A 72089-nucleotide genomic window follows, 5' to 3' on the forward strand; every position below is an offset into this window, starting at 1 on the left:
ACCAATGCTAGGAATGTATCTATACCCCATCCTCCATCAACATGGTCCACATGGTCCATTAATTAATGGGAAATGTTTGAGAGATGTATATGGATGGGGAACAAGTGTGCCAAATTTGGTGGCAACACGATAATATGTTGTCTCGTATTCTCTAAAAGATGGAAATTGAGATAATAGGGGCAAATATGATAAATTGTCAATTTTCAAACATTTGTGGTTTGTTTTTACCAAATATACTTACATGAAAGAAAAAAATAATAATAATAATTAATTTTCATATATCAAAACTTGTTTAAGACAAATTACCAAACGAAGTTTCCAGTATTCATTAGTACATAAGTTCAGCAATTTACATTGTCAATTGTTAAATTAACTTTTAAACCTTATTTTTCAGTTTATTAAATGGAACCTTACCTTTAAAAGGCTATTGAAAAAGTGCATAGTGGATATATAATCCCATGAAAACCCAAGGGGCGAATTTTCACCTTGATCTAAAATTCTAGTAGGCTAAAGAAAAGAGAAATGCAAATCAACGGAGGAAACTATTTTCATTTTTCATGGCCCACCAAAGTTTTGGATCAAAGTAAAAACGGCCTGAATGACTTGTTCCCAAACCATCCATTGGATCAGATCTTCTAACAGAGAATATAATCATAGAGATTTCATCTATATATATATATATATATATATATATATATATATATATATATATATATATATATATATATATATATATATATATATATAGGGAAAAGGTACTATACGCTTGACCGTATCCTACCTTCCATATAGTCGAGAGCTAGCACTATGCTAGCAGCCGGATGGCGAAAGTTTCAAAGGAATGGTGAGATTTTATAGGGAAAAAGGTGAGATTTTATAGGTGAGTAGAGAAACAAAATTGGTGAAACCGGCTCTCTCTCTCTCACGTATATTTCCTACGAAAAGCCTACGCATGAAGATCCTACCCAAAAAACCTAGATAGGGCTTACCGTGGGGTTTTTTGAGAAATCCACCCCGTCCATCCATTTTTCTCATATCATTTTAAGTTATGATCCAAAAAATAAGTCAAATCCAGGGATCAAGTGGACCACAAGTTGGGGATTGAACATCCACCATTAAAAACTTCTCAGGAGATGAAAAATTTTAAAATCAATCTGATATTTGTGTTTTCACTTCATCCACGTCTACATGACCTTTTGAATAGGTTGGATGGTAAAAAAAACATCACGATGGCCCTTAAAAAGGTTTCAACGGTGGGTGTCATTATCACTGCAGCTTCATTTGGTGTGGTCCATTGGAGTTGTGGACATGCTTCATTTTTAGGATCATAACTTAAAATAATATGAGAAAAGCAATGAACGGCGTGGATAAAACAATTACATCACGTTGGGCCCCACAAAGCCCTGCCGAACAGATTACCGGGTAAGACACAATCCCTGTCCTCTTTCTTTTGCGTCAATGCGGAACGGGCGGAAATGAATTGGTTATTCCCCTGCCACTAGCCAGGTGGTAATGGTCGATACTCTATGGGCCCCACCATGATGTATGTGTTTCATCCATGTTGTTTATTCATTTTTACATATCATGTTATGGCTTTATCCCAAAAATGAAAGGGATATAAATCTCAGGCAGACCACACCATAGGAAAACAATAGTGATTGTATGTCCACCATTAAAATCCTCCTAAGGCCCACTGTACTGCTTATATGACATCCAATCTGTTGATTAGGTCATACAGACATAGATGAAGTGAAAAAACAAATATCATCTTGATCCAAAACTATTTTGGATCCCGAAAAGTTTTTAATGGTCGACATTCAATCAAACACTATTTCTTGTAATGTGGTTCACTTGAGATTGGGATATACCTTATTTTTGGTCTCATACCCGAAAATGATCTAGAAAAATAGATGGACAGCATGAATGAAACACATACATCATTGTGGGGCCCACAGAGCACTAACCACGTGCCATTGGCGGGTGGCAGGGAAATCAGATTGCGTACTGAGTTACTTGGGACCACCTTGAATGTATGTGATCTATCTACACCGTCCATTCATTTTTCCATCTAATTTAAGGGGTTGAGACCAAAATTGAAGCATATCCAAAGATCAAGTGCACCATATCACAGGAAGCAGCGGAGATAATGATTTCCACCGTTGAAACCTTGCTAGGCCCCACAGTGATGTTTAATTTTCATCCACATAGATGAATGGGAAAAACAAATATAAGCTTGATCCAAAACTTCTGTGGCCCCCAAGAAATTTCAACTGTAGACGTTCAATTCAACTATTTCCTGTTGTGTGGTCCATTTAAACATTTTATATATTTCATTTTTAGGCTATACCCCTGATATTATTTGGTAAAATGAATGGACAGAGTGGATATAATAAATAAATCACAGTGGACTCTATAGAGTTTACTCAGTACGCTAAGCACGCAATCCGCACTCACTACGCAATCCGCTTCCGGTGGCAAGGAGTAGCCAATTCGTTTCCGGAACGGGCCTGTCTGATGGACGCGGGTTAGATACTGAAAGGTTGAGCAGCGATTCCTCTACTAAAGTGACGTCACTAAGTTTTGTAGGCCCCACTATGATGTATGTGTTGTATCCACACCGTCCATCCATTTTGAGATATCATTTTAGGGCATGAGCCAAAGAATGAGGTAGATAAAAATCTATAGTGGACCCCACCACAGAAAACAGTGGGGAGAGTGATTCCCACAATTGAAACTATCCTAAGGCCCACCATAATGTTTATTTGAAATCCAACCTGTTCAAAAGTTAAAAAAGACATGAAAGAAGGGAAAACACAAATATCAGCTTGATCTAAAACTTTTGTGGCATTTAGAAGTTTTTAATGGTGGGCGTCACTGTCCCACTGTTTTCTGTGTTGGGGTCCACTGGAGCTTTGGATTTAACTCGTTCTTTGGATATTGCCCTAAAATGATCTCTCCAAGTGGATGGAAGGAGTGGATACAAAACACACATTATAATGGGGCCCACGGAACTTGGTGACGTAACTTCAGTAGTGAGTCTCGCTGCTCAGCGTGTCATTATCTAATCCGCGCCCCTGTTCAACAAAAGCAGATTGCGGAGTAACTCACTACCCTTAGCGTACTAAGTAGACACTGTGAGGTCCACCATGATTTATGTATCTGATCCACTCCATCCACCCATTTTAACATATGATTTTAGGGCTTGAGCCCAAAAATTAATCATATAAAATGTTCAAATGGACCACACCATATGAAACAGTAGAATTGAACATCTATTGTTAAAAAATTTCTTGGGGCCCACGGAAGTTTTGGATCAAGCTTATATTTGTTTTTTCTCTTCATCCATGTCTGTACGATCTTGTGAATAGATTAGATGACAAATAAACATCAATGTGGGGCCGAACATGATTTCAATGGTTGAAATCATTATTCCCATTGTTTCCTGTGATACGATCAACTTGAGACTTGGATTTTGTTCAATTTTAGGCTCAACCCCTTAAACGATATGGAAAAACGGATGGACAGGGTGGATTTCTCAAAAAATCTCACGGTATGCACCACTCAGGATTCTAGTGCACTACTTATGCTAAAGGCTTTTGCAGGAAATACTCCTAGTCATATTTTAATAACCGGTTTCATCGGTTTTGTTTCTCCACTTATCCTCTGAAATCTTACCATTGGGTTAGAATTTTCAACATCCAACCGCTTGTGTGTTGCCAGCTCTCGACCGTATCGAAGGTAACATACAGTCGAGCGTATAGTACCTTTTCCCATATATATATGGGAAATGATTCTATGTGGTTGAGCTCATGAGAACTTCCCATGAGGTTGAGCTATGTTGCCCCCGCCATGGTGCGTACTGAACATCAACACCATCAGTCAGATACAACATTCCATGATGGGCCTCGTGCTTAAAAATCAAGTGAATCCATGACTTGTGTGGGCCACACCACATACAAAGTTGAAAGGGGTTATCCTCCCATTAAAACATTCATAATCATTTGTTGGGCCCGCCGAGGTGTGGTTCATAAATCCAGACCATCCATTATGAGTGTCCCACTTGTACGAGGGGTCAGACCAAGTTTCAGACGAATCCAAATTTTAGGCGGGCCTCACCAAGTGATTTTATATGTTTTAGGCATGTCTTCACATTATTTTAAATGGTGTAGCCCACCTGAGTTCCTTATTCGGCTGATTTTTTTGATATCCCATAATTTAAAGGGGACCCATCAAATGCACAGTGTTAATGTTCGACACACATCACGGTAGGGCCCACATAGCTCGACCTCATGGGAAATTCCCATGAGCTCAACCACATAGAACCATTTCCATATATATATATATATAGGGAAATGCTCACCTGCGCACTAGTTCGCATAGAACTGGTGCGAACTTTTTTTGAGAACCCATCATACGTGATGTGGATCCAAAATCTGAACCGTCGATGTGAAGCAGCACCTCATGAAACCCCCCGGGCCCAAGTTTTACTTTGATCCTAAACTTTGGTGGGCCATGAAAAATGAAAACAGTTTCCTCCCTTGATTTGTATCTCTTTGCTATGGCCCACCAGAATCTTAGATCAGGGCGAAAATTTGTCCTTTGGGGTTTCATGGGATTCCGCTTCACATGGACCATTCAGATTAGACACCCATGACACGTGCAAAGATGCGCACATGTGTAGGTACGCAGGTGAGCATAACTCTCTCTCTCTCTCTCTCTCTCTCTCTCTCTCTCTCTCTCTATATATATATATATATATATATATATATATATATATATATATATGAAATGTTACTATAAGGTCAGCCTGTGTGGGCCCCACCATGGGTCCCCTTTAGGTTATGGGATATCTCAAATGGAACTCATGTGGGGATACCATCTTTTTAGTTTTTTTTTTTTTTTTTTGGGTTAGCTTGTTAGTACACACCCATGTCAGTACACACACTCCATGCGAGCCACCCCCACTAGGGATCGATACCAAGACCTCGGAAGTGTTGAAAGGAGGTATCTCCGCTCAGTCTGCCAGATCTGGGTGTATGTGGGGATACCATCTAAAGCCATGTGAAGACATGCCTAAAATATATAAAAGCACTTGGTTGGGCCTAAGTTTTGGATGAGGCTGAAACTTGGTCTAACCCCTCATCCAAGCGGGACACACAATGAATGGACTTGATTTGTGAACCACATTTGGGTGGGCCTAATAAATGATTGTGAATGTTTTAATTGGAGGGTAACACCTCTCAACAATTGTATGTGGGGTGGCCCACCCAACTCATGGATTGACATGATTTTTAAGCCCGTGGCTCACCATGCAATGGTGCATCTAATTGATGGGGTAGATGTTGGACACACTTCACTATGGGGCCCGCATAGCTCCACCTCATGGGAACCTCATAGTACCATCCCCCATGGAGACAGCATCCTCACCTACACATGTGCACACCTATACACATGCACACGTGTCATGGCCTAAAATCCAATCAGTCCACGTGACACGGCACCCCATGAAACCCTCGAGGAAGAATTTTAACCTTCATCCAAAACTCTGGTTGGCCATAGCAAAGAGATGCAAATTAAGGGAGGAAACTGTTTTCTTTGGCCATGGCTCACCAAAGTTTTGGATCAGGGTAAAAGTTGGGCCGTGCAGGGTTTCGGCTGAGCATAGGGCTATATATATATATATATATATATATATATATATATATATATAGAGAGAGAGAGAGAGAGAGAGAGAGAGAGTCATGCTCCCCTGCGCACGTGCGCACCTTTGCACACGTGTCATGGGTGTCTAATCTGAACGGTCCATGTGATGTGGAATCCCGTGAAACCCCATATGAAGAACTTTCACCCCGATCTAAAGTTCTTCTGGGCCATAGCAAAGGGAAATGAAAATCAAGGGAGGAAACTGTTTTCATCATTCATGGCCCATCAAAGTTTTAGATCAAAGTAAAACTTGGGCCCGGGGGGTTTCACGAGGTGCTGCTTCACATGAACGGTTCAGATTTTGGATCCACATCACGTATGATGGGTTCTCAAAAAAGTTCGTACCTAGTACGTACGAACTGGTTCGCAGGTGAGGGTTTCCGTGTGTGTGTGTGTGTGTGTGTGTGTGTGTGTGTGTGTGTAAAGAGAGAGAGAGAGACTTAGGTCATGTTTGGATACATGTAGTCCAGCGTTACATGGTTACTTTTTTCTTTCTTATGCCAAAAAAATTCAAACTATAAAAAAGCATAATAAATTTTTTTTGGTAATATCGTCACTTTCTTTGTTATGTTTTGCTCAAATACAGTTTTAGATAATAGTTCCAAAACTTTGACTCAACTCAGGACTCGGAGCACTGCGTCACTAGGAAAGTTGGTATTAGGCTTGGCCTCAGAAACTCGACAGGTTGACTCAGTGGCTCCAATGAATCGACACAACTCTCTTGTGTGGATATTTTATTAAAATTAAAGAATTTTGAATATTTTATTATAACAAATAATTAAAGGTAGGGAGCTGAATCCAGTCACTCAGCTCCTCAATGGATATTTTGGTGGGGAATGAGATTCAAATCGTCACGAATTTCTAGATTTTTGAACTATGGTCAGGACCTCAGATTTTGAATCTGGGACAACCATTAATTCCCCGAGTCTCACTTTGGATAGTGGAATGTCAAAAAAAATAAAAACACTTCTTTGGATTATTTCAACACTGATAATACAACTATTTTGCTTTGGACACGAGCATTCACCATTATATTATCAAAAGAATGAAATATTCAATCCAAAAGATTTTTCAGGTAATCCCAATCCAAGAGGAGCCCTATCAAATAAATGGTTAGGGCCATTATAAAAAACAAAATCCAAATCCATTGGCTAGAGTCTTGCCATATCTTAATCCCAACGCATCTTAATCCCATGATCCTATTTGCGATACGAGCATCTCTAACTGTCACACTAAATCCCTAAACCCTAAATCCCATGATCCTATTTGCCATACGAAACATCTCTAACTCTCACACCAATGATTAACCTTTTCCATTTCCATTGATTTCAATGGAATTTGTGCTATCCAAACACGCCCTTTAAAAAAAGTAGGGAACAACATGTTAGGATCATTGACCAAGCAAGCTTTCGACACCATTGTTAACAATGGTCCCACAGAACAAATGGACAGCACACATCCAAAATCAGCCATCAACAGTTACGTCGCTTTTGGTTCCCTGGAGGTAGGTTTAACACTCACAACCTGCTTCTCTAACTTCCATTATCAGTAGCTGATAATCTCCCAATCCTGTTGAGACAGTTTCAGAACAATGAAATTCATGCAAAAACGTCATTTCCTGTAATTACCATAATATGAATTTATCTCACAATGCATTCCAAAATTCTCTTCATGATATTCCAATTTGTAAAAAATTCACCCTTTGAGCTTTCTATCCAGCCGCTTATTTTTTACTTGACTTGTGCAGTTGTAGAAGCTTTCTTCCTTCTTTGCATGCCAACTTGAATTCATGCCACCATTAATGTAATCAACGACCATAATCACTGTTTCCAACACAACCGTCTCTACAATTGTTGCTGTTCTGATGGCGGCAGTATTCGCATTGTAATGAAATGTGAACAAAATAATTTCGTTGCTATGTACATTACAAACCTTTTTCAGTTACAGACCTGTTTCAGAAAAGCCTCACCTTAATAGTTCTCATTCAGAATCACCCAACTGTTTGAAGTAGAACCAACTGCCATTTTTGATCCAATCAGCAATTTTCACACCGGATCATCACAGCAGTTGCAGACATCACTTTGACAATCTTCCATTCAATCCTCGGAATATGGAAATGTGAGTTCGATTACAGGATCTTCTACACTACTTTGGTTTTCAATTCAAATATGAGTGCAGCCATGGCTCAGTAATCCAGACCATGGATGGGCTAAAATCCCCAGATTTGAAGATCCTAACCACCAATCTTATACCTCTCATAAATTGGGTGTGAACAATTGCTATATTTCTGGTCACCCACATATCAGACTCCCAGCCCAAAAGTACCTATTGGTCAGATGATGCTGCCTGCCCAAGTGTTATTTTCACCCATGCTTCTTTTTACTTTTGCAATGTATCAGTACAAACATTAGGATCGTCCAACCGTTAGCCAAAATACACACACACACACACACAGGATCGTCCAAATGTCAACATTTTGGGGGGTGGCCCACCACCAGTGTAGGCATCCAATAATTCTGCACTAAAAAAGTGGTAATACAGCCATGCATACAATAGATATTCATTTACCATGTATTAACAGTGATACTTCAGCCAAGCCCAAGGGGGAATACTGATTACTCTAGCAGAGTGAAGATCCATGCTCATAAATACACCCAAACTGTCTGAACTGTTGACCAACTGTAGGTGGACCATTGTAACTGTCAAATTAGTGGCTGCCAAAATGACAGCTACAATGAGCAACAGACAACATTCTAAATTCAACAAACAAATGTCCATCAGTCAGAGGTTGGGATCATCCGGTCAACCTGATTTTTGGACACAAACCCATCACAGTGGCGCCCATGATTTGGGTTTAATGTACAAGTACTCAACATGCACAGCATTTGAGTGCATGCCTCGTGCTCCACCAGGGTATCAAGTAGCACCTCAACATATCATAGAGGGGGCCCACATGCTATTAATGCAATGATAGCTTCAAGAAAAAGCAAGTTTAGGATGACTATACGCCCAAGCCTCACTGATGACATGCACCACCTGCCCATTCAGGAAATAGCATTGCAAAGGAGCACACTAGCATGCATCTCATTTAAACAACTGCCGGTAACAAGACTCAATATTCATGCCATGCCTGAAACTCCGCACCAATGAAGAAGCATAAACGAACACAAAAAGCCACACTGCACGCATGATTGAGATCATGAAAGCAAGCTTAAAATGTTTCAAAAGACATGGTCTTGTTTGGAGTCGACAAATTCCATACAGGGGATTAACCATTATGTGGGTCCCACACATACAATCGGCAAACTTCATTCCCTAGCACAATAAGAGAAAAAAGAAAGATGAAGCTAATGAATTCACTTCCCTATCATATAACACCCATAAAACCAGACCGAGCTACCACATCATGCAGCAACAGCAACAGAAAGCAGCAACAACAAAAAAGAATCAAATCCACAAATGTCAACCATGCCTTATTTAAACAGGGACCACTTCAATTATTTGTTTGGAAAGCAATGAAACCTCATTTCACATCGAGCAGTATAGTGAAAGTCCATCAGGCTTGATAAAATGTAGGGCTGTCAATGGGTCAATATCGGCATACATGTAAACAGACGCGGGTTCAAATCCAGTCCCACATTCAAAGTCACAGATCTGAATCTAATCAAGCTACCCGTCAAGTCTTTGGGTTCCAGCTTCATGTTGTGTTCGAGTCCAGGTAGAGTTCTCATAAGTTCTAATATTTAAGTAATTATGTTATACAACAATATATTAGTTAGATTAATTAATATAATATAGGGAAAAAGGACCAATTCCCCCCTCTCAGTGTTTTAAGCCCCCAACCAATCCTTTTTTATGCTTTTATTCCACCAAAGCCCCCTACTGAATGAAGTAACCCCAACTAGACCCTACAAGAAAAGCAAAATACCTTCCACCCCTTAAAAAAATTCTTGTTTCCAATTATGCCCTCTCTACTTCTTGTTTATTACTCTCCTCTCTTTACTAACATCACAACACGTGTGCACTTGGACATAGCAACAAGGAAGTGGATATCCTAGTTCAACAATCTAAGCCATTGGTGTGTTGCTTCCGACCATGAATGGACCAACTACATCACTTTTTTCTATATTTGGCCATAAAATAGGTATTTTAAAGAAATACACAAATGGTCCATATTCAGCTGAATAAAGTACTGGTAAAATGGTCCATAATCAGCTGAATAAAGTACTGAACAGTGTTGGTATTTGAGATCAGCTGAATAAAGTACTGTCAGATCGGTGTGATGTTTGTAACCCATTGAATGTGTGTTGGATCTAATCAGTGGTCTAGATTAGTGGATTGGACAGTCTAGATGTCCCAATTTTAACTAGGAGCACAATAACTCATAGTGCTCTGAGAGTACTGGAGCATATCACTATTAATAATACATGATATATTGCTATAACTGACCAGGGTAGCCGGCTACGCATATTATACCGAAGTAGACACAACCCGACCCACCCATTTTTTAACAGGATTGATATTGAACCGAATCCAAAACAATTTCTAACTGGGTCAGTGAATTGGTGGAACCATATGGATCTCAAAAAATTTGGATCCCTCGGGCACCCACAGACCTGGGTACCCATTGACAGCCCTATTTGAATGGCAAGTGAGCTCATTTCTTCAATTAAAGAAATGAGCACAACGGACATCCCACTCCATTCAAATATGTTGACATTCAAAGTACCTGATGACAAATAATATGATCCCCAGCCCAAGCATAAGAATAGTATCACTAGAAACTGAGACCCTGTATCTGGGTCCAGAATTCAGTGATCCATAACACGATTAGCAGGAACAGATCATGCACCAAGAATCTCCGAAATTGGAAGATACGGGACATCAACCAACTTTGGCCCTTTTTTTTTCCTCAAGAATGTGGACCATTGTTGCATGTCTCTCTTCACCATCTCAGGAAACTGACTCAAAGGGTAAGAACTATCCATCTCGGAAATGTTCCAGCCAAGGTCCATCCATGGAGGACCCATTAGTTCAATGCTCCCGATCACCCAACTGCATGACTGACATGTAGGTCATGGCCCAAGGATACTATACATCTCCTTGGGGACCAAGGACTATATAATTCCTATTAAAGATGCAATCCAAGATAAAAAGTACTGATCGGCATCCAGTTATCAAGAAAAAGAAGTTGATTCTTACCTAGTTTAAAGCGAGAAAGCCATCCCTGCTATGGGGCCACTAATTTCATTTCTGATCAGCTTGGGCCGCTCCCAACATTTGCTGTGCAGCCAGTGGAATCAAAGGAGGCTGTGAACGAAGAGCAAGCAAAATAAATTAAATCATCAATACATCAGTTATACTTGGAGCCAAAATATACAAGAGTAAAGATATGCAAAACTTCAGTAATCAGCATCCACTAAAGTTTTCTGCATATTCCTCTCTTTTATTAAAGGGCCATAATGCTGTGTTAACCAAAATTTCTTAAATGGTGGTGATTCATCCACTGAGTACACACCATCAATGTATTGAAACTGAAACCATCATTGAACCAGACAGTCATCCAATCTGGTCTGATCCAGTACAATTGCTGGTTCAGGAGTTGTGAATGTGATTTTGGAAAATAGGGGAAAAAAATACATAAAATATAAAACAGAGGAATGTGATCAATGAACCTCTTAAAAGCTCCAGGTCCAACAGAAGCATATATATATATATATATATATAGGGAAATGGTTCTATACAGTCGAGCTCATGGGAACTTCCCATGAGGTCGAGCAGTGTGGGACCCACCGTTATTCGTGTCGAACATCAACACCGTGCATGTGAACGGTCCCCTTTAAATTATGAGATATCCCAAAAATCATCCATATACGGAACTCAGGTGGACCATACCATCTAAAATCATGTGAAGACATGCCTAAAACAAATAAAATCACTTGGTGGGGCACACCTAAATTTTGGATGCATCTGAAACTTGGTCTGACCATCCAAGTGGGACGCACTTAATGGATGGGCTGGATTTGTGAACCACACCTCGGTGGGCCCAACAAATGATTATGAATGTTTTAATGGGAGGGTGACCCCTCTCAACTTTTGTATGTCGTGTGGCAGACAAAAGTCATCGATTGACTTGATTTTTAAGCCCGAGGCCCACCATGGAATGTTGCATCTGACTGGTGAGGTAGATTTTCGACACGCATCACGGTGGGGCCCACACAGCTCGACCTCATGGGAAGTTCCCATGAGCTCGACCGCATAGAACCATACAGAGAGAGAGAGAGAGAGGGGGGCTCACCCAGGAACCAGTTCTCACGGAAATTTCATGAGAACTTCCGACACGTGATGTTGGCACAAAATCCGGACAGTTAACTAGATGAGTCACTTCATGAAACCCCCAAGGCTAACTTTTTGGCCTGATCCAAAATTTTAGTGGGCCAGAACAAAATGAGAGGCAAATCAAGGGCCTAGAGATTTTCACTTTGCTATGGCCCACCAGATTTTTAAATCAGGCCAAAAAGTTAGCCTTGGGGGTTTTTGATGAGGTGATTCATCTAGTGGACCATCCAAATTTTATGCCCACATCACGTGTCAAAAGTTCTCACGAAGTTACCATGAGAACCGATTCCCATGAGAGCATTTGTGTTTGGCGCGGGCGCATGTGTGTAAGACAAATGAGATCAATGAGGCAAAGAGCCGAACTGAGTGCCATGGCTATCTTAACCAATGATCGTTCCAATTGATGTACATATAGTAACTTCCAAATGCGTAAAGTCTCTAGAAACAATGGCATCACAACAGGTGGGCATGAGGAACATGAATGGTTTCCAAAGTTTATCATGCACTTTTAGCAACGTGAATTTATGTCACTGAAGTGAAGTCAATAATATTTGATGCAAATCTTATGTTAAGAGGTTACATCCATTTCCTAGAAAAAAAAAAAAGACAGATAAATATATGATACATCTAGGCCATAGAAGCTAGCCAAACAAGGATTGAGCCCATCAAAAGATGGCAATCAAGGATCTGGACCATCCAACCACCTAGATTGAAGAGTTGAACCGCACAGCAGTTCTAGATTGATTTGATAGAAGATCAGTGGCCCTAATATGCATTCTGGACCAGATTAATAGTCATTTACTTCAGGAAGCCATTTGCAAAAACAGAAAAGGGGGTTCCGATCCTTCCAGAACCATGTCCTTTCGAAGAACCCTCAAAACCCTAAAATCCTCTCAAAATATCCAAAAACAACAACGATTTTCATAGATTCTTCGCCAAAATGGCCATTGGATTTGAAATTTATCATCTATTCGAAGAAAAAAGAATTGAAGATTTTTTCGCACTTACGTAAGAATGGCACACCACTGTCGATTGATCGATTGGCCCACCAAATGCTACTTTCAAACAGGCAAGTACCGAAATCAACTCTCTTATATGGATCTAAAAGTTTTTCCACCCTTTTTTTATTTTTTTCCAATTTTTTTCAGTATTTATGCAATCTTGACATGTCCAATAACATTTGCCCTTTTATCTTATAAATGGGTTGTTGGCTACAGCATAGCCCATGATAGGGTAGGTAGCTATAGCGAATTGTCACTGACAACTGTAATTATCAGGAAAACGATAAAATCTTCGAAAATTCTCCGATATTTGTAAGAGATATGAAAGAAGTGAGTTTCAGTGTCGCAACGCCGACGACAGCGATATTAACGTCGACGGTATTATCTATTTCTCACCGATAATACGAACACTGGTTATAGTTAGTATTTTAAATAGCTTCGCTATGCAGTGTCTAACTTACAATGCATAGCGTAGCTTCGCCTCAATACTGCGTAGAAAACAACTTAAGTCGCATGTAACACGCTACATAACCCCTATGGTACGTGCTATGTGGCTTACGCTACAAGTTATTCTCCATTAAACATTAAAATCAATTAATGTTTTCATTGACTTGTTATATTTTTCAATTTTCAATAAAAATTAGTTAATCTTTTCAATGATTTTAGTAAAATAATATAAGTAAATAGTATTAAATCAATTATGTTGCTCTTTCTTTGCCATTGTACTTCATCTTTGCCTATTTTTCCTATTATTTTGTGTTTAGTTGCACCAAATATCATGAAACTTCATTACTAACCATACTAATTTGGTGCAAAATATCATGAAATTTCATGATACTTGGCATAACCAAGCACAACCTTAATTAAAAATCTAGAAGTAGCATTGAGCTTTACGCTTAACACTTCATAGAGATGAATGCTATGCTAGACGCTATTGGCTATTTAAAACACTATTATAGCATTTATTGCTTCCCTTTTGGTATGTGTTGCCAAACATAGTAGCAAGTAGCTTGTTGGATACAAGTCCTTTATTTTTTACATTTTTGTTGTATTTGTGAAGAAATCTTTTGTGGTTTCACCTTCAAGAAGAAAAGGGATTTATTCAAATTGATATTTTCACATTAGCATTTGTGCATACTTTCCAAAGGATGCCCAAACGTCTATCCACGAGAAATTTTGCCTACTTACCAAGGAAAAAAAAAAACAACGTAAAAACACCTAAAATCCTATCCTAGAGGCCATTTGCCCACTTTCCATGAGAAAAAGCAAGATAGGGTACCTAAATGTTTATACTTTAGACATCTTGCACACTTTTGAAGCTAAAGATCACAATAAAGGCACTGAAATTCCAATCCATGAGGCCTCTTGTCCACATTTCAAGTTAACAATATTGGTAAAGGATCCAAAACGCCAATCCTTGAGGCATTTTGCCCACTTCTCAAGTTTAAGATATGGTTGAAGGCACCAAAACACCAATCCTTGAGCCACCTTGCTCACTTTTCAAGAAAAAAATCAAGGTAAGGGCACCTAAATGCTATCCCCAATGCATTTACCCACTGTTTATGTTAAAATTTTATTTTAAAGCACCTAAAGCCATCGTTGAGGCATTTTGCACAATTTTCAAGTTTAAAAACTGGGTAAAAGCTCTAAAATGCCAGTCACATGCCAGACCGTGAAGCATTTTGCCCACTTTTCAAGATAGAAATTTGGTTAAGGCCACCAATATACCAATCCTTAAGGCATTATACCCTCTTTTGAGTTAAAAATCATGTTGAGAGCAAGGTGTTCGAAAACGGTAACGATGGCTATAACGGCCACCATCACTACCGTTATGATACAAGCCATTACGGCCCTTTTTTATTTTTTGAAAAAATTATTATAGGGCCGTTACGAGGCCTTTCGGCTTGTTTTTTTTTTCTGTAATGGCCATGTCGGCCCTATAACGTGTAACCGTTATGACCATTACGTAACCGATTTTGAATAATTTGGTTGAGAGCAACAAATGCCAATCCTTGAGGCATTTTGCCAACTTGAAATGATAGAAATCAAGGTAAGGGCACCTAAATGCCTATCCCTAGGGCATTTTGCTAACTATTCCAATTAAGAATCTATGTGTATCCTTAAGACATTTTTTACCCACTTTTTTAGTTAACAATAAAAATAAAAAATAAAAAATAAATTGGTTACGGGCATCAAAATGGCAAGCCTTAATGGATTTTTTCCCTCTTTTCAAGTTAAGAATCTCATTAGGGTCACCAAAATGCATATCCCTGATAAAATAAGAAACTGGTTTAAAAAATAAAATAAAATAAAAACAGTATAAGGGCACCAAAATGCCAATCGTTGATGCATTTTTACCTCTTTTCAAGTTAAGATTCTCATTAGGGGCACCAAAATGCATATCCTTGTGTGTTTTTCTCACTTTCCAAGATAAAAATCAAGGTAATGTCATTTAAATGCCTACCTTTCATGTATTGTGCCCACTTTCCATGTTAAAATTCTATGAAAAGGCACCTACATGCCCTCCTTGAGGCGTTTTGCCTACTTTTCAAGATAAAAATAAATGCAAGGGGCAAGGCACCTACATGCCTATCCTAGAAGAATTTTGTGCACTTCCAAATTTAAAAGGTGAGATAAAGGCACCTCAATGCCTATCCTTCAAGCATTTGCCCACTTTTCAAGTTAAAGATTAGGAAAATGCACCAAAATTATAAACTCCAAGAATACCCAACCCCAAAATTGAACTTTTTTTTAGAGAAGATAACGTCAATTTGTTAAAGAAATTCACAAAAAGTGTGAAAAGAATACAACCCGAAAGCAAAACCAAACACCCTAAGCATGATGTCCATTTTTGTTAAGTTTTGATCTGACAAGGAAGATGGAAGAGCTGGATGAATGGAATGAGGTTTGGACAAAGGGGAATCAGGATGTTCGTAGGGTGAGAACAAAGCTTTTTGTGGATCCCTATCCTGCTGACTTGAGGCTCGACGAGTTTAAACACCATTTCAGGAAGTTCAAAAAGGTTGTTGATGCAAGTCCAATGTTTGAAGTATCGGTATCACTGCAAGTTTCATTGGTCAGTGATACAAAAGTAATATCAATATCACTGATAATATCGCTGATAACCAGAAATGCGGGGAAACAGGGGGCCATACATGGGGAAAGCGGTGGAATTTTTTAGTGAAGCTTCAGGAAATGCTAAAATACACATATTTACATATTTAGGAATCAAAAATTGCAAAAAATAATAATAATAAATAAATACATACATCGAAAGTTAAATGGGGGGCTTAAAAGCATTTCATGTTGTAAGAAATCAGTCCAACTATCCCATCTATCCATACAACCATCCAACCTTTCATCCAAACATCAGTATTTTAGAACATCGACGATACATGATATTACGCCGAGAAATAGTCAACAACTGGAAAGGAAATGAAAGAATGTGGTCTCGATATCGCGCATGTTGCGTTAATGATAATATCATCGACAATTGGATCACTGCATACAACCATGCGCCCATTAAAAAAATGACATGGAATTTTTTTAATAAACAGATTTTTAGCAATATCGATACATTGGCAATATTTCGAAATATCATTGATACACTAGCGACACAAGTGACACATGGAATTTACACAATCAAGAATATTGGTGATACATTAGAGATATTGATACATTGGCAATACAAGCAACACCAAGAATTTACATAGTCGAAAACATTGGTGATACACATTGGTGATATCGATACATTGGTGATACTTGGCGATACATCACTAATGCCTGGAATTTCTTATACTACCAATGTTATCGGAATCGCCAAGTTGGAGATGGAGATGATATCAGGGGTACTCTGAACAATGGAGGCAACAATCCCGGTTGAACGATAGTCGAGAAACATCAGGGGTTTTGCCTTTGTCAAATTTGATAACAGGGTGGACGTAAAGGAAGCGATTGAAGGCATTCACAGGAGAGGTGTGTGGGGAAGAAAGATTAAAGTAAACATCGTAGAATATGGGCCGAAGACTCGTAGAGCAGGGAAACATGGGAAGACTTACTACCTTATCCGTGCGATGTTAGGAGATTGAAAAACCCCTAGTGGCTCTTGGGAATCTATGAAAGAAGTTGAGAACCAAGAGGAGATTCTAGCCATGGGATCTTGATCCTTCAAGTACATTGTTGCAACATGTTCTAGCACTATATTGAGGGGAAGAAGAGATCCCATTCCCCTGAAACAAAGTGATCAAAATAGGATAGTGAAAACGGTAAAAGCTAGAAGGAAATAAAGTAGTTACCGCCGACCTACTCCTAAACATCAGCAACCTTAAAAGTCCTTAAGTAGACATGTGCTCTTAATAAGATCGAAACATTACTCTAATGGAGAGAGATCATATTGGGTTTGTCTCAAATGGGGCGTAAAGATGGAAGAATTCTCAATCGTATCTCTATATGGCTTGTACCGATGGTCAATAGTTGAATCAGGAATCTCGTCAGACAAGATACTTGAAAAAAGATCATTCATGCTGATGGGGCCAATCTACCAGATACAAAGATGGTTATAATGGACACTTCTCAGCTTCAAAGTGAAATCGGCGTGATTGCAAGGAATCCCAAGTCAAAAGAAATGATTAAGGAACTAGGATAGTGTTTAGGAATCACTAAAGAAATCAACCCTAAATCCCTTTCGTTGAGAGTAGCATATGCGAGGCTCAAAGACGCAACATAAGGCTAAATCTTATGCCAAAGATGGTGTAAACTTAGGATGGAGATCTGCTTCTACTAATCAAGTGTCCTAGAAAATGTTAGTGATGAAGGGGTGCTACAAGATGGGCGTAGAGTTGCAAGGGCTCAAGACAAGGAAGATGTTGTCCCTACTTCGGTACTCCCATAAACCATTGGTGATTTTGGAGGTAGGTGGGACACATGCCCATTAGATAAAGAGAGGCAATAGATGTCACAGGCATCATACACCAAGAAACACATGGGTGTGACCCACTTTAACATAATTCCAAGCGTTAATTGTTCAAAAGAGAGAAACAACCCCGTGCATGTGGCATTGATATAATGTTGAGGTCTGATGGGAGCAACCTTCAAGGCCTATTCCCCCTTATTTCCTATGGCTCATTGATATGTCTCTTCGGCCTCTTCCCTAGTGTCATCATCTACGAGGGTGGAGTAGCTGGCTGATGGGAAGGATCCACCCAAGCGTAGGCACCTTCAATCTAAGCACGAGAACTCAAAGCAAACCGAGAACAATTGCATAAATTTGATTCAATTCAAAGGTGCCTTCATACTACTTATCTTAGGCCCTTATATAGGCTTTTGAAACGTACATCTAAGGAAACAATATAACATTATTGACAACCAATGACTTGTTACAAATATGGAAAAGAGATTTAAAAAAAGACATAAAAATATTTCACTAATGGATCAAACTGTAATTTTGAAAAGTTTATGAGACTTTATAGGGAGGGGGGGCATGTGACCTCTCGCTAATGGTGGAATTTCTCTCAAAAAACAACAAAGGCTCTTTATTTATTCTTCATGTGATGTGAAGACTTGTTCCATACGGTTTGGAACGAAGATCGATGCGATGCCCGTCAACCACAGGAGCGCGAGACTTCCAATTATCAACCATTGATTTTTCCTTCTCCATTCAAGGTATTTTGATGAGATTTCATCTTCTTCTTGTTCCAAACCTCCAATAGCCTTCCAAAACCCTTTCTTTGCTTTCCCCTTGACCTTCCCCATCAACCCCTTCCACTACGAACCAAACCTTACACATCTGACCGTACGACCACACGTGTGGACCCCGTGGGCTGGTCCGTACGACTACCTTCCTCCCCTTTTGTTTTCCTTTTGACTCCCCATTAAAACCTTCTTAATCCTAGACCAAACCCTAACCCTAACCCTAAGTTCCCAAATCCCCCAAACCCTAATTCCCTTAATTCACTTCAATTCCCTAGCACTCAATCATCAAAACCCTAATTGCTTTTAATTACAACCCAATCCCCAAAATTTTCTCATCCAATTGGAACAATTAAGCCCTAATTTCATTCTTCCTCAAATTTCCCTAACCCTAGACTTTCCCTTATCTTGATTTAGCAAACCCTAGGTAGTATTAGGTTTTCCTCCTTGAATTAGACCTAACGCTATGCTATTTGGATGTCCCTACATCCATTAGATCCTAGTTTTCCGTAATTAATGATCATGTAGGACGATGCTTGACAACTTACTTAGCTTTGAACTATGTATAAATTCTTCTTAGAATCTTGAGATTTGTGATGTTAGCATGATTTGTGATTTTTATTAATAAAATTAATTTTGTTGATCGACTCACTCATTATTTGGCTTCATACATTGGTCCTGCATCAAGTTACATTGGTCCTGCATCAAGTTTCCATTGTTACCTTTACGTAACAACCTTTATGGCCCTGTAACAGCCTTTACGGCACACCATGGACATAACAGGCCGTTAGGGGGGCAAGAACAGTGATTACGGGTTATTTTTTCCATAACGGCCATTACAATCGTTACAACCCCGTGACGTGTAACGACGATACACCATGCATACATTGCGAGCTTGTTGGTTGCTATCCAAGTGTATGATGCCAATAGGGGGGTTCACATCTGAGCCACGTGCTTATCCTATGGCAGAGATGGGGCCACTAAGCATCTCAATTCCTCCACAAAAACATACCAAATTTCGCCCAATTAATGGCATTGCATGAATTATCTTCAAAAATAATTGGAGAAAATTGAACTCCAACGCCACTTTAATTGCCTACAACCTTGATGTGGCTTCAGCAAAATTAGTCCTTAACCCCAACAAGGTGCCACACGGTTTTTATACTAGAAGTCCCTAAACCATTGTGCTTTTCATGACCAAGCCTTATAACATTGAAGGCATGTCCCATGCACCAAGGAACATCCCAACACATAGGGATGCCAATTAACTCCCAGAAATGTGGTCTGCAATTGGGGTCATTGGAGCAATACATTATGGTCAGACACCAGATGATCGAGTCCCCTATCAACCATCTCAAACAAGATGTACTGGGATTGATACGGAACTCGAATTCCATACCACCAAGATACCCCTGACCTCCCGACAACATTAATATATTCCCATTCATAGCTAGGACTAGCCCAAAGAACTAGAAAATTGGAACTTCATAACAATTCCTTCTTTTATTTCTGTAGCACTACGATATCTGCTTTGTTTGAATGAACCATATCCTTTCTCACTGGCCTCTTATCCTCATAACCCATTCCTCTAATATTCCACAAGATCATAATCATTTTACCACCATTGCCAGACCATTTTCTTCCCTGTCTATATCCTTGCTTACCCTTCGATTATCACAGCTGATGCTTGATGCCAAATTTCAGATCTCAAAACCTTTAGTTTTCCTTGCAACATGTTTGCCACCGTGGGACCTAACCAACTTCCCCTAGCTTCGATTTGAAGCAGGAGAGTTCTAAAGTGATCTTCTTCACCTTCTATATCAACAACATTCATATTGGCAACCTTCTATAGGCTTTTCTTTAATCATGGCAACTCCTAAAGCACCCTCAACTATCCTTGAACAGAGGTAGAATCATTTACAAAAACTGGCATTGACTCAACTTCAACCTCATCCACCCACAAAGGTTAGGCCTCGTGGACAATGGCAAGGCCCCTCGCAACAGGACTATTGATCGAGCCTACTTCTAAACAGAATTCCCTAGAGCCTCTCACTGCCAACTCTGGGACACCATGAATGACTTGTTCCCCCATCAAATTAACTCCAACCACAACCCGATCAACAAAAACCCCTAATGACTACACTAGCAGTCTTAGGGACTTGTTGGGTGGGGGCAATTGACAGCATCACCCAAAGACAATACCCTAAGCACACTTGAAACTCCCTAGGAGCCAATTAGTTGACTACAAGGGGATGCCAAACTACCATCCATTTCAACCAGTATTGCGAGTGAAACTTCCACCAAAACCAATCTATCATCTCAACAGACAATGCCGACCTCTGGAGCTGCACCAACCACCCATCTCAATTTGCAACAAAAGAAGAGTTAGTAGCACCATCAACCCGCACCATATGAGTGAGAGAGGATGAACAGTAAAGGAGGAACATCCCCAGGAAAAGTTAAAACCACCAGCAAAAAAAAAGGATCCAGATCCAACATCCACAACACAACCCAAGGGGTAAACGTGTTGCTACCCATCAAAATAGTGACAACGTGCCTGACACTACAACACTGAAAGATGTCTTCAGACAACCAGCAACCCCAGATGTGACAAGATCTGGTGATAGTTGCCCCACCACCTCTTGTTGATTTGAGGAACAATGATGTCTAGGCAAAGCACAATCAGCCCCCACCATGTGACTTGACCCCAAACAACCAGCTACCTGAATGCCAGATGTGACAAGATCTGGCGATAGTTGCCCCAACACCTCTTGTTGATTTGAGGATCAATGATGTCTAGGCAAAGCACAATCAGCCCCCACCATGTGACTTGACCCCAAACAACCAACTACCTGAATGCCATCTTGACTGCCACCTGATGTAGAACCCCTTAAGAACTCACCATAACAAGCTCCCAGTGCCACATGGACCAGAAGAAGGGACTACAACCTCTTCTTCTCCGATCCTCCAAAATGAACAAGATAAACGACCACCATTGGTCACTAGGGAAATACCATCAACGCCCTGGCCTGCAGAAATGAAGTCGAAGATCACCCAATTCCCCCATATTCAAGTCATGATGAGAATGATGAACTGATTGGATCTAACCTGGGAGTTCTAGCACAGGAAACTGAGTTGCCCACAACCTCCAGCTCAATCACCGGAACTATCAAGGCATCCACTTTCAATAGGACCTTCACCGTAGTGAAAATGCCTATTGATATCTACAACCTTGTTATTTTCACACAAACATCATGAGGAGAATGATGAACTGGTTGGATCTAAAGCTGGGAGTTCTAACTAGGGTTGTACATCGAGCCGAGTCAAGTCGAGGTGGGCCAAGCTCGGCTTGACTTGTCCATGCTATACTCGAGTTTGAGCTCGAGCTCGAGCTCGCCCTCGAGCTCAACATTGAAGCTTGGCTTGCTTGCTAAAACTTACGAGTCGAGCTAGTGGTTCGCGTAGAGTCGAGTTTACCTCAAGTCGAGTCAAGTTTACCTCGGTAGGGTAAGGGAAAGAAAAAGAGGGAATGAGGACGGGTAGGGTTGGGTAAGGTTTTTTAAGTAAAAACTTTTAAGTTTTAACTTCTTTTTTAGAACTTAAATATATATATATATATATATATATATATATATATATATTAAATTCCATATTAATATAATATATATAATATATATTATTAAAATATATTACTCGAGCCGAGTCGAGCTCGAGCTCGAGCTTCGAGTCGAGTCGAGTTCGAGTCGAGTTGAAATACACCATGGTCGAACTCGGCTTGAACTCAACTCGAGCTTTAGTAAACAAGCTTGACTCGCCTCGAGTTGGCCTTTCAAGCCGAGTCAATCCGAGCTGATTCGAGCCAAGTCGAGCGAGCTTTTCGAGCTAGCTTGACTCATGTACAGCCCTAGTTCTAACACAGGAAACAAGTTGCCCCCAACCTCCTGCTCAATCACCAGAACTACCAAGGCATCCACTTTCAATAGGACCTTCATCCTAGCGGAAATGCCTATTGATATCTAAAACCTTGTCATTTTCACGCAAACATAAAGGCATTGCGCTTATACTATTAAAAGAAGGGGCATCTTTTCTGAGGGGCCACCGATTTCATCACCTACTACAGAAAATCACAAGCCAATATCCATAATCATCGACCCCATCCAAGCATGCACCGAATATTCCAAGCAAACAAATCCAAAATCCCCTATTGGAGACCACATCAAATGAACACTGGATCCCAGAAAATTATCTGGGATTGACAAGTAATAAAGGTTTTTTTTTTTTTTTTTTGTGTGTTTTGGGGGGGGGGGGGGGGGGGCCCCCTTTCTGTCTTGCCATAGCAACAACACTAATTTCCTCTCAACGTGGCATAGTGTACTCACACCGAAACTTCCGACGGTTCCTTTAAGCCAATAGAGGCTCCAACTATGTGGGCACCCAAAGCACATCAGCAAACATAATTATATCGCAGCACTGCCACAGATATGCTATGGTTTAAAACATCCTCCCATATTTATCATATCAAATCACATGCAACATTTTTTTACCTAGCAACATTATGCTTTTTTGTCTAGTAGTATGGCACTAAATTCTGTCAAAACCTACATAGATATTAATGAAAAATAAAACATTGTCGTCTAGGGTTAGGGCACCTAGCTCGACAGAAGACAGGTTTGCTTCCACATTAAGGTCTCAGGTTTGAGACAGCTCTGCTTACCCCATCTTTAAAAATAAAAATAAATAATAAAAAAAGAATAATTATCATTGCGTATCACCTAATATATATCATACTTGGAGCTAGCCAATGCATCCTCTGACACCGATATTTTAAACCTTGATCTATAATGTAACTTGATATCATACAGATGTTGGCCAAAGTGCGTGACAAACCCACACATGCAAGGAGCCCAAAAGGATAAAAGTGGGCATAAGCCCAAGCATCAAGCTCTAGAACTGTTTAAAGCAGATTCCATTTGTGTTTATGTGTATAAAGGGTTGATGTACAGTCATCACCAGATTTTTCAATACAAAAGGGATCCAATTACACATGGGTTTCATGCAAAACAACCCTGGGATTTTGGGATTTGACAGTACGGCATTGGCTCCTTTGCATCTCTGAAATGTGTGCGATCTGGGCCCATGTAGAATCAAAATGCTAATGTTCAATGATTCAAGACAACCACGGTTGTTGTTGGATCAAAAGCTACCATAAATGCTAGTTGCTACATAGTATCTAGAACTAAGAGAATCCGAAAAGGGATAAGATGCACACATCCTATCAAGCACCTGAAAGCTCAGCGCCTTTTGGTAAACACCTGCAAATGGGTTCATCTCATTTTTAGTTAATCATAAATTACTAATTATGTATTAGAGATTATGCTCTCTAATACATAATTATGATCAACTAAAATGAGATCAACTCATTTTCAGGCATCTATCAAACAGACCCTTTCATTTATCTTTTTCTCTACAAATATAATATGACAAGCACAAGCTTATGTATATCAAAATCCTCAAAATGGGGGAAATGTCAGTAGCCACTAGCCAACTGTATGAACTTTCAGCAGTCATATTAATGGCCAATATTTCTACCAAATAAAAAAAATTGCAATGTTTCATTGATTTTGAATTGATTGTCAAGCCATCTTACATTGTACTTTAAGTCTCTTCAGTGTAGATATCAGCAGCATGTCTCCAGCGATGAATCTCAACTTCTTTACCAACTCTTCCCGAGTTATTTTCTTGCTCTGACACAAATTCAAGTAGCGTATAAATGATACCAGTCAAGTAAAAGGACCATCACACGGATCAAGTGAGTCCTTCGCTAAAAAATAAAAAAATAATAAAAAAGTGAGTCCTTCGCTATGTTATCATAAAATACCTTGAAATCATTATAGTGGGCATCCAGTGAGTCCTTGGCTGAAGGGGACAAGCTATTTTGAATTGCGGCAAACAACATTGGAAATGGCATCCAAGCTGATGTGGGCAATTTCAATGTCCTTGCCGCAAGTGTAGAGTCCTGACTATCCTTCACCTATATACACAAAGGTAAAAGGTGAGAAATAAGTTCACAACCCAATCCAAATAGAAAAGATGGCACGAAAATAAGCATTAAGGGGCCATCTAGCAAACATCAAAGTTATGTCCAGAAACATCTGTCCAAGAAACAATCTTGTTGGAAACATCTATCTTGGACAGTAATGTATGTTGTTCATCAAACACCTTGGAATAGAAAAACAATCATCTGGCAATCCACAACATGTATACCCAGAATAGGAGTCTGCAGGCACTCCAACCATATTAATGATGGACCCCACTGATTTTGGCATCCATGTAAATCACGAGTTGCTCGGTAGATGGGGCTTTTTAACCATCCCTTTAATGGCCACCAATGAAGCAATTATCATCATCCTTTCCTCGTACTTTTGAGTAGTGACAAGTGATGCCCAATTATTTTAACGGAGTAGATTGATGTAGTGGTCAAGAACCTGTACAATGAATGGTCATACTCTCCAAGAGGATGAATGGCACAATGCTAAGCCAAAATTTTGTATGACATTTGAGCTTTCTACAAGTAGGGCCCATGATTCCATGGTACTTTTGAGTAGTGATGACCAATTATTTTAACGGGTTAGATTGATGAAGTGGTCAAGAACCTGTACAATGGACGGCCATACTCTCCAAGAGAATGAATGGCACAATGCTAAGCCAAAATTTTGTACCATGACGTTCGAGCTTTCTACAAGTGGGGCCCATGATTCCATGGTCCAAACCATTTATATAACTAGCTGCACTGTGGATGGCCGATGTCCTACATATCTCCTAAGCAGAAAATCCTGAACCTTTAACAGGTGGCCCAACAATAGACTAGCTAAGAAAAAAATGCAAACAATGGCTCACATTCAAATGAAAAAAGGGCCAAATATTCCATAGCTAGTATCTTCCAATGTGGCAGGTTTATGATCCATGGGCCATCCAATGTGAGGCCCATCATATCGATCATTAGGATTACCAATGGGTGATCGTGGTCTTTTTTTTCCTTGGAGTGCTTCTGCACAATCAACCTGATTTTGAAGCTATGCCACACCTACAGTGAGGCCTGCTAGTTGGATGGTCCAATTAATAAAAATGCATCCGACATGCACAGTGGAATATGCGATGTACCAAACATCATAAGATGCTGTGTACAGAACATGAAAACGTATTGGGGACATAGTAATAGGATCTATTTTAGAGACGACTGTCTGTCTCCACAACAGTCATATGTTTGGACAGGCTTGTCTCCACAACAGTCATATGTTTGGACAGGCTTGTCTCCATTTTTTTTCTTGGTAGTGAATGCAGACATGGGTGTAGACAAACATGAAATAGAGTTCCAACTAGTATGTCCATGACAACTTTGAGGTAACCAAACAGCCACTAAGGGTCTCTTGATTCTATTAAACAGATCAACGGCCTATAGTTTAAGGTCCTCTTTTGAGGCTTCATAATATCTAGAGGGATGGGATGTACTCTACCCAAATGACAAGTGGGATCAAGGTTTTGAATATTATGTGGGAAAAAAGGGGTTGTATCAGCAACAATACAGGCTCCCCTTGATGGCTTGTATTTAGATGTTAGGGAAGGCCGAGGAACACACATTTTGACCAGATATAGAGCTACTTTGAAGACAAGAGAGAGAGAGAGAGAGAGAGAGAGAGAGAGAGAGAGAGAGATTGATTTAAGCAGAATTCAACAAATTGAAGCAGAGTTAGGCAATTGGAGAAAATTGAAAAAGTAATCCATCACTTTCTTTTTCTTTTTTTTGTTGAATGGGTGCCGTTTCCGGAATGAAAGGGTGGATGTAGAGGGCACCATTAGGAAAGTCAAGTGGTTTATATCGAGTTGGGATGTATGTGTCAAAGCCTCCATGGCTGTTTTCATTTTCGCTTATCATATCCGGGTGCTTTGTATTCTTTCCTTGCTTTTTGCGAGTTTTTTAATAAAATTTGATGTTATCTCTTTGAAAAAAAGAAGGGACCCAATCCACCCATGGTTCTGAATGTCGGTATCGGTCAGTGTATCAGCCCAACAAAAAAATTATACAATATGGCGTCGCATAAGATAAGCAACAATATTTTATTTTTTAAAATAACATTTATAAATGTAAGAAGACATGTATGAAAACACAACCAATTCATTCAAAAGCAAAAGAAGTAGAAATTAAGAAATACACCTATGATTGACATGACTCTTGTGGTTGCTAGTTTAAGGGAAATTTTGAAAAAAATATATTTTTTTTAATATTTTTACTATTTTATAATCAAAAAATAAATTTTACATTCGAAATTTTCACAAATCAGCAGATCAGGCCCCATACATGCCTGACTTCATGTTTGAAGTGCAACATTGCAGGCAATTTGGGAGAAATTGAGGAATTTTAAAATTTTACCCAATTTCCCCCAAATCGGGCCACCCACACTCAAAATTTGAAAATTAGAGTGTATGTGACGATGAATTCATCAAAGACTCCTAAATAGTTTGAAATTGCACTCAATTGGTCCCTGCTAGAAGGGAAATTTCAAAAAATATATTTTTTTTTTTCAATTTAAAAATAATTTCTTTACGAAATTTGACAAAAAGTTGACAAATCAATAGATCATGCCCCATACATGCTTGATTTCATGTTTAGAGTGCAACATTGCAAGCAATTTGGGAGAAATTAGGGAAATTTTGAATTTTCCCCAACTTTCCCCTAATCGAATACTACATTCAAATCTCGAAATTGAAGGTTAAAATCCTTGATTTTCCATTAAAACATGAAGAATCAAAGATTTCTAATGATTTCGAACTCATTTCATATGATTTAAATGGGGGAAAAAAAAAAGGATCAAAATGCAAACTTTTTTTTTTTTTTTGGGTTAGCTTGTTAGTACACACCCATGTTAGTACACACACTCCATGTTAGCCACCCCCACTAGGGATCGATAAAATGCAAAATAACTCACCGAATGAGAACGGCCCCCAAATGCAAGATAATATCTTGATTCTAACTTCAAATGTTGGGTTTTTCTCCCAAATCCAAGCAAAGGATGAACCGAAATCCACCCACTAACAGCTTAGAAGAGTGAAATTAGAAGAAATTTGAAAAAATAGATTTTTGGGTTTTTTAGGAAGGCAACATGCGTTTCCTGGAAAGTATCAACAATATCTGTTTATATCGACAGATATCGTCGATACTTGGTAATTCCTTTAGAAAAAAGCAACGATATCTCACAATATCGCTGATACTTTGCGATACAATACGATAATATCGTCGATGCTCAGGAATCTGGCCTTTGTACCTATGGATTTTGTATCGCTGACATGCAATATCGATAATACCGACCGATATATTGGCCAATATTATCGATATTGCAAACAATGCACCGAGGAAGTAGATCAACTTTGGGTATGAGATTATGATAAATGTGCCAATGGAAACGGTCGCAATAATTAGAGATGGTAACATGTTCTACAAACCCTTGATGTTTTAGCTTGTAGAAATTGATAAAAGGCTGATGATGGGCTTTTCAATATGAAACCATTGGCTATGCAAATCTATATGACATTGTTGCCAAGACAACATATTATCAACCAAATGTTGGAAAAATCAGGTCCAATGTGAGCTTTCATGCAGCAAATAATAAACAAGTGGGAGCTTCATTACTCCTTCGAAATTCACAGTCACGACTATGCAGTTTTTTATCTCTTCCTATTTCATTATTGTAGGCTACTTCTTAAACCAAAATTTTCGATACAAACGTACATAGTTGATAATGATGAAATCCATATTAAATTGAAAATTGTTATAAAGAGATTAAAGCTAGACATCAATTGGCAAATAAATGCCCTTAATGACACCAACCAATGTCTAAAACTAAGATACAAAATGAATTGCAGATATGTTTATTGTTGGAGTAAACTAGCTCCTTATCACACCATATTTATGTAAACCCGAGCCATAACAAACCCGAATCAAAACCTTGGTATTAGAAATTCAGATCTAACATCACTGCTAATCCACACTACAACAATGTAAACTGGAGCCATAACAAACTCAGATCAAACCCTAGGTATTAGAAATTCGGATCTAACACCACTGCCAATCTGTGCGCTTTGCGGAAGCATGATAAACAAAGATTCAACAATATAATAAAGCAGATAACCAAACCAAAAAGCAATCAACCACAGAACACACAATATTTTACGTGGAAAACCCTTGCGAGAAAAAACCACGGCACAAAGCGACAAAGATCTCAACTATAATCAAAACCTTAAAGTATACCACTCACCTTCTTCAATTATAGGATCGCCCAATCTCCCCTTATGATGCACAACCCTTAAAAAACCCTTCCCAAGCCCTTACAAACGTTGGAAACCCTCTCACCTCACAAACCCTTGCCCTTTAAGAGAAAACGTTTGAATGGTAAAAGCCCTAATTCGAAATTAGGCTTGAATGCACTTTACTTACGTAAAAACACGCAAACCATTAGTCACTCCTTCGATCGATCAAGCTTTCAACAAAGACTCTCGGTCCACCGAAACAGTCCTCGGTTGACAGAGAATATCACTGCGACGTTCGGTCGACCCAAGGATTTCTCAATCGACCAAACTGCCCTTGCAGCCGAAAAGCGGAATGCAAGGAATCCTGCACAACAATCCCCACCTTAAATTGTATTTTGTGAGGTCACCCTGAAGATCCCCCGTGCAACCACCATCTTGAGCGTTGACCGCTCCCTGCATTCTCCACCTAGAACGGAGCTCCATCCACACCCCCACGCAAGGGTGCCCACTCTCATCAATGGCTAGTGAGATTGATCAAGCCCAAGCAACGCTTTAACTTCTCTGTGATCACCGGCTTTGTCAACATATTTGCGGCATTCTCGTCTGTATGAATCTTCTGAAACAAAATCTCTCCTAAAGTAATGAGCTCTCGTATCTAGTGAAACTTCACATTGATGTGCTTGGTTCGCACGTGATACACCTAATTCATCGCCAGATAGATAGCACTCTTGACTATCACAATGCAACCGAATCGCCTCTTGCTTCAACCCGAGTTCTCCTATCAGACCTTTCAACCATAATGCCTTCTTTGACATCTCTGTTGCGGCCATGCATTCCACCTCGGTTGTAGACAATGCTATCATAGACCGTGGCGTAGATCTCCAACATACCAGTCCGCCTGCTAATGTGAAAACTTATCCTTTAGTAGACCTCATGTTGCCCAGATCACCTACATAATCTGAATCCACATAACCTACAACTCCACCTGAAGCTTCGTGTCCCCCGAACATAATTCCAGTATTGATTATGCCCTTGAGATACCTGAGAATTCACTTAACAGCATTCCAATGCTCCTTACATGGATTCGCCATATACCTGCTAACCACACTGACTGCCTATGAGATATCCGGCCTTGTGCAAACCATTGCATACATCAGACTCCCCACTGCACTAGCATATGACACCCATGACATTTCTGAAATCTCTTCCTATGTACTTGGACATGATCTGGCTGATAGCTTAAAGTGACCTACTAGAGACGTGCTAACTGCTTAGCACTTTCCATATGAAACCTCTCTAGCACACAACCCTTCCGAGAAAGTGACAGTTTCCCAGACTCTTCGCCTATCCTTATCTCCATGCCTAGGATCTTCTTCGCAACACCCAAATCCTTCATGTCAAACTCCTTGCTTAGCAGAGACTTAAGCAAGTGTATCTTTGTCTTGTCCTTTGCAGCAATTAGCATATCATCAGTAGAATATAGGTCTCGTCCTCAAGTACCCTATAGTATACGCAGCAATCATACTCACACCTATTATACCCAATCTACACCATTTAGGAATCGAACTACTTGTACCACTACCTTGAAGACTGCTTAAACCTGTACAGTGACTTCTTCAGCCTACACACGTGACCTTTCTTACCAAGCTCCTCAAAACCTCCAGGCTACCTCATGTAAATGACTTCCTCCAAGTTCCCATGAAGGAATGTCGTCTTCACATCGAGTTGCTCCAATTCAAAATTGGATCCCGCTACCATCACCAGTAACACCCTGTCCAGACTTCCTCTGCAACCTTAGAGTCTCGTGTTGTAGATGTTGACCGATTTACTAGGTAGCATGCCATATTCACCGCTTCAACTTAGAAGCTTTTAAGCATCCCCGCATGCAACCGCATATTTCTCGCCCTCTCCAACAGAGTTTTGTTCATCTTCTCTGGCACCCCATTCTATTGTGGGGTTTCTTGAGTTGAGAAATGCCTTGTGATGCCTTGATCTTTGCAAAATTCCATGAATTGTGCCTCTCTGTACTCTGTACCAACATCTAACCTGAGACACGTAACCTGCCTCCCAGTTCACTTCTCTACTTCCGCCTTACATTCCCTGAACTTGGCAAACACCTCAGACTTGTACTTCATGAAGTAGACCCAAACCTTCCTTGAGTAGTCACGTAACATCCCGAATTTTCACGGCCAGAGTTTATACTCGAGTCCGAGGAAATCGGGAGTTAATAATGTAAGAAGTGGATGTCTCAAGGTCTCGCCTTGAGATTTCTCTTATCTAGGTCGCATCCAATTACATTCATATGGTAATCATTCACAAGAATAAAATTAACTGCATTGATCATCCCATAATTAAATAAACTGTCGAATGCTCTCTCAATGGGAGCTTATTACAATATCTGAGTTGCGTAGTAAAAGTGTAAATAAATTAAATCGTAAACTACTCATCTATTCTTATTCAGCAAAATCTTCTATCGGGGACTGATCTTCTGGTCCTCAACCTGTACGCCACCTGCATCATCTATACGGTTGGAGAGGGTCAACGCCCTACTCGTAGTAATGGTCATCCTTTAAAATTAACAATAATTCAAGAGGTTAATAAAAGTAATGGAAGGTTTCTGATACGTCACGTACTCCACTACTACGAGAAGTATCAGTATGCGCAAACTACCTACATGAGATGCACGCCTAGCAAAGTGAATGCAGCTCATCATACTTAGTGATCATCGCAATGTGGAATATAATTCATACAAAACCCGACTTGACCTGCATCCCATAACTACGGATATTCGCCGGCGTGTCCAAGACACATGCCCAATCCTTAAAAATAGATAGCACGAGACTAATAATACCAAGAAGAGAGTAGCAATGGCTAACTCAATAAGAGGAGAGTGGCAATGGCCAACTCATCAAAGAGGAGAGTAGCAATGGCTAACTCAATAAAGAGGAGTGTAGCAATGGCCAACTCAATAAAGAGGAGAGTGGCAATGGCCAACTCAATAAAGAGGAGTGTAGCAACTCAACAAAATTAGTAAAGGCAACGGCAAGGCTTGTATCCATCGTCCCACATAAATTCATAAAGATCACGTGTAATTGAAGTCATATCATAATTTCCAAAGGATAGACAATTAATGGTGGTAAAATTATACGATCGCAGGGAGAGAATCATAGTAACATTAAATATGCAAAAGGCAATTAAATCATACCAACTTAAATTAAGGAAATCTTAAAGGATAAAACCCTCACCTTAGGTCGTTGGATCGTCTCCTACTAAGTTAACTGCTCAGAGACGTTCTTTAGGGCTAAATTTCACTCTAATTCACCTAGTTTGGACTATCTGAGTTAGTTTATAATTAGGTCTAGTAAGTCTTAGGAAATTGGGCTTGAAAGAAGAGGGAGAAAGGATTAATTTGATGGTCATTAGTATTAACTAGATCGGGTCCTAACTTTCAGCCGAATCTTCCCACCGAGTTGACTCGGTTAGCCTCGATTTTAGGTAATCTTTATACAGGTTTTTGGAAAACAAGGTTTAGCATGAAAAAGATCGGAAATTCTTTACCTTGGCGTCAAAGGGATCTGGCGTGCAGGCTGCTGCTGTATCTTTTCTTTCTCCCTGTCTCTCACTTTCTTTCCTTCTTCCTTCTTACGTGGAATCGACTAGTTCCTCTCCCTTCTTAACGTGGAGCTATTATAAGCTCCAGTCCCTGTGAAAACGAGTCTGTTTCGAAGACGAAACCAGTCTCTTTCGAACCCTGTTTGCGCATGGAGCTGCGTAACCGGTGGACGAGTGATTTTGAAATCACAATTCCCTAGTAGCCTTTGATCAGATTGACTCGTTGTGGGGATTTCTTTCATGAAGGGCCAGCAAATGGACATTTTAGATTTATCCTTCAAAGCTCTCTGGCCCATCAGATCAGGGGTTTGATCGTCTGGAAGTGGGGCTGTGTACGTGTTTTTGCACGGTGTGGTTTCCTTGTGCAAGAGATAGATGAATGTTAAAACCATGCTCTTCTTTTCTCTCTTGGGCGACGTGGAGAGGATCAAAAGTCCCTCATTATTTTGGACAGTCCCGATCCGATCCAGGTAGCCCTCTTCATATTTCCAACACAGGAGAATTTGAAATCGTATTGGTTTCTTGGCGCTAATTGCGGAAGAGTTTTGCGGACGGAATTCTGTTAGGTTGTTTGATTAGGTTTGGTGTGAAAGAGGTAGGGCTTTGCTCAGATTTGCCCCCTGTAAGTGATGAATGGTCCTGATCATCTTGGATGATCATGGAAGTAGGCCACCAGTCCCTCAAACGGACATTGTCTGTTTAAATTTCCAAAAGCGGGAGAGCTTTTGAATTCGTTTTGGAGATTTGTCAGGTCAAACAACTTTTCTGTTTAGTGCACCACCGATGCACATGTGCTATGCATACTCGGGGTTAATGTGGGGTCCGGAATGATGTTTTAGAGAGATCTACTCCGTCCATTCATTTTGTCAATTATAGGTACAGCTCGTCTAAAGATATCAGGTGATCATGGTCCTTAGGAGGTCCATATCGAGTGAATTATTGTTTTAGCTACAGATCTTGCTAATCTGAGGTTTAAATTTTAACATGTACGGTTAATTCATGATATATAAGCATGGTATAAGGTTTCTCATCAAACCGATCGCGAGAACCTTGTGATCTAGAATTCAAGGTCTAGGTTAATGGCAATTTCGTAATTATTGTTGATCTAAGTGTTTTGTAAGATCCAATGGTTCTACATGTTGGTATGCGCCTTTCTAAACACTTCTTGCAAACCAACTTTCATTTAAATCATTATGGTTACAGAGTTATTCGCCAATTCATTTAAGGGAAGGTACATATGTCGAATCACTTAATGGTTAGTCATCTTAAAATCAACGGTCAGACAGCTTGATCTGCAAATTGGGGACTATTCCCAATGGTCAGATTGTGATGGGAATTAGATGTAAGGTTACATTCTATAGTAACACTCGAGAACTTTCAATACTCGGTATTTAAAAAGTTCGGGGTGTTACAAGTCATCTATGAAGGTCACAAAGTATCATGCCCCTCCCTTGGACGGCACTGTCACTGGCCGCAGACATCGAACTGACTATAGTTGAGCACCCCACTGCTAATGTGTAGCAGTCTTAAACCTTTTTTCTTTTTTCTTTTTTTTTTTTGGAAGGTGACATCATGCCACTTGAATTTTATAAACAAAGGAAGGATTTACAGACATTCAGGTAGGCCCCAACAAAAAGCTATCGGGCCCGCCTATCGTATAGAGGCCCTACAAAAAAGGAAAGCAACTCAGACAAAACACTGAAATACCCCTCAGTCCCCGTGGGTACGTCTGAGAGAGCCCAGCCCAGTTTTATCCAAAAGGACCGCGCCCCGAATGGATCGAGGGAGGTCAGCGACTGCTGAAAAAATAGTGGGCCTGAGACGAACTAGCCAACTTAGCCAAGCCATCTGCCGTAGCATTCGCTTCCCTGAAAACATGGGTGAAAGGAAAGAGGGCACCCTTTCTTAAGGATTGAATGCGGTCCAGCCAGTAGCTCCAACTTACGCTCGCCCGACTATTACCGTTCAGTAGATCCACTATGAGCTTTGAATCCGATTCAACCTACACCTTCTGCATGCCCTTCTGCAGGCATAACAAAAGACCATCCCAAATGGCTCTAAGTTCAGCAATGCTGTTAGAGCTGATGGCATACCCGATGGCATAGGCGAAACACAAGTTGTCATCCGCCCCTCTACAAATCCCACCACCCCCTGATCTTCCCGGGTTCCCTCTACTGGACCCATCAACATTTAGCTTGAACCAATCATCCCTCGGGGGGACCCATTTAACCAGCAACGGGGCCATTCTTGGCGGCGAAGGGGTGGGGAAGCCCATGACTTCCATCACCTTGGCTTTGGCTGACTACCGACTAGGCCAAACAGGGTAGGCCAGAGTCAGGGATTTAAGAGCAGTCTTAAACCTTACATTGCACTGCTTGCCTAGGATGCAATACTCACAGAAATCCACCTTGCATGCCTTAACTCCCTTTACTAGTTTCCGGCTGTAGAGTTCAATCATGCCCCTCTTGCTCATATGCCCTAGCCACATGCCACAGATTTGAGTCATCTAGGTCGGATTCTGCGTGTGAGGTGGTGGCGGCCTCACCCATAACTGTGCTCTCGACCAACTTGTACAGATTTCCAATCTTATGTCCCTTCATCAACACCATTGCACATCTTGTAACCTTGGTTTCACCGCCCGTTGTTGTGAACATGAACCGTTCATATCTAAAACCCTCAAGGATATTAAGTTTTTCTTTTCTTTTCCAGATCTGGGACATGTCTGACATTACCTAGAGTCTGTATGTCTGCGTCAAACATCCTTACCTTAATGGTCTCATTTCTGATGGCCTAGCAAGCTACGTTATTCCCCATCAGAACACTTCCACCATCATAGGACTCATAGGAATCGAACCAAGTCCTATCTAGGCACATGCGATACGAACATCTTGAATCTAGAATCCATGTGTCTGAAAGATGGCCCACACCTGAGGTGACCGAGAGGTCTCCTTCTGGGCTATCTTCTGCTACATTGGTTGATTCACTTGTGTTCCATTTTCCTTTGCTTTTCAGGTCATCTTTCCATTTCTAGCAATCTCTCTTGATGTGCCCCTTTATGCCGCAATAGAAGCATCTATCATTTGCCTTCGACTTCGATTTAGACTTTTTCTTCATATCAGAGAGACATTGCTCCACGAATCACCCACATCCCTGACCCCCTTTCGCGACTAACCCTTCCGCCTAAGATTCCTCATCATCCGACTTCTTCCAAATCTCATTGGAAACAAGAGCAGCAGTGATCTCTACAAGCTTCACTATATTCTTCCCATATAATAGAGTAGTGATGAGATGGTCGTATGATGTGGGAAGCAATGCTGAAAGTAGCACCGCTCGTCTTCTTCCTTAATCGTCTCTCCAAGCCTTACCAACTCGCTACACACCTTTGTAAACATGTTCATGTGCTCCAGGAGATCCAATCATTCCTCTAATTTCAGCTCAAAAAGTTGTTTCTTTACAAACAACTTATTTGTTTCGAACTTCAACATGTATAGGTCTTCTAGTTTCTTCCTCATCTCCAGGGGAGATTCCTCATCCAAGACATTGTACGTAACCTCATCCGATAGACAAAAGCATATGGTGCTCATAGCTTTCTCCCTGAGATCGCCCCAGTCATCATTCGACATTTTCTCAGGTTTTGTTTCCAACAACACCTTGCTCAACCACTGTAAAACTAGAATATCCTTGACCTTCCGCTGTCACAAACTAAAATTATTCTTCCCATCAAATTTCTGTAAATCAAATTTTGATCATGACATCTTCGCTGGATCCTGAACATCCAACCTAACGCCTTGATACCACTTTGTAGGAGTAAATTGGCTCCTTATCACACCATAATGACGTAAACCCGTGCCACAACAAACCCATATCAAACCCTAGGTATTAGAAATTCGAATCTAACACTACTGTTAATCTATCACTTTGCAGAAGCATGATAAACGAAGATAGAACAATATAATAAACTAGATAACCAAACCAAAAGGCAATCAACCACAGAACACACGATATTTTACATGGAAAACCCTTGCAGGAAAAAAACCATGGCACAAAGTGACATAGATCTCAACTATAATCAAAACCTGAGTACACCACTCACCTTCTTAGATTATAAGATCGCCCGATCTCCCCTTGTTATGCACAACCCTTGGAAAACCCTTCACAAGCCCTTACAAACATTGGAAACCCTCTCACCTTGCAAACCATTGCCCTTAGAGAGAAAACGTTCATATGGTACAAGCCATAATTCAGAATTAGGCTTAAATACCCCATACGTAAAAAACGCGCAAACCCGATGGAGACTCTCGGTCAACCAAAACAGTCCTCAATGGACGGAACATCACAGCGAGGTTCGGGCGACCCAAGGATTTCTCGGTCGACCGAACTGCCCCTGCAGCCGAAAGGCAGAATGCAAGGGCATCCTAAACAACATTTATTATACTTTATATTCTTCCTTTCACAAATTGATGGATATACACTTGGGATGAAGAGATGTCCATACGCACTTGCAAAGCACCTCATACCAAGAAAGTTCAAGTAAATTTTGGGAAAGTTTACGTGGGAATGTAGCAAATTATACTTTTGGCATATTGTAAGTTGTAACAACCAAGCTATAACTTATATAAATTTAGGAAACTTATTTCCAATAAGTTCTCCATCTTAGCTACTTGGCAGTGTTGTTGTTCCCTGTAAGAATAATGTCATCAACATAAACAACAAGAATCATCATGTGGCCTCCATTCCTTGTTATGAGGGTAGAATGTTTGGAGGAACCTCACAAACCTAGTCTAACAACTCATGTTACCAAATTTCTCAAACCAAGCTCGAGATGATTGCTTCAGATTCAGACCATAAATAGTCTTCCTTAATTTGCAACCTTGCCTTTCCCCCTTTGCCTAAAACTGCACAGCATAGCCATAGACATCTCTTCTTGAAGCTTCTCCAAGAAAAAATGCATTCTTCACACCTAGTTGATGAAGAAGTCAAATCACAATTAGCAGAGATAAACAGGAAGATATAAACAGAATTTAGTTTGGCCGCAAGAGCAAAGGTCTCCTCATGATCTATCCCATATTATCGTTTGAATCCTTTTGCGACAAGTTGGGCCTTGTATCTCTTAAAGGAGTCATCAAACTCGTATTTCAAGGTATAAACGCATTTGCAGCTGGTCACATGTTTACCTATCAGAAGATCAAAAGAATAATTTTTTGTCTTTCCAAGGCAAACAATTCCTCTACCATAGGTGCTTCTAGTTAAGAATAGTCAGGGCATCTAAAATGTTAGAGGGAATTAGAACAGAGGAAATGGATGATTAACACGCATGATAAGGAGATAAGAATCAATAAGAGGAAAAGTTACCAAAAATGTGAGATTTACACAAGCGGGTTCCGTTGCAGAGAACAAATGGGTAAAGCCAAGTGATCTAGATTCAAATTGAAGGATGGGTGGTGATAAGTGTCTGTCTTCAGTTGTTTCTTCCTTTGAATGTATACCTTTTAACTCTTTGTCAAAAGTAGGAGCAGTTATGAATAATTCAACCAAGTATCGACAACGATAAAATGATGAAGATCATCAAGAGAATCAAAGTGTCTGATGGAATTACCCCATGGAGAGAAATGGAATACATTTTCAAATAATATAACAATTTTGGAAACATACTGTTTACTATTCACAAGATTAGCACTTGCAATCCTTCTCTGTGTTGAAATACCCCAAAAGGTACTTCATGAAGCCCTTGATTATCAAGGCAAAAGGAGCTCATTGGAGGAAGAACCCTAGCCTCTGCAAGTCGCCTAATTAACGAGCACATTGTTGGATGAATAGACGGCTAACCAGTTGGTCGTGCGACCAAAGTATCGCTCTATCTCGACGCCAGGGGTCAACGGTAATCACGATTTGAATCGACTCGATCCGTTCTTGAACCGGAGTTCTCTCTTCTCCCTATCTCTTAAAGTACTTGGATGTGTTTGCTTTGTTCATATTTTAGGACCATCCCATAATAAGCTAGGACCCCAATCAACAAAATGAAGATAGTTTTAAGAACCTTGGTGGGAGTTCTATAGACTGCATAAGTTACCATGCAGATAGCTTCATCACAATAAGACTTTGAAACAAACTCCAATGAGTGACTTACCAGCCAACGGGTGTCAATATTTCATCTCTGCAAAACCATTTTGTTACGGAATACAAGGACAAGAAGATAAGAATTATACCCCATATTCAACAAGATAATTTTGTAAATAATAGTGTTGGTATTCCCTAGCATTGTCGAAATGAAAGCACATTTCTGCATCAAATTGAGTTAAGACGATCTTCTGAAACATCTTAGTGATCATAGGAACTTCATCCCTAACTTTCATTAATAATCTTCATTCATCTAAACCTTATCCTAATTAATTACAATCAGCTACATGAATCTTGTTTCCATACTATCATCATCAAAACCTTATCCCAACTACGTCCTAACTTTCATCGATCATCATCAACATCACCTATTTTTCATCAATGAAAGAAATAAAATATCTAGAACCAAAAAATGGATGTAATTGGGGCAGGCCTCCGTGCATCAGAATGAATAAGATAGAAGGGGCTAGTGCTTTTTTTTTTTGGAAAGCAACAAAATTTATTGAAAAACCTGCCAAAAAGCAGGAAAAGAATGCAATACAAACTACAGAGCCAAAGAAACAGAAAGAGGAGAGATAACAGTTCCCTTAGCATAAGGAACCCAACTAGACACTAAGGCTCTAACTAATCCAATTACTCTTTCCACCAAAATCCCACAATTCCTAAAGCAACGATAGTTTCTTTCCTTCCAAGGCGCCTAGAAAATAGCCATGATAAGAAGCCCTCCAGCAACTTTACTTTCCTTGCCAACGCTTCCACCATGCCATGCCCATAGAAGCATATCGGCAGATTTCGGCACAACCCAAGAGAGGAGACATGATATTCTACTAGAAATGAGTCCCACACCTTGCGAGTGAAGGAACAATGGATAAAAAGGCAATCGATGGACTCCGCATCTGCCATACAAAGTAAGCAGATGTTCGGGAGGACTAAGCGCCTTCACTGAAGATTGTCAATAGGCGGCACTCTTTTAAATCTAACCAGCCAAACAAAAACTGCCACGTGGGGAGGTGCACCATAGAACTAATGGTGAAAAGGATGGAGTGGCTCGATCACCGAGGTAAGCTCTACTAAGGTTCTAAAGGAGCGAAACAAAAAATTTCCCAGACCTGTGCGCTTTCCAAACCCATGCATCCTGATGAAGAGCAGGAGATACAGTCTTGAGGTGGTCAAGAAGATCAATGTACTCGGAAGTCTCGGTGTTGAAGAGGTTCCATCGACAAGGGGGAGACCACACCACCAAACCTCCACAAATAGAGAAGCAACGAGAAACAACGAAGTCCGGGTCGAGGGCGAGAGCGGCAATCCTAGGGAACACCTCCTGCAACGGTCTATCCCCACACCAAATAACTGCTCATAAGTGAATTTGATTCCCGTTTCCGAGGTCAAAAGGCAATGTTTCTGCGAACTAGGTGCTCAATCGACACTATCGCTTTCCAAATGGAAGATGCACGATACACTGGTACCATACTTACTGGCTATTATCTCCCTCCAAAAATCCCCTACTTCGGAACCGAACTCCCATATCCATTTGCCTAAGAACGCTTGGTTCATTAGACCCAAGTTTTTAATGCCAGCGCAAAACCTCTTCCCATCAAAGAAAGTGAAATTTCATGCCTTCCGCATTTCCTTTCCCAAAGAAACTCCTCGAAAAGAACATTTGATCATGTTTTGCCGTTTGACAAGTTTCACATTGGAAGTTATGAAAGCTATGAAATTTATTTTAAAATAACAAAAACAAAGATTTCAAAGACAAAAGATTGAGTATGCCAAAAAGTTACTCAATCTTTATTGACAACAGACTAAAAGACAAAGCAAAGCTAGCACTACTTGAATTGAGAAGGTAAATATCACACTCTTCACAACCACCACTAGTCATCTTCTTCATTATCAGATCTTGAATAACAAAATGAGATGAATAAAACACAGCAATTCAGTTGCTTTGTCAAGGGGGCACTAATAGATAAAAGGTTGAAGAAAACAAAGGAACATGAACACATGATAGTATGGATCAATGTTGTCATGTGCGATCGCACATTCACAGATGCGATTGCATATGCGCACATTCAAGTGGAAATCGCATTTGCGATAGTGGCATATGCGATTTTTGCACATATGCCACGTGTGAGAATATGCAATCGCATATGGGATGTATGCAATCTCATATTCGTCAATGGTCAAATATCAGACCGCTTTCTGACCGTTGGGATTTTTATAAAAAAAAAAAAATTTATTGCCTTTTTAGTCAATTTCTTATTAATTTCAATATGGATCCCGAGCTCGAGATTTTTTTGAATTCGAAAGATCATTGATTCCTTTTTTTTTTCATGAATCCTAACTTTCGGATTGTGGTTGTCCTATCAGCCAAATCCTTCAACGTATTGTTATATTGTTTGGGACCATCAAAAAGGCTTTCAAAACACTCCTACAAGCACTCAAAAGTTCAAACTTTCTCTCTCTCTATCTATATTCTCTACTCTCTTACACTCTCTCATTCTCTTACATAATTTCAAGGCCCAACCTCCATCAATATTTCTTTCAAGTTTGAAGTTTCAATCAAGGGACAAGTATTCAACTTCAAGAATCAAGATTCATTAATCAAGAAAGTAAAGCAAGCAAGATTCAAGAATACATCGAAATTGAACTCTCTTTCTAGTTTCTTCGAAGTTCTAAATATCATAATCATATTCACACCCACCACCACTCACTCTTTCTCTCTCTCTTTCTTTACATTCAAGAGTCAACTCAAGAAACTCAACTCACAAGTTGCAAGTTAGTTTGTTACTAGTTTGAGGATGTGCTCGACCAAAGAGGTCAAGGCAAAAGGTCGGCTCAAACAACTTTAGAAAACCAATATAAACAAAACGATAGGAAAACCACTATTCAATATTTTGCTAAGTGGTTTTACCCAACCGGCATTGCTTTCAACGCAGCTAAATCGAAAAAGCTTCAAAGTTATGGTTGAGGCTATAGGTCAATTTGGACCTAGGCTTAAACCTACTTCATATCATGAAATGAGGGAGACATGCCTGAAAACCGAAGTTGATTATACATGGTCTTTTATATCTACATAAAAGGAATCGCGGAAAACATATGGATGTTCACCCATGGCTGATGGATGGACCAATAGATCCGGTCGGTCTCTCATTAACTTTCTAGTAAATTGTCCAACTGGGACAATGTTCTTAAAGTTCGTGGATGCATCGAATCATTCACATACTGGAGAATACTTGTTTAGCTTACTAGATAATGTAGTTGAGGAAATACGTGAGGAATACGTTATACAGGTAATTACAGACAACGCAGCCCCATATGTATTGGTCGATCGTCTTCTTATGGAGAAGAGGCGTCGTTTATTTTGAACCCCGTTGTGAGACCCATTATGTCGATCTTATGTTAGAAGATATAGGTAAGTTATTTATAAATGTGATTGCAAGGGCTAGAAGAACCATGGTCTTTATATACGAGCACACCCTTCTTCTCGGTTGAATGAGAAAACACATTGGGGTAACTTGCTACACATCTAGCAGTCACCCGTTTCGCTACAGCTTTTTAACACTACAAAGATTACATACAAAAATAATAATAATAATAATAATAATAATAATAACTTAGAAGCTTTATATGTCGACCGATTTTACAAGTGGGCCTTGGTCAAAGAAGGTTGAAGGGAATAGGTTTAACAAACAATCTTTTCGCAAAGTTTTTGGACACAAGTGGTAAAGGCACTAAAAGCATCCGAGCCCTTAGTCACTGTGTTGCGATTGGTGGACAGGGATGAGAAGCCTCCAATGGGTTACATATATGATGCGATGGAGAGGGCGAAAAATAAGATCATGGACCATTTTAACTATAGAGAGCGTGATTACAAGCCAATTATAGATATTATAGATAGAAGATGGGGCAGCCAAAAGTTATCTCCATTGTATTCGGCTGCTTACATCATTAACCCAGCCTGTTTATTCGCTTATGTTGATCCAGGAGAAACACTTACTATGCATATGGTTGGATTTATTGACATGTAGGAAAGAATAATTCCAGATAGAGAAGAGCAGGACAGGATATCAGCTTTACTAGACTTTTATACAAAGAGTGAGGGTATATTCTCAAGGGGTATCGTCATCAGACATCGGACAATGAAATTACCTAGTAAGTACTATGAATGTCTTACAAATAGCTTGTTCACAATGTAATCTACAAGTGACTCTAACATACTTAAACTGTTTTTCTCAGCTGACTAGTGGGCTGCCTATGGAGTAGACCCGAACAGGAAGGATCCAGCTCTAAAGAAGTTGGCTACGAGGATTCTTAGACTCACGTGTACTACCAGCAGTTGCGAGCGCAACTGAAGCATGTTCAAGGCGGTAAGATTGCGGCTTTTGGATGGTTGGTGGAAAAAACAAGGTCCTCATGGTGGACAATTTAATGAAAAGAGGCATATGTATTACAAACATTTGTTTGTTGTATGGCGGCAGCTGAAACGGTGAATCATCCCTTCATCCATTGTCCCTTTGCCTATCAGATCTGGACCTACATTCTTTCTCACTTCCACTTCTCATGGGTGTTCCCAGCTAATACCCGAAGCCTTTTTCAAGCTTGGTCAGGTTCTTAGTATGGAAAGCGTCGTTCCCAAATCTGGAGAATCTCTATTCTTGCAGTTTGGTGGTCTATGTGGGAATAAAGGAACGCAAGACGTTTAACCGGGACCTCTAAATCAGTTGAATCTCTATTATGTGGAGAAGCTTCAATCTTGTAATCTCTCTTTTCTGGCCTCTTAGCTATCCACTTCCTCAGCGGATCATCGGCCTTGTCTTTATTCTTGTTTCTGTTTTTTTTTTTCAATGAAATTTGCATTTCTCAAAAAAAAAAAAAAAAAATTGTAGACTTCAATTTTTTAGTGTAAGCCGTAAGCTAAATTAATTAACTAAATAACTAATGCCAAACGCACTTTCTTTCATGCAAATTCATACCAAGAAAAGGAATCGCCTTGAGCAAAATAAGCTCAACGACTTGGTTTTCGTCCAATACAATCAAAAATTGCGAGAACAATTTCAAACCAGGAAAGAAAAGCCTGGTTTCTTTGGCCCTATCGGTTTTAGATGAGCTAGACGTAGATAACGAGTGGCTCGTAAAGATGGAGGACACTTTATTTGCTACAGAGGACCTGCCATGGGTACAAGTTGAAAATGTCGCATACGGATCGACACCTGGAGAAGGTACCACTCAAAAGGGGAAGGATGGGGTGGGGGAGCCAGGGGGCGAGTAGTAGCAGTCAACCCATTGCAAAGATTGAAGAGATAGGAAGAGATGATAATGATTAAGTTGAAGATCCACCATTGGATGTTGATCAAGTATTAGTATATACAGATGATGAAGAAACAGAATAAGAAGAAGTGTATGTGGAAGGAGATGACTCAGATGATGATGCCGATGATGATGGTGGTGATTAAATGCCACAATGGTAAATAGATCAATGTATATAGTATATCAATAATAAATAAATAGATTATTCATTTTGGTTACTTACTAAGTGTGTTGAGTTGATGTTGATTGTTGATTGTTTCGTACTGTTGAATGTTGAATCGTTGATTGATATTTGTTAACTATATTGTCAAATATTGACGATTTAATATTTAATTAATTATTTAATTGGTTTTATTTTACTCAAATGTATTGCAAGGGCATATAAAATTATTCATCTATTAACTTAGGAAAGTTCCCCCTACTTTCTTATATTTTATTCATTTTTTCTTATTTTCCCCCTACTCTTATTTTTTTAAAATTTTTCAAAGAAAAAATATATATATATATATGCGATCGAATGGATAACGAATCGAAAAGACGATAAATCCCCTTTCCAATGGATTTGTAAGTGACATATCTATTAGTTTAATATTACCAGAAACAAAAGAATAGGATGTATAACCATGTTCTGTAAGATCATGTGATCAGATGCTCCTGAATAATGACCCAAGATGAGGATTGTGAGACATAAATGACAGATGTAGATATACCCAGCTGCTACCCAGTGATGTAGTGGAAAGAGAAGCTTGAAGAGTTGCCTGCTATTATCGAAGATCACTGATGATTTTATCACATGGATCAAAGTTACTTGAAGGAAGATTATCGAAATGCTACACTTCTTCGACCGAAAGTAGATTAGCCCTTCTCTTGGAATGGAATTCTCTAAGACGAAAATTTAAATTCAAAACCAAGGTGTTCCATAATGATAATGATGGTTGTAACAGCCACCGCCATTATCGTTATGATACAGGCCATTATGGCCTTCAAAAAAAGGTTTCATGACAGTTACCGGCTGTTTCAAGTCATTTTTTCTATTACAAGAGTTTCGGCCCATAGGGCATAACAGTTACCACCATTATCATTACAGCCATTACGTAACCGCTTTGGTATACCATGTTCAAAACTCAACATTCTTCATGAACATGTTGTCTCCTTCTCGTACAGCGGATACACCTTAATTTGTCATTGTTTGTGCATCCTTTTCTAGATCCCTTTCCTCTAAAGATATTGGAATCAACCACCAGAGTTAATCTCTCTCCCCAAGTAATAGTTGTAAATTGATTCTAGGGAAGGTAAGTAATCCCTTTCGAGAACCCAAACACATTATAACTCAAAATCAAGGTGGAGACTGGCCAAGAATTTAAAAATGCTTAGTTGTTCCATTTGCTTCTTAACATTTGGGAATTGTTGAAACTAGATTTGTTGGCTTTTGTGCTAGAGTTTTTTTTCCCTCTCGACGGTTTCCTTCTTAAATGGGATATTCCTTTTTGGCCCTTATTCCAAAATTACAAGGTGTTGTTAGTATGAAGTATTTTCGACCTATCAAACTATTAGACAACCTTTATAAAATTCTTAGGACGATTCTTAGTTAAAGAGTGTGTATGGTGCTTTCGAAGATAATATCTCCTTTTCAGAGAGCTTTTGTGGTGGGTCGCCAGATCCTGGATTGTGCCATGATAGCTCATGAGTGTTTAGATTCGTACCATTAGGCTGGCTCGAAAGGAATTCATTGTAAGTTAAATCTAGAGAAGGCTTATGATTACGTCGACTAGCCCTTCCTGAATTATATGCTGCACATAATAGGATGTGGGCTCAAATGGAGAAATTGGATAAATTTTTGTGCATCTTCAGCAAAAAAATTTGTTTTAATTGATGAATCTCATTTTGGCTTTTTCAAAGCCTTGATGGGTTTACAGCATGGGGATCCTCTTTCTCCATTTTTCTTTGTCATTGTTTCTGAAGCACTAAGTCGTATATTAGAGAGGGGCTAATCGGTGGGTCTTTTTCAAGGTTTTGCAATTCCAAATTTCCCTCATTAAGTCGATCATCTCCAATTCGTAGATGATACTCTAATTTTCTGCAAAGCTAATGGTCTAATGGAAGATAACCTTAGAAAAATTATAAGGTGTGTGTTTTGAGGTGGCCACGGGCCTTAGAGTAACCTGATCAAAAGTGAACTATTAGGGGTTCATCTATCAGATTCGGAGATCTATTTGTTGGCAAATATCTCTGGGTGTAAAGTAGGGGCTCTCCCCTCCTCTTACCTAGGCATGCCCCTTTTTGTTGGGAAACTGGCAAAACACCTTTTGGATAAGGTGCTGGAGAGGATGGAAAGAGAGCGTTCCCCTAAAAGAGTAAACTCGTCTTTAGGGGGCAAGTTCACTCTCGTCAAGGCTTCTCTATCCAATATTCCCCTTTACTTTATGTCGCTCTTCCAATGTCCCAAATCAGTCTTGTGTAGAATTAATAGACTTAGAAGGAATTTCCTATGGTAGGAGGAGCTTCTTCAGGAAAATTCTACCTGTCAAGCTGGAAGGAGGTTTGCAAACTGTTTTCTGAAGGAGGTGATGGCATAAAGAATCTTGAGAAAGTTAATTTGGCTTTACTAGGTAAGTGGGTCTAGAGGTTCGGGGTGGAAAAGAATAGTTTTTTGAAGTCCATTATTGTTGGGAAGTATGGATCATCCAAAATGGGGTGGTGGATCAAGAATTCATCCTTGTATCACACTTCCTCCATTTGTAAAGCGGTGGCTAGGCTTACGCCGAAGGTCTTTGAGGGGTTGGGATTTATAGTGGGTTCTCAAGTTAGATTTTGGGAAGATATTTGGTGTGGGGATTCCAATCTTAGATTAGATTTTCCGTTACTTGGGGCTCAATCCGGACCCAAAGATTTCGATTCAAAATTGCATTTCCTTCTTAGGGAATGGTGGAATCTGATTACCCCCTTGCCACAGAAGCCTTTTTTATGATGAAGAGATAGAGGAGCTACTTAGTATCTTGTCCTGATTGCATGGGTTTAAGCCAAACCCAAATGAGGACTCTTTGGTGTGGAGATGGGATAAATCTAGTAATTTTAGAGTTAAATCCTCCTTCTCTTGGATTTCGGCCTCTTTGGTTCAGGTTCCTCATCATTTCACAACAACTATGTGGTCTTATAGAGCTCCACCAAAGGTGGCAGCTTTTGTCTAGTTGATTGGAAGGAATAGGATTTTGACGGTGGACAACTTAAGCAAAAGAGGTATGGTGCTCCCAAACATTTGCCTCGAGGACTCAGAATATGTTAATCATCTGTTCATTCACTGCAATATGGCTAGGGAGGTTTGGAATAGTACTTTGCGACAATTCAATGTTCAGTGGGTGATGCCTCCTTTAGCCCAGTTGCCCCAAGTTTGGGCTTTAGCTATCATAGACAAGAATTTCTCCGCTCGTTGGAAGGTACTTATACGATCTTGGGGAACCTATGGCTTGAGCGTAATGAAAGGTGTTTCAAGAAGGTGATAAATAGGGCGAATTTGTGTATAAGGGATTGGGTGCCTAGAGTAGCGCTACTTTCGTATTGAGTATTTTTCCCCTTTATTTTTCTATTTGCATGTAGTTTTCTTTTTGTTTCTCGTTTGCCTTTCGGCTTCAAGAATATCAGTATCTTTCCACAAAAAAAGATCTAGTCCCTCCCATTTTTTTATATAATCAAGCAAAACATGTCTCAAGAGTCTTCTCCCCCTCCTAAAGATTGGCTATCTCTAGGAGAAGTTGATAGAGATGAGGCAAATCATATTGTTGAGAGTCTTTACTTTGCCATTATAGCCGAACTCTCCTTTGTCATTGTTAAAAACCATAGTTCGTAGCTAGAGCTGGGCAAAACGAAGCCGATCCGGTGGATCCAACCCGATCTGACCCGATCAGAACCGAACCGATGGTTTGGATCGGTGCGGATCGGGTAGCCCCATCCAGATCCGAAATCTTTTCGGGTCGAGTTCGGATTGGCCCTGATCCGACCCGAAAACCAGATCCGAATGGATCCGGACCGATCCGATCCTACCCGATCCGGAGTAGTTCTTATCGATACTTCTACTTTTTCCTGCGGTATGGTCCGCTTGAGCTTTGGATATGCATCAATTTTGAGTTCAACCACTAAAATGATCTGTAAAAACGAAAGGACGGTGTGGATAAACCACATGCATTCAAGGTGGGCCCCAACAGAGTTTACTATGTACAATAAGAAGAGGATTTGCTGGTGTACCGTACACAGCTATCTAGCTGGCTGTAAGCGCCTAGCTGTAGGTACGTGTCGTGCCAAGACGAGTACTAATGCTCCTCAAGCTGCGAGTTGTACGAACAATTCAAAGGAGATCAAAGTTATATGGCCCCACGGTGATGTATTTATCATCGTTCATATATATTTAGAGATCAATTTAGAGCATTATCCAAAAAAATGAATCATATCCAAAGATCATTTGGACCACACCACAAATAGCAACAGAGAATGATTTTCACCTTTAAACAATTCGTAGGGCCCACCATAACGTTTATTTTCCATCCAATCTGTTCACAAGGTCACAAAGACCTGAATTAAAGAGGAAAAACAAATTTGAAATCGATCCAAAAGTTCTGTGAGACTGTGACACCAAAAAGGGTTTCAATGATAGACGTCCAATCCCCACTGCTGTTTTCAGTGTGGCCCACTTGATAGTTAGATCTATCTTATTTTTCATCTCAAGCCTTAAAACAAGCTCGCCAAATGGATGGACGTTTTTGATATAACACATACACCATGATCAGACCCACCTAACTTGCTAACGTCAATACATTATACACCACCAATGCGCACGGCACTTTCGTGCACAGCTGCACGCCGTTCATAGCACGTAAACAACTGTAAGCGCCTCGACCTCCGAGTTGTACGAACGGCTCAAACGAGATCAACATGGGCCCCACAATGATGTATTTATTATATCCATACCGTTTATCCATTTTTCATGATCATTTTAGAGCATTTGGAAAAAAAAATGAATCATATCTAAATCTCAAATGGACCACATCGAAAATAGCAGTGAGGATAATGATTTTCACCGTTAAAAAATTCGATTAGGATCGTACCCAATCCACGATCCGACTCGGTTTCCCTGACCGAGTCGGACTCGGTTCGGGTCAGGCCAACCGTGCATCGAATCTGTTCAAGTCAGATGTTCCGGACTCGGTCCTGAATCGGATCCGGTTCAAATCCGCCCATGTAGATTTCGGACCGAATCGAGTTGGACCGAATCCGGTCCGACTCGGTCCGATGCCCAGCTCTATTCGTAGCTTATGTTCATTGACCTAGGTTCTTTCTTATTTCCAGTTATGAGACCAAGTTTCTTCCTTACACAAGATTTTAGCATATTGGGACCATTCCAAATAATTTTACCATCTAATAAATGTTGTCAAATCACATATGCAATCGTGTACGATTGCATATGCCAGTGCACATATGCGATTGCATTTTTTTTTAAAATTTTTTTAATTTTTTTCAAAAAAATTTAAAAAAAAAAAAAGAAAAAAAAGTAGGAAAATAAAATGAATAAAATATAAGAAAGTAAGGGGAACTTTCCTAAGTTAATAGATAAATAATTTTATATTCCCTTGCAATACATATTAGAAAAATAAAACCAATTAAACAAATAATTAAATATAAGTTGTCAACATTCGATAATATAGTTAACAAATATTAATCAATATTCAACAGTACAATCAACAATCAACATCAACACACTTAGTAAGTAAACAAAATGAAGAAGCTATTTCTTTATTATTGATCTACTATATACATTGATCTATTTGGCATTATGGCATTTAATCATCACCACCATCGTCGTCATCACCATCATCATCCGAGTCATCTCCTTCTTCCACATACACTTCTTCTTCTTCTGTTTCTTTATCATTTGTATGTACTAATACTTGATCAACATCCAATGGTGGATCTTCAACTTGATCATTATCATCTCCTCCTTCTATCTCCTCAATCTCTCCAACGGGTTGACCACTACTACTCGCCCCCGGCTCCCCCTATCATTCGCCTTCGAGTGGTACTTTCTCCAGGTGTCGATCCGTATGCGGCATCTTCAACTTGCGCCCATGTCAGGCTCTCTCCTGCAAGTACCAGGTCCTCCGTCTTTACGAGCTACTCATTATCTGCATCCAGCTCATCTAAGCCGATAGGGCCAAAGAAACCAGGCTTTTCTTTCCTAGTCTGAAATCGTTCTCGCAATTTTTTATTGTATTAGACGAAAACCTAGTCGTTGAACTTATTTTGCTCAAGGTGATTCATTTTCTTGGTATGAATCTACATGAAAGAAAGCACATTTGGCATTAGCTATTTAGTTAATTAATTTAGCATACGGCTTACACTAAAAATTTGAAGTCTACAATTACTAAACTTATCGCCTCGAACGTGCTCCAGTTGCGCTCACAATCGCTGGCAGAACACTTGAGTCCAAGAATCCTCATAGCCAGCTTCTTTAGAGCTGGATCCTTCCTGTTCGGGTCCACTCCATAAGCAGCCCACCAGTCAACTGAGAAAAACAGTTTAAGTATGTTAGTCCCTTTGTAGATTACATTGTTAACAAACTATTTGTAAGACATTCATAGTACTTACTAGGTAATTTCATTGTCTGATGTCTAATGACGATATCCCTTGAGAATATGCCCTTACTCTGTATAGAAGTCCAGTAAAGCTGAGATCCTGTAATGTTCTTCTTTTTCTGGAATTATTTTTTCCAACACGTCAATAAATCCAACCATATGCATAGTAAGTGCTTCTCCTAAATCAGCACAAGCGAATAAATAGGCTGGGTTAATGATGTAAGCAGCCGAATACAATGGAGATGACATTTGGCTGCCCCATCTTCTATCTATAATATCTATAATTGGCTTGTAATCACGCTCTCTATAATTAAAATGGTTCATGATCTTATTTCCCGCCCTCTCCATCGCATCATATATGTAACCCATTGGAGGCTTCTCATCCACATCCACTAATCGCAACACAGTGACTAAGGGCTCAGATGCTTTTAGCACCTTTACCACTTGTGTCCAAAAACTTTGCGAAAGGATTGTTTGTTGAACCTGTTTCCCTTCAACCTTCTTTTGACCAAAGCACACTTGTAAAATCGGCCGACATTATAAAGCTTCTAATTTTTAATTTTTTATTTTTTGCATGTAATCTTTGTAGTGTTAAAAAGTTGTATCGAAACGGGCGACTGCTAGATGTAGCAAGTTACCCCAATGTGTATTCTCATTCACCTGAGAAGAAGGGTGTGTTTGTACATAAAGATCATGATTCTTCTAGCCCTTGTAATCACATTTATAAATAACCTACCTATATCTTCTAACATATGATCAACACAGTGGATTGCACAACGGGGTCCAAAATAAACAAAGCTTCTTCTCTATAAGAAGACGACCGACCAATACATATGGGGCTGCGTTGTCTATAATTACCTGTATAACGTATTCCTTACATAGTTCCTCAACTACATTATCTAGTAAGCTAAACAAGTATTCTCCAGTATATGAATGACCCGATGCATCCACGAACTTCAAGAACATTGTCCCAGTTGGACAATTTACCAGAAAGCTAATGAGAGACTGACTGGATCTATCGGTCCATCCATCGGCCATAAGTGAACATTCATATGTTTTCTGCGATTTCTTTTATTCAACTATAAAGGATCGTGTGTAATCAATTTCGGTTTTCAGGCATGTCTCCCTCATTTCATGATATGAATGAAGTTTAAGCCCAGGTCCAAATTGACCTATAGCCTCAACCATAACTTTGAACCTTTTCGATTTATCTGCGTTGAAAGCAATGCCAGTTTGGTAATATCACTTAGCAATATATTGAATAGTGGTTTTCTTATTTTTTTGTTTATACCGATTTTCTAAAGTTGTTTGAGCTGGCCCTTTGCCTCGACCCCTTTGCCCGATCATATCCTCGGGGTGTGATCTACACCATCTATCCATGGGCCCATGCCCTCGGGCTCTTTTCGAGGCTGTTGGTTGTGGTTGTGGTCGTGGTCTAGACCGGCCTATCGAAGTAAGGAGGAGTGGGACCAGCTTCATCTACATCAACTACATTTATATCTTCATATGCGTCTTGTTCCATATTTTCCCCGTGACGTAGGGCACTATCGCATATCTTTCTTGATTATTTATCCACATACTCCATGATCTCCCTTCAAATTTCTGGAGTATTTTTGTCGCATGTTTGGCCATTTGACCCCGGTAAATGTGCAAGGTATTGCTTGTGCCGCGCAATGCCACCAGAACCCACATAACTCACATACTATGTGAGTCTTATTCAAAGCACTACGATAGAGCCCATACTTCCAACCTGGGTCATTCAACTTGGGTTTTAAAGAGGAAGATTGGGAAGAAGACATGATGTTGGTGTGTGTATTGATTGTAAGTTGTAAGCTAGTAAAAACTTAAGTAAAGACTAAAGACTAAAGAGTCAAGAGACTAAGGGCGTGTTTGGTTCGTGGAATTGAATGGTATTATATGGGATTAACATCATTATTGCTCAATGATTGCATGTCTGGAAATACCATGGTATTGTAGCCATCCAATTCCATGTTTGGGATAAAATTTTTGCTATGGCAAAACACTGGATTAAGCAAAATCATGTTTGGTGGACCATGGAATTGTAATCAAAGGACCAAATTCGCAACAGTTGTCACTCACTTGTACACATATATAACCACAATGTCACATGTAAACGGTGTATATGGATGAACGGCATGGATAAACACATGCATCAATGTGGGCCCCACATGTGTGGTGGATTTCAAAATCCATGGAAATCTTGCATGGGAACAAATGCAATTCCACGGGACTAAAGGCAATTCCATCCCACCTAATCCCATCCCCTCCAAATATTGGATGGAATTGCACGGGACCAAATGCAATTCTATCCCTCCTAATCCCATCTAATACCATGCACCAAATGCCCCCTAAAGAGATGGGAGAGGGAACAAGAGAGAGAGAGAGAGAGAGAGAGAGAGAGAGAGAGAGACTTACACACTTACACTACTAGTAGTAGAAACTAGAAAGGGGGAGGGAAAAGAAAAGGAGAGAGAGAGAGAGAGAGAGAGAGAGAGAGAGAGATTTACACTTACACTTACACTATTAGTAGAAAGGGAGAGGAAAAAGAAAATGAGAGAGAGAGAGAGTTACACACTTACACTTAGTAAAAGAGGGGGGAGAGAGAGAGAGTTACACAACACAACTACAAAAACACAAATTACACAATCTAAAATTCGGAAATAAATTCTTCACTTCTTGTCTTCACTTTTGACTTGACTCTTGGACTTGTACTCTTGTAACTTGTAACTTGTAACTTGTGAGTAACAAACTAAAAAAAAAAAAATTGTTATCAACCTAGAAGAAACTAGTAACAAACTAACTTGCAACTTATAAGTTGAGTCTCTTGACTCTTGAATGAAAGAAAGACGAGAGATAAAAAGAGAGAGTGGTGGGTGTGTGAATATGATTATGATATTTAGAACTTGGAAGAAACTATAAAGAGAGTTCAATTTCGATGTATTCTTGAATCTTGCTTGCTTTACTTTCTTGATTCTTGAATCTTGAATCCTTGTCCATTAATTGAAACTTCAAACTTGAAAGAAATATGGAGCTTAAGCCTTGGAAATGGAATTATGTAAGAGAGAATGAGAGAGTGTAAGAGAGTAGAGAAATAGAGAAAGAGTTTGACCTTTAAGTGCATGTAGGAGTGTTTCGAATACCTTTTTATAGACTAAAAAGGCATATTAAAAAAAGAAATTCCCAACGGTCAGAAATCTGACCGTTGACAAATATGCGATTGCATATTCTCACACGTGGCATATGCGATCGCATATGTGCAAAAATCGCATATGCCATTGTCGCATATGCGATTTCTGCTGCACTGTGTGCATATGCGAATGTGTGATCGCACATGACAACATTGCATCTAATAGTCCTTTTAACATCAGTTGCAATGGTGGAGAGGCCTGTGGGCTCTATAATCACAACCGGTGGCCCGTTTCAGATGGAAAGGTAGCACGAGCAAGGTGTAGGTGCTTTGACGATAACAACGGTCGTAACGGCCACCACTGTTACCGTTTTGATATGGGTCGTAACAGCCATTACAGCCACCATGATGGCCATTACGGTCTCTTTAAAAAAATAAAAAATAAAAACCTGTATCGGTCCTATAACAGGTCTTTTCTCCCTGTAACGGTTGGCATCGCTACCATTACTTAATGGCTGATACATACAGCCGTTATGGCACACCATGGACGCAGGCAAACTCATTGGAGTCAATTAATGATAGTGATAGAGGTCGACGTCCCTGTTGGTTAAGAAGATGGCACCAGAAACCTCCACTTCGAGAGGTAGTCCCAATGTGATTTATCATTGACGGCGAAGAAACCTATATATTATATATATATATATGAATCTTACTTCCATTGGATTCTTTTAGACAAATTAGGGGAGATGTATTCCTATAGGTTCGAATTGTGTTGTTCTTTTGGGCCAGTTGTATGCCTATATATGTATATATGCATGCATGTTTGTCAACATGTGCACATGCATGCGCATGTGTGTTTGTGAACATATGTATGTATATTTACATACGCATGCACATGCTTTTAATATGTTCACTCACACATGTATGCAAGTATATAGACACATATTCGTGAACATATGTACGAACCATTGTTTTAAATAGCGAATAGCATGTAGCATAGCATTCACCCCTTCGAAGCATAAGGTGTAATCTACACACTACTATATTTAATCAATGTCGCGCTTGGTTGCATCAATTTCATGATATTTTGCACCAAATTAGGTTGATTAATAATGTAATTTAACAAAATTTCATAATATTTGTTGCAATCAAACGCAACTTAAACTAATAGGAAAGCGCAATGATTAAGTATAAAGGTAAAGAAAAGGCAATGAAACTGATATAATATTGTCACTCATATTATTTTACTTAAAGCATTGAAAAGATTGATTAATTTTTATTGAAAATTGAAAAATGTAACAAAATCATTAAAAACATTAATTGATTTTAATGTTGTAGTGAAATAACTTATAATGTGAGCTACTTAGCGTATAGCATATACAAATTATCATGTAGCATAGGCTACAAGCAACTTAAGCTATTTTCATAAGCTACATAGCATTAAGGCTAAGCTACACGCCACGTAACGTAGATATTTAAAACACTGAACATATACATGTTCACAATATACAAGCACACGCATGTGTGTTTTTGTGAACCTTTGATCCACATGAAGATGATATCATGAATCTTGATAATAATTGCCTTACCTAATTGACAGTAATGACTCCTTAAGCCTCCATAGCCTATGGCTGAACTACGAGCTATGTCTGTAGCATAGTTTATGCATCAGTTAATGAAGATGATAGTTGATACATTCATATATCATATCAATTTATAAGAATCATTTGAACTTTAGAGGTAAAAGACTTTCTTTTCTTTTTTATGACAAAAAGGTATCCCAACCCCTTTATTTAAGGCGAGACTATTCCCTACGGATGCACACAATCACCCGCAAACAACGTGCATCAGGTAAAGCATAGAGAGGGGAATCGAACTCGTGTCTGTGGGGAGCAAACCCACGACGCTAGCCATTCGGAACCCCAGGTAGGTAAGAGACTTAGCGACATGGCTTTCACCAGGTCGACCTGACAAACAACATTGTTACTAAATAATTGTCCAATGCACCATTAAATACATGTCCCAAATCAAACAAAACAAAAAACATAGAGATTCTAGGAGTGCCCTGTTTTGCCTTTTTCTGAAATTCTTCCATAATAATTTGTTAGAGAAACAAGCGATACATACAGGTCCCCCCTCCCCCCCCCCCATATATAGATTCTTGAGCGGGATAAGAACAAGTCTGATCTCACTTGTATGTTGAAGCAAAAAAGCGAAACATGGGAGCTGCCTGTGGTTCTCATTTTCTAGGCCACCCCAAACACAAGCCAAGTTGGTTCCACTAAAAATTGGAACTAGTTCTAAGTTCTAGGGACTTCCAAGCATGCCCTTAAGCTAGGAAAAATCAACAAGACGCAAAAATGATCTTGTTAGCTATACTAGATGAGCAGGAGCTAGCATCTAACTAAGAAAACAAACACATGGTGCATGTTTTCATAGAAATTAGCCATACAAACTAAGGATGTCTTTGCATGCACTCTGCAATTGAATGATGATGATTAGTTTCCCAAATATGAAATAGCCGATTATAATAAGTTAATTACCTTCCTTGAATTCAAAATAAAGACACAGGCCCTCAATGAGAATGCTCAAGTAATTACAATTTGATCATTTCCACAAATTAATTAATGCAATTCAATCCAACCAATGCACCCAAATGCAACAAAAAAGACAAGCGAAATCACCTGATGAACTTTAGAAGAAGATTGCTGACATTTTACAGTTGGAGCATCAAGATCCCTTCGAATACCTCTCATCCCAACAAAATGTTCTGCAGAAAGAAAAAACCCAAGTAAATAAAAATTCATGAACACAACATTTCAATAGAAAAATAGAATGATCAAAATAAATGCATTTCCCCAATTACCTCGAGCAGAAGGAGGCAGCTTGAAACTGACAATGTACTCCGGATGTATAAGTGTATTCATGTGGGTGCTCCAGACCACATAATGATTTGGATTCTGAAGATTGTCTACGCCACTATCAAAATCCTCAGAGCTGGGGCGGAACTGCTCCGAGCCTAGGGGCACTTGTTCCATGCTCCCCATGGTTACTCGACATAACAACATATGTTGTATGCCATTTTCGTCAACATCACAAAAATTCGCACTAAAAGGAACCAAAGGAGATGGCAAAATCATGCATCTCCAAATTGAAAAGATGGGTCTAGAGGGTCAAAATGAATGCAAAAAGAAAAAAGAGGAATGCTACTACGATGCATGCATTTTGTGGAGTTCGGTGCATTTGTGCACATTTCTCATTTCTGGACCATTGATTTGGTCAATCATAATGTAGGTGTCCCAAAAATCAAGGAGATTATAATGTCATAGCCATCTGATCAATTGTCTGTAGATGGGTCTAGAGGGTCAAAATGAATGCAAAAAGAAAAAAGAGGAATGCTACTACGATGCATGCATTTTGTGGAGTTCGGTGCATTTGTGCACATTTCTCGTTTCTGGACCATTGATTTGGTCAATCATAATGTAGGTGTCCCAAAAATCAAGGAGATTATAATGTCATAGCCATCTGATCAATTGTCCGTAGATGGCTAAAACAAAGTAGAAAATGAGCAAAAGGCCACAACCGGTGGGAACATTCACACTTCACAGCTAGAACATTAAGGATTGTCCAATGAAAGTTTTTCACCTGTGCATAGTCCGCATTGTATCCCATCAAATCAACAGTCCTTATAACCAATTCACCATACAACTCTGGCAAGTGTATGGTGGGACACTATTTAATAGAACTCCGACGAAGCAAGCATCATAACAACATTCTTCAAAGAATCTAGTAGAAAATTTCAACCTGACATAAGCGCGATCTTCCGGGGCAAGATAAACACCCATACCATAAGCCGCTCCATTTGACGACTTCATGTTGACCCCGAATCCATAAGTTAAAACTTCCGCCACACCTTCCCGCGAGGAACCATACCATCCTCGCCTCACATTGGCATCCCCCCGATACCTCCTAATAGCCTCAATTCGTTCCTCGAATGAATGAAATCGCGCCAATGCAGCAGGACCCACTGGAGCATAACGGTAAATACCAACTACATTACTCAGCGTCAGAAACATACCAAAGCTCGTGACAAAAGCCTTTTGAACGGCAAGGTAGTCATTGTTCTCTCTTTCCAATTTAATCAAATCCAACCTATCAAAACCGGAATCATCCCGACACGGAACTCCATTGTCGCCAATCACTTCTTTGACTTGCGAACTCACCTCGGTCTCCTCTAACCGAGAATTGCATTCTGCAGGTCCAGAACTGCAAGCCCCACCAATCCCAACATCAACCTCAACCACAATCTTATCACCATCACTCCACATATCATCATCCTCCACATAAACAGCTGGGAAGAAGCATTTCCCCATTTCATCGATCCAAGCAACTGATCGCCTTGAACTGGTTTTCAGTTCAGTCATAACCATGCCAACAAAATCAACAAGATAGTTCATATTTCTCATCGAAATCTCAACAATTGATCTCTTAAACCTAAAAGCATCAACAATCAAAGCAATAACATTTTCTGGAAAATCAATCCATTCTCCACAATTGAAGAACATCACACGTTGGGGCGATCCACTCTTGACAAAGTTCAAGTAGTTCTTGATAACGGATTTCGAATCAAAGGGACAGGACGAGTGTCCATTCTTCGCACCGACCCGCTGGAACTTAGACCGTACATCAGCGACATAACCATCGCAGCGGATTGACCGCTTCTGCTTCTTCAATCCAGAAACTTTAACTGAATTAACGGTTTCCATATGTAAATCTAAAGCTGCTAGAAACTAATCAAGGAAAAACAAAGCCCTAGGTATATTTACAGGAATTTACAGGTCTTGCCCTCCATTTTCAGAGGATATACACTGAAGAAACCCTGTAATTACAGATGATGAAATACAAAGATTAAAAACCTAAAATTAAAAAGAAAATAAAATAAAATAAATATTTGTAATTCAAATGAAATGCGATATTGAAGAAAGAAACAGAAAACAAAATGATTTTTTGTCATTTAAGATAAATAATTTAAAAAATAAACCCTAAAATCGAAATCTGGAAAACAAAAATAATAACAATAAAAATAAAAAAAAAAATATACACGAGAGATTGTGTATATACGAGCTGGACTTACATGCGTAAAGAAGGGGACCGAGAAACCCTAGATCAGACGCGGGCTCTGCCTCGCTTGGAAGTTCCCGAAGAACATATAAAGCGCAAGAGAATTTTGAGGCTGTGGACCCCACCTTTTATCCAGCTGTTTTTACGAAACAATACAAACTTCGTTTGGGAACTTAGACCTGCTCGTACGGACAGCGAATTTGAGGACGAAAATACCCCTCCTTTCACGGAAACGGATTGGGTACCCCCACCCGCCAATGGCGGATGGGCGGTAGTCTGTGGGCCCTCTATGATGTATGCTTTTCATCCATGCCATCCATATATTTTTCCACATCGTTTTATTATATGAGACAAAAAATGAGGTATATCCAAATCTTAAGTGTACCACATTACAGGAAACAATGTTGAATGAGCGTCAACCATTAGAAACCTTTAGGGGGCCCACTGTGATGTTTGTGATTCATTCATAGGGTCACAAAGACCTGGATGAAGAGGAAAAATAAATTTCATAATGATCCAAAACTTCTGTTACTCTTAAAAGGGTTTCAATTGTAGATGTTCAATCCTCCACTACCTTTTACAGTGTGGTCCACTTGATAGCTAGATCTGTCTTATTTTTCATCTCAAGCCTTAATACAAGCTCGTCAAATAGATGGACGGTTTGTATATAACACAGACCTCATAATGGGACCCACAAAATGCCATGGGGATTACAACAAAAAGCTAGTGAGTCAGGGTTAGTAGGACCCTAAAGCTACGGATTATAACCGTAGCTATAGCCGTAGCTTCGATATATTTAAGTTCTTTAAATAGTATCGAAAAAGTCCAAAACTAGCCAGCGAGTTTGCCTAAAAAATCCTGCAATTTTCGATACATAACGTAGTGTTTTCGATATGTATCAAAGCTATAGCTACGGATTATAGCCATAGCCATAACTGTAGACCGTAAAAGTCTATAATTTCTTTTCCTGTTGCGGTTGGTGCTAGATTAGCTACGGTACCTATTACTACGGTTATAATCCGTAGCTATAGGTCTACGATCATTACTCGATATTAGTTATAGATACTGTTGATCATATCTCAATATTATCGATGATTTATGCTCGATACTATCGAACATATGTCGATAATAACGAAAATTCATCTATTTTTTGAGTTTTGTTACTAAACAATTTGGCATTCATCTTCGATATTATCGAATTATGGTCGATATTATCGACAATCTATCGCTATGGTTATAATCCGTAGCCATAGGTCTACGGTCATTTTCTCTTTTCTTTTCCCTACAAGTACTATTACTTTATCAACTTTCTTCTTCACACATGATGCAAAAATAAATAAATAAAGCAAAACAAAACAAAACAAAACAAAACAAAAAAAGACAAACAAAGCATTAGGACACCATAGAGAATGTAACCTTAAAAGGCAATGTTTTGCCCACCTGAGCTTCATGGGCAACATCTTCCTACAACATGAGAAGGCTCAAATTATTAAAGGAGCAAGTATCAACAGGATTCTTGTCCTATTCCAGAATGAGATGGTGCAGTGATGAGAATGCAATCAGACCAATATTTGAATTACAATATAATATATTTTATAATATAGCTCATGTAATCTAAAGTCTGGCTCAGTTTCTAACTTCCATCTACCTGGCTTCAATAAATGCCCAATGTGATGAATGTTGCTCTGGTTGCTTTGATAGTTCACATGGTTGGAATTGGTTATAAAGAGGGCTCCATGTAGAAACCTCTGTCATGTACTTCCTAAAAGCCAACTTAAATTCTTAGGAGAAGACTAAGATAATAATGGTGATGATGATGCATTTGTAAATTCATACACATATACAAACATACATACTTATAGAAATATATAGATATGCATATGCACATATAGATACAGATACAGGCATGTGGTTTTAATTGTATATGACAATCACACAATGCAATTCTTGAGATTCCAGAAAAGTACATCTTTTTCATAGCCAACAATCATGGCCACCTAAGACCTATCACTTGCCATGAAGGAGAAAAAAGCCCTCAATTTATTTTCAAAATTGCAACAAACCCAAGACATCATTTTAGTAGCAATAGTGTAGGATACGATGTAAAGTAAAAACCCACTACACCTCGTGAATCAATGTAATTTCAAAATGAAATTATGCATGCATATAGGATTGATTTAGATAGTGGACTCAATCCAATTCCAAACAACACATTCCATCCAAGTCCATTGCAAAATTATTTTAAAAAATTCCGAATCAAGTTGAGAAGTATTAACAATATTCACTAATCAATGCAAAAATGATACCTATCAAGTTGAGATGTGACATGCCAAAGTATGCATATTACACCATAACTCTTTCAAGTTATTTTGAATTTTCAGTAACATTCCCCCATATTATCATGCAACAAGAAAGGCTTGTTATTTGATTAGTTACTCTTGAATTTTACAGGGACTCAACGTTTGAATCATTTTATGAACATGTTTGATAACAAACAAACATCACTGTTGAGCCTAATATGGTTTCAACGGTGGAAATCATTATGCCCACTGTTTCCCGTGGTATGATCCACTTGTTCTTTTAATATGCTTCAATTTGGGGCTCAACCCTTTAAATTAGATGGAAAAACGAATGGACGACGTGGATATACTACATACATTCAATGTGGGCCCAACTGAGTTTACTCAGTACGATGGGAGCGTACTGACTAACTCAGTACGCAATCCGATTATGCTTGCTACTCAGCGGGGCAAACTAGAAATTGAGCGGGGCAAACATGAAATTGAGCAGGGCAAACTTGAATTTCAGCGGGGCAAACATGAAATTCAGCTGGGTGAACTGGAAAATGAGTGGGACAAACTAGAAATTCAACGAGGCAAACATGAAATTCAGCGGGGCAAACTAGAAATTCAGCGGGGCAAACATGAAATTCAACGGGGCAAACTAGAAATTGAGCAGGGCAAACTAGAAATTGAGCAGGGCAAACTGAAAATTTAGCGGGGCAAACATGAAATTGAGCGGTTTTATATATATTCAAAAAAAAACTAAAAATTCAGCGAGTGTAACATGAATTTCAATGAATTTGAAATGCAATTGAACTAGCCTAACACATAATTAAAATGCAATTGAACTAGCCAAACATCAAATTTTAAGGTCATTACTCGGGGAATTCAACCAATCATGAACTGGGAATGTCGGCGACAACTCGAGCATATTGCCTGAAAATTGAGCGGGGCAACCTAGAAAATGAGCGGGGCAAACTGAAAATTGAGCGGGGCAAACATGAAATTGAGCGGGGCAAACTAGGAATTGAGCGAGGCAAACTGCAAATTGAGCAGTGCAAACATGAAATTCAGTGGGGAAAACATAAAATTCAGCGGGGTAAACATGGAATTGAGCAGGGCAAACTAGAAAATCAGCGGAGCAAACATGAAATTGAGCGGGGCAAATATGAAATTGGACGGGGCAAACTAGGAATTGAGCGGGGCAAACATGAAATTGAGCGAGGCACGCATGAAATCCTTGTGCTCTTCTTTCTACCAGCTAAAGGACCACACGTGATAGAATATATTAGTCAAAACATGATAGAACACAAAATTAGTATAGGTCTACGGTCATTACTCAAAATTAGTTATCGATACTATCTATCATTTCTCGATATTATCGATGACTTATGCTCGATACTATCGAACCATTCTTGATAATATCGAAAATTCATCCATTTTTCGAGTTTCGTTGCTGGACAATTTGGCTTTCATCTTCGATATTATTGAACTATGTCGATATTATCGACAATCTAGGCTACGGTTATAATCCATAGCCATAGGTTTACGGTCATTTTCTCATCTCATTTCCTACTATTACTTTATTAACTTACTTCTTCACACCTGATGTAAAAATAAATAAATAAATAAATAAAATAAAACAAAACAAAACAAAACAAAAAAGAAAAAGAAAAAAAAGAATCAAGCATTAAAACATCACAGAGAATGTAACCTTTAATATGAAAAGTTCCAAATTTATGCCATAAAGATTTCCAATCTAGAGTTTGAAGCTCTAGTTGCCTATGTAAATGGAAGAACGCCAAAAAATTACCTTCACAACAACTTTTTTGCCATCATGCATGTGAGTAACATGAACCTTTGCGAGGGAAGCACTTGCTAGTGAAACAAGATTAAACTCAACAAAAGTCTGCTTTAGAAACTCATGATAATATAATATGATGCAATGATCAAACCTGCACTACAAAACAATTGACAAAATGCAACTGAGAATGGATCTTTTAGCTACAAACTTTAGAAGAAAAAATTCAATTGTTATATAACCTTTCAAGCCTTGACTTGTAAGATTCCTATCAACATTAAGATCTCTTCCATAAATAAAGGATATGACAGAAAATGGATGTCCAACAGTCTAAAAAATGAACTATGACACTATAACAAAATCTAAACTGATAGTGTAAGTGTAACCATTTGCATCTATCAAAGAGAAAATAGACAACAACATATGAATCTGTTGTAGACCCAGGCCAGATCCCAGTCAACAACAAGACATGCATAAAAGCTCGACAGTCCACTGCCATCTCATGAGATCCCCATGCCATCCCTTCTTTTAGTGAAGTAAATTGTACAAATCTTGTGGGATGCCTATCAAACAAAGATCAAACTGAGGACTAATTCAATTTTCATGATAAATGAATCAGATTATAGAACCTGAATTGTAAATCGTAGGATGTTAACCACAAGCTCATGTTATGAGAACCCAAAATGTGATTCAAGATCATGATAGTCCAAGGGACACCCGAGAGCTGATTGGAGGTCACCATTCTCCCGATAACCACAGCAAAACACATGCACAAACCCTATACTCAACTCAAGCATGCCCTTGTAAATCATACATGTAAATCCCAATAACTGAGGTGTTCTCCCTTTGGCTCCAACAAACCATATTTGGAAGAGTTCTCAATAACCAAAGTGTCAAGTGAAGGATAAAAGGAACCCATAAAGTAGTTGAACTTTGTGGATACCAAAGGCTTGAGGTCATGTTGGGCTCAAGTTGCCCTCAACCCAACCCAACCTACCCCTCATACAACTTGGGTTTGGATCAACTGGCCCAACTTGAGATGGGGTCAGGTTCCCTCAGGTTGTCACGGTTTTGAGCAGGGCAAATATAAAATTGAACGGGGCAAGCATGAAATTAAGCGGGGCAAGTATGAAATTCAACGGGGCAAACATGAAATTCAGCAAGGCAAACATGGAATTGAGCGGGGCAAACATGAAATTTAGTGGGGCAAATATGGAATGGAGCGGGGCAAACATAAAATTCAGCGGGGGAACCATGAAATTTAGCAGAGCAAACTAGAAATTGAGCCGGGCAAACATGAAATTGAGCGAGGCAGACATGAAATTCAGCAGGGGAAGCATGAAATTGAGCGGGGCAAACTAGAAAATGAGTGGGGCAAACATGAAATTGAGCGGGGCAAACTAGAAATTCAACAAGGCAAGCTAGAAATTCAGCGGGGGAAACATGAAATTCAGTGGGGGGGAAACATGAAATTGAGCAGGGCAAACATGAATTTCAGCAGGGCAAATGTGAAATTGAGCGGGGCAAATAGAAAATTCAGCGGGAAAAACTGAAAAATGAGCTGGAGAAACATGAAATTCAGCGGGGCAAACTAGGAATTCAGCGGGGCAAACATGAAATTCAGCGGGGGAAACAGAAAATTCAGCTGGAAAATTTGAAAAATGAGCAGGGCAAACATAAAATTCAGCGGGGGAAACATGAAATTCAACGGGGCAAACTAGGAATTCAGCGAGGCAAACTAGAAAATCAGCGGGGCAAACTAGAAAATCAGCGGGGCAAACCAGGAATTCAGCAGGGTAAACATGAAATTCAGCAGGGGAAATAGAAAATTCGACGAGAAAAACTGAAAAATGAGCGGGGCAAACATGAAATTCAGCGAGGCAAACTAGGAATTCAGCGGGGCAAACATGAAATTGAGTGGGGCAAACTACAAAATCAACGAGGCAAACATGAAATTGAGCGAGGGAAACATGAAATCAGCGGGGCAAACTAGAAAATCATTATACCCACTGTTTCCGTGGTATGATCCACTTGATATTTTGATATGCTTCAATTTGGGGCTCAACCCCTTAAATTAAATAGAAAAACAAATGGACGACATGGATATATTATAGGAAACGGATTGACTACTCCCCCTGCCACAAGCCAATGGCTGGTGTTCGGTGCTTTGTGGGCCCCATCATGATGTATGTGTTTCAACCATGCCATCCATCTATTTTTATAGATCATTTTATGATATTATACAAAAAAAAAAGGTATATCCTGATCTCAATTGGACCACATTACAGGAAACAATGTTTAATGAACATCGACCATAAAAAACTTTTTGGTGGCCATAAAAGTATTGGATCGAGATGATCTTTGTTTTTAGCCTTCATCTGGGTCATTATGACGTAATAAACAGATTGGATTTTAGATAAACAATACAGTGGGCCTCAGGAGGATTTAAATGATGGATATCCAATCACTATTGTTTTCCTGTAGTATGGTACATCTAAGATTTATATCCCTCTTATTTTTAGGATAAAGCCCTAAAATGAACTTTAAAAATGGATGAACGGAATGGATGAAACACATACATCATGGTGGGGCCCACAGAGCACCGACCACCAGCCACGAGGTTGGTGTCAGGGGGAGTAGCCAATCCATTTCCGTTTTCATTTGGGATTCAGTGCTCCGTGGGCCCCAATATGATGTGTGTGTTTCATCCATGCCGTTCATCTATTTTTCCAGATGAAGAAATGCTGATAAGGGGGGCCTATAAAAAGGTTTTTTTTTTGTCTTTCTAACGGGGTGAGGAAAGGGGGGTGAAAGCAACGGCAGTGAAGCAACAGTGGAAAGGGAGAGGAAAAGCCACAGCAGTGAAAAGGAGGGGTATTTTCATCCTGGAATTTGGTCTCCGCACGTGTAGGTCTAAGTTCCAAAAGAAATTTTGTATTGCTCCATAAAAATCGTTGGATAAAAGGTGGGGTCTACAGTCCCAAATTTCTCAAAGTGGAAAAGAGGACCAGTATGGTAATCCGCGGATGACTGAAGTGAGTATGCCGGGGCATTCGTTTAAGTGATCCCAGCCATTCAAGACGTGGGTCCCACGAGTCTGAGCTGCTAAATTAGCGATATGTTCTATAGAACGGTAAATATGTAAATACTACACTGCCTATGTGCAAGTCCAGTTTTCAAATGGGTTGGATTGTTTTTAAAGAAAAGCAGGACCGTCCATGGTCTATCCTATGTTTAATCTGCCCCGTTCAAATGGGACCTGGCAGAGAGATATGCCCTTGCCTGGGACACAGGAAGTTAAGATGCCCGTGACAAATCCACTTCGTTCATCAGTTTTGCAAGACCATAATAAGGCAAGAAGTTAAAAATCAGGCTAATCTAAAACTCGGGTGGGTCCCACCAAATAGGACAGTGGGGACGGAAACTTCACCATTGAAACCTTCATGAAGCTGACCATGATGTTTATATGCCATCCAAAGCGTTCATAGGACTATTATCGCTCTGATAAACTGAAGCCACATATATTATCCTGATACAAAAGTTCTGTGGCCTCACAAAGTTTATAACGGTGGGCGTTCGATCCCTCCTGTTTTATGTGGTACAACCTACATGAGTTTTCAATCTCCCTCCTATTCTAGTCTTGCGAAACTGATGTAAGGAGTGGATTTGTCACAAGCATCTTTGCAAGTCCAACACAGTGTGGGACCATAGGGCCAGTGGAATCTCTCCATGCCGGCGGGGCAATCGGCTTCCGTTAAAATAGTACTAAGTAGGGGATTAGATTAGGTGAGACCCCGGCCTCACTCAATACGGTGCGGCCATGTTACCATGGGCCCACCTTGATATATGTATTATGTATCCATGTTGTCCATCAATTTTTCAAAATATTTTAAGACATTATCCCAAAAATAAAGTAAATAAGGGAATATACCATAAAAAACAATGGTGATTGACATCCTCCCATTAAAAGCTTTTAGGGAGCACCTTAAAATATTTGCCTAGTGTTTATTTACCATCAGATTAGATGAGCTTGGTCAATTACTACTGTTATTATAGTATGATTTACTTGATAATTATATCTGCTTTATTTTTAGAATAATGCCTTAAAATGATATGAAAAAACAAATAAATATTATGGATACATAATACATACATCAAGGTGGGCACCACAGTAACTCCACAGTAAGGGTTACACCCTCTTGGGTGAGACCCGAGGTTCATCTAATCTACTCTTTGCTAGCATCCATCTTTGCACATTTGGTGGACACAAGTTTGATTTAATACTATGCGGACTAGGAAACCTTTATAAAGAGACTTTAAAAAGGAAAAATAAAAAAGAAGATAAAATATACAAAGAAAAAGAAAAAGACAAAGACCCAGGGAAAGAGGGAATATAGAATAGAAATTGAAAAATCTTGCCACACACGCAAAAGCGGCACATGAACGAGATATCTACTTGAATTATAACAAGTTGAGCTGCCAACGAGCAATGCGTGCTCGGGTGAGCTGATTGGATGCAACCTTGGAATCACTGAAAAGAGTATAGCACACTTTGATGTATATTTTGCATATTCACATTGTTCATTTAATTTTCGAGCTCATTTTAGGTAATATTGGAAATGAAAGATATTTAAATCTAAAATGGACCATACTATAACAAATCATGGTGATTGTGTTAGGGGCCTTTGCATAAAACCTTAGGATCTAGCCTCCTAAAAAACACCAGAATTATAGGATAATAAAGCAATGAAATAAATCAAAGCACAAACCACACAACACAAAATATTTTTACATGGAAAACCCTCAAAGAGGTAAAAAACCACGGGACCTCGTCTAGGTCAACAATCTACTATGAAGTAGAACGTTACAACCGATCACGAGCACACACCACTTGAATCAAAACTTCTTCACTCATGCAGGAGTGGATAAACAATAAGAGAAATAAAAGAAAAACGGAGAGATCTCACCGATTACGAGGACGTATAAGCGCTGAGATGTCGAGTGCATAATAAATCACCTCTATGAGCATAACCTCCCTTCCATAAGCTTACTCTCTTTCTTTCTCTTTTCACTCACACCTTTGATAGCCCCAAGCCCTTTAGTAAACCCTTGTAAAGCTTTAAGAAGCCCTCTTGCATTGCCTAGAAAAGCCCCAGGAACCCTTATTTATAGTTTAGGCAACTCCCTTTTGCATCTCTTGCGAAACCGCCTCAAATTTCCGCAGTCCGTACAAAATCCGAACTCAAATCTGCGTAACCTCGACTCGTCGAGCAGGGTCCTCGACCGGTCGAGCACCTCCCTCGACTGGTTGAGCACCACGAAAAATTTCAAACCAAACTTGCTGGAGTTTGAGTTGAGCCAGTCCTTGACTGGTCGACCAGCACCCTCGACTAGTCGAGTGAAGCTCTTGACCGGTCGAGCCATGAGGAGAAATCCCTATCAGATGACTATTAAAAATTTATTATGGGTCATAAAAATTCTGCGTCAAGTTGATATTTGCTTTTTTATTTCATACAATTCCTTATAACATTATAAATATGTTAACGTGCCTTCATAATTATTTAATTATGTGCGTTCAATCGATATTGTTTCCTAAAGTGTAATCAAACTGAAATTTTGGATGTTCATTTTGGGATAATATGCTAATACAAACGAACCGCATAAACATACAAAATATAAGTGTGTGCCGGATGGCCAGGGCCATGGGACTCACCTAATCCGCTCCTTATAAGGTGGGCCACACTCTTGTAAGGATATTAGGAAGGAAAACAGCCAATGGCTTGATTCAACCTGCAGGGGTGACCCACTTGATGAGTGGATTTCTGTATTTTGGGATAGGAATGGGGGCGCGGATTGGATACTGACAAGGTCAGTAGCTAAATCTCTACCGAAGTGACGTCACCAAGCTTTATGGACCCCACCATGATGCATGTGTTTTATCAGTACCGTCTAACCATTTTTAGAAATTGTTTTATTGTATTATAGAGATATTGAAATAGATGTAAATTTCAAGTGGACCCACCATAGAAAACCATGGGAGCAGTCACACCCATCGTTGAAACATTTATAGGGCCCACCATGATGTATTTTTGAGATCCAACCTATTCATAAGTTAACATAGAGATAAATGAAGTGAAAACAAAAATATCAACTTGATCGGAAACTACCGTGGCTCCTAAGAAGTTTTGAATGGTGTATGTCGCTATCCACACTATTTTCTATGGTGGGGTCCACTTGAACTTTAGATCTATCTCATTCTCTTTGTAATGACATAAAACGATCTCTAAAAATGGTTGGACGGTATGGATACAACACAGCATCATGGTGGGGACCATAGAGCTTGGTGACGTCACTACTTTATCAGTATCCAATCCGCGCCCTAGGAATGGTTGCACTTACAGTGGCGGCCCACCTCAAAGATGGCCAGGATCCCGCACGTACACGGCGTTGGCACTTGTGCCGTGATTTTGTCATCTGAGTCACCGCCGGAAAATGGGTTTAACCGTGTTTCTCGAATATGAAAAGAGGTTATTAATACTCTGGCAGATCAGGACAATCCATACGCATGCTTAATGGTACACGTGGCGTAATCGCATCACGGCATCCAAATCATGGACCAAGCTTGTATTTTATAATTTCAAGTAGCCATCACACCGAATGTGGAAAAGGACATTAATCAATGGCCGGAAGACAGAGAAAATGACGAGGATTTTGTTGAGGGGTGGGACGCGGATTGGCCACTTACGCTGCCTGTAGCCGTCGGTGCTCTGTGGCCCCCACCATGATGAATGTGTTTCATCCACGCCGTCCATTCATTTTTACAAATCATATAAGGGATTTTTACCAAAAATGATGGACATCTTAATCTCAGGTAGACCACACTATAGGAAAACAGAAGTGATTGAATGTCCACCATTGAAAACCTCTTAGGCCAACTGTAATTTTTATTTGACATCCTAAGCTGTTCATTAGGTCATACACACCTGGATGGAGGGAAATAACAAATTTCAGATTTGATCCAAAACTTTTGTGGGCCCAAGCAGTTTTTAATGGTAGGCATTCAATCAACACTATTTCATGTGATGTGGTTTGCTTGAAATGTGCATCTACCTCATTTTTGGTCTTATTTCATAAAATGATCTTAAAAAATGGATAGACCATTTGGATGAAACACATACATCATGGTGGCGCCCTCTCGATGGATGGTCATGATCTCACACATGACAATGCTGACACATGTATAATTAGTAGCCTTCACAGTGCTTGTGGGTCAGGTCAGGGTCATACCAAGCCTGGCCTATTTGCTAAACTGGCTCAGAATTCAGGGTTCAAGTTCCACACATACCCACCAGTGGGAATGGATCTGAGCTTGTATTTACCTAAAGGCCCAACTCGTAGACCTGACTTATCCCACCTAACATCTTTTTAGCTGAGCATTCAACCCATGGGCATACAGGCTCACCGACATGTGTTGCTATTCATGTTCTCTTGTGATAGGTTGGGTTTGAAATCCGCATACCATTGTTTATCTTCTCTTGTGCCCCCACATGTGCAAAGCACTGCACATGCATCACTATTCCGGTTTGCCATTATCCATCTTCAATTACTTCAAATATGCCCTGCGCATCAATGGTGCCAATATACACAAACGCTGCCATCCAACTTCCAAGTGCACACATGTCCAAGTGCCAACGTGTGACTTGTGTCACATATGCCATAGTACAGCTTCAAGCACTTTACATGTACAATATGTGCTACAATTTAGCTTTAAGTACTTATATATGCTACGATGTGCCACATGTGTTGCTACTCATCTTCAAGCATTAAACATGTGTCACAAAGGTTTAATTTGACACATTCTAGTTACTACTCATCTTAATTCCATGATAATTCCATCCTTGGCCACTCTAATAAAGTTAGAGTCAGAAATTTAAAATCTCAACAGGGTGAGCTATGAAGCCCAATGAGTAAACTCTTTATATGTTTGAAAAACACATGCAATTTGAATAAACTATATAAAACTAATAATTGTGAGGAAACCATATGTAATAGAATACTCAAAGTATTTAAATAATGAAGGATGAAATGCCAGAATGGTATCCCCGATGTTCATAACGTTAGCTTCTTTCAACACCGACGGCATCTTTACACCAGTTGGCCTAAACTCTACATAAATATCCATCCAACCATCCAAGGTGGCTTATTATAAGTCAACTATGCTCATCTACCGGCCACAATCAATGGATAACCAATTTGTATGCCGTAGATTGGTTAAACCTGCCCCATTTGTCTGCTGTAGGCTGATCAAACCTTTACTCCACTTACCTTTCTCTCACTGACTACATTGCAGGTTCCAAATAGTAATGATTTGGGCTTTAAGAACTTTCAACCTAAGGTCTTGGTTATCCCACTTATTTATTACTTTAGATATTTTTAACCTAGGAGACTTAATCGGCCCACTTATTTTGTTATTCTGTATTTAATTCATAATTTTCATGAGTATGAAGTATGATTTCTATTAAAATCATCAATTCCAAAACATCACTCTCAACTCCTTTTTTATCGTTAAAAAATAAATACAGTATCATGATTTTTAAATCATTCTCAAATGGTATGTTCACTTGATTATTAATGAGTCCAAGGATCATAGAGAAAAGAGAGTAAAGCAAAATAAACTATAAATCAAAACATTAGCTAAACTTTACATGATATGCATGAACCATCTTGCAGTAAACTTGAGCCTAACTCATGTCCAACTTGTACCCATTTGGGCCCCAATCTTCATTCAATTTCTCGTGAATTTCCACAATGATTGGACGGTTAGATCTTGGTCACAATTCTAAGGTTTGATTTACAATTTCTTGGATGCAGTAAAATGGACCAACTCATGGAATGCTTATCATTTATCTATCTTTTGTGATCTATTGTATGCCTAAACATGTCATTTTAAAGGAGATTTGTGTGTCCAGATTTGGACGGATTTAAAGGCCATCCAACCGTCCATACCTAGGCAGATTTATGGCCAATCAATGGTCCAGCTTTGGACTGGTT

The 72089-nt window shown here is 39.5% G+C and overlaps 1 protein-coding gene and 2 long non-coding RNA genes across 4 annotated transcripts; all 3 read right to left on the reverse strand.

The window, feature by feature from the left end:
• Positions 1-8203: 8203 nt before the first annotated feature.
• On the reverse strand, positions 8204-11348 carry LOC131227070 (uncharacterized). The gene is made up of 2 exons (XR_009162053.1): positions 10906-11348; positions 8204-9018 (listed from the first exon to the last, which is right to left on the reverse strand). It is a non-coding gene; the product is annotated as an uncharacterized LOC131227070 (long non-coding RNA).
• An 11685-nt stretch (positions 11349-23033) lies between these two features.
• LOC131228240 (probable inactive poly [ADP-ribose] polymerase SRO2) lies at positions 23034-59117 on the reverse strand. 2 transcript variants are annotated; one of them, XM_058224134.1, is made up of 6 exons: positions 58969-59117; positions 57639-58713; positions 56701-56942; positions 56519-56604; positions 24610-24762; positions 23034-24475 (listed from the first exon to the last, which is right to left on the reverse strand). In XM_058224134.1, the coding sequence occupies exons 2-6, from the start codon at positions 58598-58600 to the stop codon at positions 24365-24367; spliced, it is 1554 nt and encodes a 517-aa protein (XP_058080117.1). In that variant the 5' UTR covers positions 58601-58713; positions 58969-59117; the 3' UTR covers positions 23034-24364. The 2 variants fall into 2 exon arrangements, 1 of the variants encoding a protein (XP_058080117.1); XR_009162762.1 differs by lacking the exon at positions 23034-24475 and adding an exon at positions 55424-55483.
• Positions 49823-53153, reverse strand: LOC131228241 (uncharacterized). The gene is made up of 2 exons (XR_009162763.1): positions 50482-53153; positions 49823-50387 (listed from the first exon to the last, which is right to left on the reverse strand). It is a non-coding gene; the product is annotated as an uncharacterized LOC131228241 (long non-coding RNA).
• Positions 59118-72089: the final 12972 nt, after the last annotated feature.

Source organism: Magnolia sinica, chromosome 15, assembly GCF_029962835.1.
Source record: "Magnolia sinica isolate HGM2019 chromosome 15, MsV1, whole genome shotgun sequence".
Lineage (NCBI taxonomy): Eukaryota > Viridiplantae > Streptophyta > Magnoliopsida > Magnoliales > Magnoliaceae > Magnolia > Magnolia sinica.

What these genes read in the sequence shown, in the direction of transcription:
- LOC131228240 (XM_058224134.1), bottom strand. Translation starts at nt 58,600, where the DNA reads ATGGAAACCGTTAATTCAGTTAAAGTTTCTGGATTGAAGAAGCAGAAG. An exon ending in GAAGATCGCGCTTATGTCAG is followed by an intron (nt 56,943 to 57,638) that starts GTTGAAATTTTC and finishes GGTTCCTTTTAG; the next exon opens with TGCGAATTTTTGTGATGTTG. An exon ending in CTTCTTCTAAAGTTCATCAG is followed by an intron (nt 24,763 to 56,518) that starts GTGATTTCGCTT and finishes TTGTGTATATAG; the next exon opens with GTGAAGGATAGTCAGGACTC.